Source organism: Nerophis lumbriciformis, linkage group LG09 (assembly GCF_033978685.3).
Source record: "Nerophis lumbriciformis linkage group LG09, RoL_Nlum_v2.1, whole genome shotgun sequence".
NCBI lineage: Eukaryota > Metazoa > Chordata > Actinopteri > Syngnathiformes > Syngnathidae > Nerophis > Nerophis lumbriciformis.
Window position 1 is genome coordinate 50,073,638 of NC_084556.2, and position 72,089 is coordinate 50,145,726.

At 38.3% G+C, this 72,089-nt stretch overlaps 3 protein-coding genes and 1 non-coding gene across 4 annotated transcripts in view; 1 reads left to right on the forward strand and 3 right to left on the reverse strand.

Annotated features, from left to right (window-relative positions):
* The window catches only part of LOC133607902 (beta-crystallin A3-like), a 9,924-nt gene extending 2,557 nt beyond the window's left edge, over nucleotides 1-7,367 (reverse strand). The window contains exons 1-4 of the mRNA XM_061962956.1: nucleotides 7,303-7,367; nucleotides 7,140-7,185; nucleotides 5,288-5,406; nucleotides 5,070-5,211 (exon numbers count right to left, since the gene is read on the reverse strand). Coding sequence (XP_061818940.1) covers nucleotides 5,070-5,211; nucleotides 5,288-5,406; nucleotides 7,140-7,178 — 300 coding nt within the window. The 5' untranslated portion in view covers nucleotides 7,179-7,185; nucleotides 7,303-7,367. The remainder of the gene's footprint in view (nucleotides 1-5,069; nucleotides 5,212-5,287; nucleotides 5,407-7,139; nucleotides 7,186-7,302) is intronic.
* A 7,104-nt stretch (nucleotides 7,368-14,471) lies between these two features.
* Nucleotides 14,472-30,934, reverse strand: LOC133607270 (solute carrier family 13 member 2-like). Its single transcript, XM_061961754.1, has 12 exons — nucleotides 30,827-30,934; nucleotides 22,334-22,465; nucleotides 16,633-16,769; nucleotides 16,317-16,561; nucleotides 16,072-16,243; nucleotides 15,877-15,999; nucleotides 15,606-15,815; nucleotides 15,368-15,468; nucleotides 15,148-15,263; nucleotides 14,890-15,051; nucleotides 14,693-14,830; nucleotides 14,472-14,597 (listed from the first exon to the last, which is right to left on the reverse strand). Exons 1-12 carry the CDS (start codon nucleotides 30,932-30,934, stop codon nucleotides 14,472-14,474), a joined length of 1,770 nt encoding a protein of 589 aa, XP_061817738.1.
* A 10,467-nt stretch (nucleotides 30,935-41,401) lies between these two features.
* vtnb (vitronectin b) lies at nucleotides 41,402-52,368 on the forward strand. The gene is made up of 8 exons (XM_061962955.1): nucleotides 41,402-41,698; nucleotides 41,780-41,896; nucleotides 43,913-44,161; nucleotides 44,236-44,375; nucleotides 44,435-44,591; nucleotides 49,044-49,202; nucleotides 49,262-49,579; nucleotides 52,076-52,368. Exons 1-8 carry the CDS (start codon nucleotides 41,620-41,622, stop codon nucleotides 52,210-52,212), a joined length of 1,356 nt encoding a protein of 451 aa, XP_061818939.1. The 5' UTR covers nucleotides 41,402-41,619; the 3' UTR covers nucleotides 52,213-52,368.
* A 2,010-nt stretch (nucleotides 52,369-54,378) lies between these two features.
* trnat-agu (transfer RNA threonine (anticodon AGU)) lies at nucleotides 54,379-54,452 on the reverse strand. The gene has a single exon. It is a non-coding gene; the product is annotated as a tRNA-Thr (tRNA).
* Between the last annotated feature and the right edge of the window lie 17,637 nt (nucleotides 54,453-72,089).

Below are 72,089 nucleotides of genomic sequence, written 5' to 3' on the forward strand. Positions count from 1 at the left end.
GACCACGCAGTCTCCATCCATCCATTCCGCTTATCCGAGGTCGGGTCGCGGGGGAAGCAGCCTAAGCAGGGAAGCCCAGACTTTCCTCTCCCCAGCCACTTCCTCCAGCTCCTCCCGGGGGATCCCGAGGCGTTCCCAGGCCAGCCGGGAGACATAGTCTTCCCAACGTGTCCTGGGTCTTCCCCGTGGCCTCCTACAGGTCGGACGTGCCCTAAACACCTCCCGAGGGAGGCGATCGGGTAGCATCCTGACCAGATGCCCGAACCACCTCATCTGGCTCCTCTCGATGTGGAGGAGCAGCGGCTTTACTTTGAGCTCCCCCCGAATGACAGAGCTTCTCACCCTATCTCTAAGGGAGAGCCCTGCCACCCGGTGGAGGAAACTCATTTCGGCCGCTTGTACCCGTGATCTTGTCCTTTCGGTCATAACCCAAAGCTCATGACCATAGGTGAGGATGGGAACGTAGATCGACCGGTAAATTGAGAGCTTTGCCTTCCGGCTCAGCTCCTTCTCCACCACAACGGATCGATACAGCGTCCGCATTACTGAAGACGCCGCACCGATCCGCCTGTCGATCTCACGATCCACTCTTCCCTCACTCGTGAACAAGACTCCGAGGTACTTGAACTCCTCCACTTGGGGCAGGGTCTCCTCCCCAACCCAGAGATGGCACTCCACCCTTTTCCGGGCGAGAACCATGGACTCGGACTTGGAGGTGCTGATTCTCATCCCAGTCGCTTCACACTCGGCTGCGAACCGATCCAGCGAGAGCTGAAGATCCTGGCCAGATGAAGCCATCAGGACCACATCATCTGCAAATGACCACGCAGTCTGATAGTTTATATATCAATGATGAAATCTTAACATTGCAACACATGCCAATACGGCCGGGCTAGGTTACTGAAGTGCAATTTTAAATTTTGCGCGAAATATCCTGCTGAAAACGTCTCGGTATGATGACGCCTGCGCGGGACGTCACGGATTGTAGAGGACATTTTGGGACAGCATGGTGGCCAGCTATTAAGTCGTCTGTTTTCATCGCAAAATTCCACAGTATTCTGGACATCTGTGTTGGTGAATCTTTTGCAATTTGTTCAATGAACAATGGAGACAGCAAAGAAGAAAGCTGTAGGTGGGAAGCGGTGTATTGCGGCAGGTGTTGTGCCGGATAACGCACCCCCGCCGTAGAATGCACCTCCTGACTGTTGTGCCGGATAACACAGCCGTTGTTTCATTGTTTACATTCCCGAAAGATGACAGTCAAGCTTTACCACTGGCCTGTGGAGAACTGGGACAACAGAGACTCTTACCAAGAGGACTTTGAGTTGGATACGCAGACGCGGTACCGTGAGTACGCATGCAGCTGCGGCTTCCAAACATTTGATCGCTTGCCCGTACGTGCGTGCCGCTATGTGCATGTCACGTACGTAACTTTGGGGACTTTGGGGAAATATATGTGCTGTATGAACTTTGGGGAGGTGAACGATACCTTGGGCTGTGGGATTGAGTGTGTTGTGCAGGTGCTTGAGTTGTATTGGCGGGTTATATGGACGGGAGGGGGGAGGTGTTTGTTATGCGGGATTAATTTGTGGCATATAAATATAAGCCTGGTTGTGTTGTGGCTAATAGACATATGTCTTGTGTTTATTTACTGTTTTAGTCATTCCCAGCTGAATATCAGGTCCCACGCGCCTCTCACAGCATCTTCCCTATCTGAATCGCTCCCACTGCCATCTAGTCCTTCACTCTCACTTTCCTCATCCACAAATCTTTCATCCTCGCTCAAATTAATGGGGAAATCGTCGCTTTCTCGGTCCGAATCGCTCTCGCTGCTGGTGGCCATGATTGTAAACAATGTGCGGATGTGAGGAGCTCCACAACCTGTGACGTCACGCGCATATCGTCTGCTACTTCCAGTACAGGCAAGGCTTTTTTATCAGCGACCAAAAGTTGTGAACTTTATCGTCGATGTTCTCTACTAAATCCTTTCAGCAAAAATATGGCAATATCGCGAAATGATCAAGTATGACACATAGAATGGACCTGCTATCCCTGTTTAAAGGGGAACATTATCACCAGACCTATGTAAGCGTCAATATATACCTTGATGTCGCAGAAAAAAGACCATATATTTTTTTAACCGATTTCCGAACTCTAAATGGGTGAATTTTGGCGAATTGAACGCCTTTCTAATATTCGCTCTCGGAGCGATGGCGTCACAACGTGGCGTCACATCGGGAAGCAATCCGCCATTTTCTCAAACACCGAGTCAAATCAGCTCTGTTATTTTCCGTTTTTTTCGACTGTTTTCCATACCTTGGAGACATCATGCCTCGTCGGTGTGTTGTCGGAGGGTGTAACAACACGAACAGGGACGGATTCAAGTTGTACCAGTGGCCCAAAGATGCGAAAGTGGCAAGAAATTGGACGTTTGCTCCGCACACTTTACCGACGAAAGCTATGCTACGACAGAGATGGCAAGAATGTGTGGATATCCTGCGACACTCAAAGCAGATGCATTTCCAACGATAAAGTCAAAGAAATCTGCCGCCAGACCCCCATTGAATCTGCCGGAGTGTGTGAGCAATTCAGGGACAAAGGCCCTCGGTAGCACGGCAAGCAATGGCGGCAGTTTGTTCCCGCAGACGAGCGAGCTAAACCCCCTATCGACCCTAGCTTCCCTGGCCTGCTGACATCAACTCCAAAACTGGACAGATCAGCTTTCAGGAAAAGAGCGCGGATGAGGGTATGTCTACAGAATATATTAATTGATGAAAACTGGGCTGTCTGCACTCTCAAAGTGCATGTTGTTGCCAAATGTATTTCATATGCTGTAAACCTAGTTCATAGTTGTTAGTTTCCTTTAATGCCAAACAAACACATACCAATCGTTGGTTAGAAGGCGATCGCCGAATTCGTCCTCGCTTTCTCCCGTGTCGCTGGCTGTCGTGTCGTTTTCGTCGGTTTCGCTTGCATACGGTTCAAACCGATATGGCTCAATAGCTTCAGTTTCTTCTTCAATTTCGTTTTCGCTACCTGCCTCCAACACTACAACCATCCGTTTCAATACATGCGTAATCTGTTGAATCGCTTAAGCCGCTGAAATCCGAGTCTGAATCCGAGCTAATGTCGCTATAGCTTGCTGTTCTATCCGCCATGTTTGTTTGTGTTGGCATCACTATGTGACGTCACAGGAAAATGGACGGGTGTTTATAACGATGGTTAAAATCAGGCACTTTGAAGCTTTTTTTTAGGGATATTGCGTGATGGGTAAAATTTTGAAAAAAACTTCGAAAAATATAATAAGCCACTGGGAACTGATTTTTAATGGTTTTAACCATTCTGAAATTGTGATAATGTTCCCCTTTGAATAAGAAAATCGCATTTCAGTAGGCCTTTAAAGTTGTTTATACGGTTACTGTCAGTGTTACATGAGGGGCTAAGAGGGGAGGAGTATATTTACAGCTAGAATTCACCAAGTCAAGTATTTCTTATATATATGTATATATATATATATATATGAGGTCCCAAATGTGTTTGCTGGGACCTCAAAGACAATAATGTTGAATATTCAATAACATGGCAAATTCTTGCATCCAGCACACCTTACAATAGTGGTAATAAAAGATGCAACCTATGCTTGAAAGAGAAACTGTTTATTATCTACCGTCCAGACCTGTCATCCCTCAACAAGCGCAGCGAAATTGTAACAGCATGCCGCCATAGACGGAAACACCTCCTAGATAACACATGAGCCAATCACCACGCCCCTACGCCAGCCTGTACCCACCCACTCTGTGCCCTATATAAACCATGGTATGCGAATGCTCCCATTAAAATCTCCTGATGATTGAGGGTACCCCCCCTCATGAAACAGGCCTGTAGAGATGAAATAGTCTTGTGATTTTTTTTCCCACACATACATATATTGCGCTCTACTACGGTATCGAGCACTATTTTTTGGATAACCTTATTATATATATATATATATATATATATATATATATATATATATATATATATATATATATATATATATATATATATATATATATATATATATATATATATATATATATATATATATATATATATAAGAAATACTTGACTTTCAGTGAATTCTAGCTATATATATATTTATTTTATTATATATATATATATATATATATATATATATATATATATATATATATATATATATATATATATATATATATATATATATATATATATATAAATAAAATAAATACTTGAATTTCAGTGTTCATTTATTTACACATATACACACACATAACACTCATCTACTCATTGTTGAGTTAAGGGTTGAATTGTCCATCCTTGTTCTATTCTCTGTCACTATTTTTCTAACCATGCTGAACACCCTTTCGCAGGTACCCAGAAAGGTTTCGAGTACCACCAAAAAAACTGAATCTCTGAAGACAGTATAAAAATCTGTGTTAAAGGTGTACAAATACTGTTTGTATAATAAGCATGTTATTTTTTACAAATGAGGGTTAAGAGTTCAGTACTAAAAAAAAAGAAAAAAGAATGTGGCTTAAGTACAGTTTTTTTAATTGAGCTGCTGCATTTTTTGGTTGGGTTGTTTATTTATTTTGAGTAACTTCTATACATTTCTAAAAGGGGAGGAATGTAATAGTGATCTATGTTTGTCTGTTGCCATCTCCTGGTGAATGTTGGCTATAGCGTACTAAGGTTACTTTTTGGTTGGCCAACGATTTACGTGGTGTTGCGCACCTGACGTCACTCAGGTCCGCATGGAGCTGGAGGGGGCGTGGCTTCCAGCTCCGCCTGAATTTCGGGAGATTTTCGGGAGAAAATTTGTCCCGGGAGGTTTTCGGGAGAGGCGCTGAATTTCGGGAGTCTCCCGGAAAATCCGGGAGGGTTGGCAAGTATGCGCTAAAGCAAGTGCCTTTAAGGCACGCCCCCAATATTGTTGTCCGGGTGGTTGCCCCCGGGAGATTTTCTGGAGGGGCACTGAAATTCGTGAGTCTCCCGGGAAAATCGGGAGGGTTGGCAAGTATGGCGTTGAGGCCGTGAAGTGAACTCACTGCGCAGCAGACGGGTCTGAAGGAGATCATCCTCTCGATGCGGTAGGAGTTGCTCCCGCTGTAGGCCTCAAAGCGTGGGTAGTCCCCTTTCTCCAGGATGAACTGCTGGCCGCAGAAGCTGGAGTGCTCGTAGCCCACCCAGCTGCGGAGCGCACAACGACGGCCGCGTCAGTGAGAAAAAAAACCCTAAATATAGAGCCGGGAGGAACGATACGTACGCGCCGCATTCCACCTTGAGGGAGCGGATGTTGTCCACGCCGCACTCCATGATGTTCTGGCAGCTGGCGGTGAACTCCATGCGCTTGCCCTGGAAGTGCTCCTGGTCGTACACCGTGATCTGAACACACACACACACACACATACTGGTTATCATTTGGAATGGGGACCAAGTTTTTGATCATCACTTGTGGGGACCACCCTTTCAACAGGTTGTGGAGGCATAAAAAGAATTAGGTAAAATGGTCACTGCCCAGTTAGCTCATACACGTCTTTAAATCTCTGGATTGATGAAGTAATGTGCTTACTGGGGAACCTGGGGAAAAAGAGTTAATATGGTTCATGGGGACCAAATTTAAATATCCATCCATCCATCCATCCATCTTCTTTTGCTTATCCGAGGTCGGGTCGCGGGGGCAGCAGCCTAAGCAGGGAAGCCCAGACTTTCCTCTCCCCAGCCACTTCGTCCAGCTCTTCCCGGGGGATCCCGAGGCGTTCCCAGGCCAGCCGGGAGACATAGTCTTCCCAACGTGTCCTGGGTCATCCCCGTGGCCTCCTACCGGTTGGACGTGCCCTAAACACCTCCCTAGGGAGGCATTCGGGTGGCATCATGACCACATGCCCGAACCACCTCATCTGGCTCCTCTCGATGTGGAGGAGCAGCGGCTTTACTTTGAGCTCCCCCCGGATGACAGAGCTTCTCACCCTATCTCTAAGGGAGAGCCCCGCCACCCGGCGGAGGAAACTCATTTCGGCCGCTTGTATACTTGATCTTGTCCTTTCGGTCATAACCCAAAGCTCATGACCATAGGTGAGGATGGGAACGTAGATCAACCGGTAAATTGAGAGCTTTGCCTTCCGGCTCAGCTCCTTCTTCACCACAACGGATCGATACAGCGTCCGCATTGCTGAAGACGCCGCACCGATCCGCCTGTCGATCTCACGATCCACTCTTCCCCCACTCGTGAACAAGACTCCTAGGTACTTGAACTCCTCCACTTGGGGCAGGGTCTCCTCCCCAACCCGGAGATGGCTTACTCCACCCTTTTCCGGGCGAGAACCATGGACTCGGACTTGGAGGTGCTGATTCTCATCCCAGTCGCTTCACACTCGGCTGCGAACCGATCCAGCGAGAGCTGAAGATCCTGGCCAGATGAAGCCATCAGGACCACATCATCCGCAAAAAGCAGAGACCTAATCCTGCAGCCACCAAACCGGATCCCCTCAACGCCTTGACTGCGCCTAGAAATTCTGTCCATAAAAGTTATGAACAGAATCGGTGACAAAGGGCAGCCTTGGCGGAGTCCAACCCTCACTGGAAACGTGTCCGACTTACTGCCGGCAATGCGGACCAAGCTCTGACACTGATCATACAGGGAGCGGACCGCCACAATCAGACAGTCCGATATCCCATACTCTCTGAGCACTCCCCACAGGACTTCCCGAGGGACACGGTCGAATGCCTTCTCCAAGTCCACAAAACACATGTAGACTGGTTGGGCAAACTCCCATGCACCCTCAAGGACCCTGCCGAGAGTATAGAGCTGGTCCACAGTTCCACGATCAGGACGAAAACCACACTGTTCCTCCTGAATCCGAAGTTCGACTATCTGGCGTAGCCTCCTCTCCAGTACACCTGAATAAACCTTACCGGGAAGGCTGAGGAGTGTGATCCCAAATTTAAATAATTTTGCATAATTCACACAAATTTGTATGTGACTACTGAGGACCGTTTTAACAATTAGCATGCTAGCACACAGTAAGATAGCACTAATTAGTGAAAGTGCGTGTGTGTGTGTGTGTGTGTGTGTGTGTGTGTGCGTCATCGACAGGCGGCGAGTTTGGAGGCCCCACCTTCCACGGGCCCATTGGGGAGGGGTTAGTCATGGCCATCTCGTACCTGCGGAGGACGGCGACAAACGTTAATGGCATGTTCATCGTAGAAATAAAAGTACCGCTCGGTCCGGCGTGAACTTTGACCTCCTGCCGCCACAAAAACAAGCACGTGTCGACCTACCAAAAGCGCTGCTCGGCGTGTCGCTGGGTTCCACTGGTGGGGCTGCAGAGGCGGCGGGCTCCGGGCTTTATAAGCACCCCTGCGTTGGGGGGCGGGGGGCCCGGGGGGTGTAGGGAGGGGGGGCAGACTGACCTGCACCCTTGTCAGCACTTTGCTTTGGACCTGGATGTTTTGTTGTGCGCCACACAAGTTGTTAACGCACGCACGCAATATTGCTTCGGTAGCACACACACACACACACACACACAACTCCGTCACCACAAGGAACCTTCATTATCAATCATGGATGCTTTTTTTTGGTGTCACAGTTATTTGGGATTCGCCCCAAATTACACTTGCTCATGCACAATATGTTCAAGGTTCAAGGTTCAAGGTTCAACTTTATTGTCCCCGCGGGGAAATTTGTCTTGGGCACAGTGCATCATTGCTTTCTTAACATACCCAAAAACAACAGAACAAAAACACAAGCACAGACGCAACCACAACCATACAACTAACATTTAAACATCAGAACATGGAGCTTGATAGACATAGGTGGCACTTTGATGTAGGCATAAAATCTACAGTATGGAGATAAAGATAAAGTACCAATGTGCATTGCACTAGAGCTCATGGATAAAGTGCTGTGTGCTAAAGTGCTTAATTCTAAAGTGCTATGTGCTAAAGTGCTATGTGCTAAAAAAGTGCTAACCTATGTATTAACATTCTATTGCACATTGTTGGTCAGCTTAATGGAGGCTGGGACAAATGATAATTTAAGGCGGTTAGATTTGCATAGTGGGACCCGGAGTCTTCTCCCTGATGGCAGGGTTCCATATTCAGGAAAGAGTGGGTGTTGTGAGTTGGAAATAATTTTCTTAGCTTTTTTCCTAACTGCCTGCTCATAGATGCTCTGTATAGGCTCATATTCTTTCCTCCCTACGATTTTCATTGCCGTTTTATGCATGCCGGCCAGTTTGCTTTTTAGCTTAACGGCTAGGTTGCCAAACCATGAGGTGATCCCGTATCTAATGATGCTCTCTACAATGGCACGGTAGAAAATCATCATAATATGTGTATGTGTGTGTGTGTGTGTGTGTGTGTGTGTGTGTGTGTGTGTGTGTGTGTGTGTGTGTGTGTGTGTGTGTGTGTGTGTGTGTACTTGTCTCACCATCCTTGTGTGGACATACACTTGACAAACCACCCTTTCTGTGAGGACCTTTTGACTTGTGAGGATATTTGCCTGGTCCTCACAACTACAGAAGTAAAATATTTTTTTTCAGTTTGTGTGTTTTGCATTCTGAAGTGAGGTTGCAACTCTCTACTCCCATCTCGTGCTAGATATATTTTATTCCATAATTCTAGCTATAGTGGAATGGGGGGCCCTCACAACCTACTAACCAAAGGTGGGTCCACACAAAGTAGGCAAGACATGTATGTGTGTGTGTGTGTGTGTGTGTGTGTGTGTGTGTGTGTGTGTGTGTGTGTGTGTGTGTGTGTGTTCTGGCAATGTTTACTTAATGGGGACATCGCTCTGTTTACACCAGGGGTGCTCACACTTTTTCTGCAGGCGAGCTACTTTTCAATTGATCAAGTCGCGGGGATCTACCTCATTCATATATATAATTTATATTTACTTATTTATGAAATATATGTTTTTGTTAACAAGTTAAAGGTGTTTAATGATAATGCAAGCATGTTTAACACATATAGTTAATATTGTTAATACATTAAAGGTGTTTAATGATAATACAAGTATGTTTAATACATATAGTTAATATTGTTAACAAGTTAAAGGTGTTTAAAGATAATGCAAGCATGTTTAACACATATAGTTAATATTGTTAACAAGTTAAAGGTGGTTAAAAATAATACAAGCATGTTTAACACAAATAGTTAATATTGTTAACAACTTAAAGGTGGTTAAAGATAAAACAAGCATGTTTAACACATATAGTTAATATTGTTAACAACTTAAAGGTGGTTAAAGATAATACAAGCATGTTTAACACATATAGTTAATATTGTTAACAAGTTAAAGGTGGTTAAAGATAATACAAGCATGTTTAACACATATAGTTAATATTGTTAACAAGTCAAAGGTGTTCAATGATAATACAAGCATGTTTAACACATATAGTTAATATTGTTAATAAGTTAAAGGTGTTTAAAGATAATACAAACATGTTTAACACATATAATTAATATTGTTAATGAGTTAAAGGTGTTTAAAGATAATACAAGCATGTTTAACACATATAGATTCCTTTATTTCATGAAGACAAGAATAAAAGTTGGTGTATTACCTGATTGTGATGACTTGCATTGATTGGAATCAGACAGTGGTGATGATAACGTCCGCATTTTCGAATGGAGGAGAAAAAAAGTCCTCCTTTCTATCCAATACTACATGAAAGTGGTTGGTTTTTGGCATCTTATTTGTCCAGCTTCCGTACTCCTTTGTATACACTTTACAAGAAATACATTGTCGGCAAACTCCGTAGCTTGCTAGCTTGTGCACGCCAGCTTTCTGAGACTCTTATTTTGTTAGCGCAGGCAGGATGAAGCAGAGCTTTTATTGTGCAACTGTGCAGTCGGTCTTTGGAGTTTTGACGACAGGTACGGCGCCAGAGTCTGTTGAAATAAAGTGTTTCTCGCCTTCCAGTCTGTAATTTTAATGAGCTGGCAGCAGCCAGCGTCATCTCAGAAGACCCTCGGGTGCCGTGAATGTCAATCAAGTGACGAAAGTGACGTCATAGTGAAGATTTATGATCGCTCATTTTTAGGACTATTTTTTTAATGCCTGGCTGGTGATCGACTGACACACCCTCCGAGATCGACCGGTAGCTCGCGATCGACGTAATGAGCACCCCTGGTTTACACAGTCACCTTTAGGGGACCTCTGACGGTCCCCTAAAAAACAGGTCCCCTAAAGGGAAACCTTTTTAAATGATAGTCAGATCCATTCTGAAGATGCCTAAGTGATTTTTAAGCTTTGGCCCATAAAACAGGTTTACTGGTTAGTTTGAGTGTGAGACATTTGCACAGCAGCCCAAATTGCATCCGTACAAATTTGTGTGAATTATGCTAAATTATTTAAATTTGGTCCCCATGAACCATATGAACTCTTTTTCCCCAGGGTCCCCAGTAAGAATGATGAGCACATTACTTCATCAATCCAGAGATTTAAAGACGTGTATGAGCTAACTGGGCAGTGGCCATCTACGCAAAAAAATGTCATGCCTCCACAACCTGTAGAAAGGGTGGTCCCCACAAGTGATGATCAAAAACTTGGTCCCCATTCCGAATGATAACCAGTGTGTGTGTGTGTGTGTGTGTGTGTGTGTGTGTGTGTGTGTGTGTGTGTGTGTGTGTGTGTGTGATTGATTGATTGATTGAAACTTTTATTAGTAGATTGCGTACGATTGACCCAAGTCAGGGTCCACGTAAATCAATTCATGGTAGTGTGTGTGTGTGTGTGTGTGTGTGTGTGTGTGTGTGTGTGTGTGTGTGTGTGTGTGTGTGTGTGCGCACGGGTGACACACACAAACGTGTGTGTGTTTCTGCTGATGTTAGCGCCTGTCAGACGTGACAAAGAGACACGCAAACTCAGCAGGCGGACGTGCAGCCTCTTACACAAACACACACACACACACACACACACACACACACACACACACACACACACACACACTCACACACACACACACACACACACACACACACACACACACACACACACACACACACACACACATACAGTCAGACACATGCTTGTCTTCAAAACAAAGCTTACCTGCAAACTCCCCATTGTGCTCAGTGTTACACACACACACACACACACACACACACACACACACACACACACACACACACACACACACACACACACACTCATTCTAATATTTGTTACCTTCTTGAGACCTATGAAAAATGCCTACCTCTTTAGGACCACCCTTTCTAGACATATAAAGATGTGTATTTACAATATTAATAATATATACATACTATGCAAATATAAAAAAGCTTGTTGTGAAAAAGGAGTTGGAATTTCACAAGAGAAAGGTCACAATTTCACAAGAAAAACTTGCGTGCGTGCGTGCGTGATGCACCTCATGAGACTTTGTTTCACGTGTGGTATAAAAGGAGGTGTAAAAGTTATAAAAAGTTGTTTCTGTGGCCACTTGTTGCTAGGCAGAATTCGCAGAGATTAACCACAACTGCCCTGTAGCCACGCCCTTCAGGGTCACCATATAGAGGGGAAAAATAAGGACAATTCCAAGGACCACTGATTAAGAGGGGTCCCCAAAAACTGAATTGTGGTGACAACAGCGGACCTGGGAGCCCAATGCGATTCCTTTTTTTCATGGGGCCCAGAATTCCAGGCCACACCCACTTGGCTAGGCTATGCGACGATGTAGGCATCATTGGTAGGGGTGCGCAGAAAAATCAATTCACATCCGAATCGCAATTCTTATTCATCCCCATTTCATAATTTTTGAATATTTTGAAAAAATAATCCCAAAAAATATTTACAAGCAATCAAAGGATCTTTTCTAACCTGTAGCCAGTTTTTAAGAAGTTTTTTTTATAATTAATATATCAAATAATACATTGCGAGAATAGGTATGAATGGAGAATCGTGTTGAATCAATAATCGGTTTGCATCAAAAATCGTGTTGAATCGAGAATGGTGTTGAATCGAGAATTGTGTTGAATTAAAAATCGGTTTGAATCGAGATTCGGTTTGAATCTAGAATTGCGTTGAATCGAGAATCGGTTTGAATCGAGAATCGCGTTCAATCGAGAATTGTGTTGAATCATGAACCGGTTTGAATCAAGAATCGTGTTGAATCGTGTTTAATCAATAATCAGTTTGAATAAAAAATCGTCTTGAATCGAGAATCGTGTTCAAACGAGAATTGTGTTGAGTCAAGAATCACGTTGACCCAAGTATCGTGTTCAATCGAGAATCGTGTTCAATCGAGAATCATGTTGAATCAAAAATCGGTTTAAATCGAGATTGGGTTTGAATCGAGAATCGTGTTGAATCAATAATCGGTTTGAATCAAAAATCGTGTTGAATCGAGAATGGTGTTGAATTAAAAATCGGTTTGAATCGAGATTCGGTTTGAATCTAGAATTGCGTTGAATCGAGAATCGGTTTGAATCGAGAATCGCGTTCAATCGAGAATTGTGTTGAATCATGAACCGGTTTGAATCAAGAATCGTGTTGAATCGTGTTTAATCAATAATCAGTTTGAATAAAAAATCGTCTTGAATCGAGAATCGTGTTCAAACGAGAATTGTGTTGAGTCAAGAATCACGTTGACCCAAGTATCGTGTTCAATCGAGAATCGTGTTCAATCGAGAATCATGTTGAATCAAAAATCGGTTTAAATCGAGATTGGGTTTGAATCGAGAATCGTGTTGAATCAATAATCGGTTTGAATCAAAAATCGTGTTGAATCGAGAATGGTGTTGAATTAAAAATCGGTTTGAATCGAGATTCGGTTTGAATCTAGAATTGCGTTGAATCAAGAATCGGTTGGAATCGAGAATCGCGTTCAATTGAGAATTGTGTTGAATCAAGAACCGGTTTGAATCAAGAATCGTGTTGAATCGTGTTTAATCAATAATCAGTTTGAATAAAAAATCGTCTTGAATCGAAAATCGTGTTGAATTGTGTTTAATCAATAATCAGTTTGAATAAAAAATCGTCTTGAATCGAGAATCGTGTTCAGTCGAGAATAGTGTTGAGTCAAGAATCACGTTGACCCAAGTATCGTGTTCAATCGAGAATCGTGTTCAATCGAGAATCACGTTGAATCAAAAATCGGTTTGAATCGAGATTGGGTTTGAATCGAGAATCGTGTTGAATCAATAATCGGTTTGAATCAAAAATAGTCTTGAATCAAGAATCCAGTTGAATCGAGAATCATGCTGAATCAATAATCGGTTTGAATCAAAAATCGTGTTGATTCAAGAATCGTGTTGACCCAAGAATTGTGTTGAATCGAGAATTGTGTTGAATGGAGAATCATGTAGAATCAAAAAACGGTTGGAATCGAGATTCAGTTTGAATCGAGAATTGCATTAAATCATGAATCGTGTCGGATAGAGAATTGTGTTGAATCAAGGATCAGTTTGAATAAAAAATCGTGTTCAATCGAGAATTGTGTTCAATCGAGAATAATGTTAAAACAAAAATCGGTTTGTATCGAGATTCGGTTTGAATCGCGTCCAATCAAGAATCGGTTTGAATCGAGAATCGCGAATAATATTGAATCGAGAATCGTGTTGATTCAAGAATCGTGTTGACCCAAGAATCGTGTTGAAACGATAATCGTGTTGAATCGAGAATCAAAAAATAATTGAAACCGAGATTCGGTTTGAACCGAGAATCGCATTAAATCGAGAATCGTGTCGAATCGAGAATTGTGTTGAATCAAGGATCAGTTTGAATTGAGAATTGCGTTGTATCGAGAATCATGTTAAATAAAATAAAAAACGGTTTGAATCGTGAATCGTGTTTAATCAAGAATCGGTTTGAATCGAGAATCGTGTTGAATCGAGAATAGTATTGAATCGAGAATCGTGTTGATCCGAAAATCGTGTTGAATCGAGAATCGTGTTGAATCGAGAATCGTGTTGAATCGAGAATCATGTAGAATCAAAAAACGGTTGGAATTGAAATTCGGTTTGAATGGAGAACCGCCTTAAATTGAGGATCGCGTCGAATCGAGAATTGTGTTGAATCAAGGATCGGTTTGAATCTAGAATCGCGTTGAATTGAGAATCGTGTTGAATCGAGAATCATGTTAAATCGAAAATCGGTTTGAACCGAGATTCGGTTTGAATCGTGAATCATGTTGAATCAAGAATCGGTTTGAATCGAGAATCGTGTTGAATCGAGAATAGTATTGAATCAAGAATCGTGTTGATTCGACAATCGTGTTGATCCGAAAATTGCGTTTAATCAATTTCTCAATTCTGAATCTGAGAAATCGGATCGAATCGATAGGTGCCGAAAGACTGATAATTTTCCAATTTATTTCTACACATACATCACACCATTTAATCACGGCTCTGTATGAAATATAAAAACCTACAATAGAGACAATAGAATATAAAAAAACAGACAGCGTCACTGTCTTACTGTCCATTGTTCATTTTCATGCGTGTCCTCGCTAATCCAGGGTGACGTTGGCCCACGAGGGGAAGGTGCCCATGTCAAACATGGCGTACGCCCACGTGTTGATGCCAACGTTTATAGTCAGGATTCCGATGATGTTCAACATTAAGCCAGCCTTGACCTGCAGGGACAGGAAGTAGCTGCGTCACAACTTCCTGTTAGCATGCAAAGCAACATGCCGCTCGCCCCTTAAGTTGTTGTCGAGGCGAGTCTCACCATGTCCATGACTTTGAGGTTCCCAAAGGAGAAGGCGATGGCGTTGGGGGGCGTGGCCACAGGCAGCATGAAGGCCAGCGAGGCGGCGATGGTGCAGGGCAGCATCACGTACAGCGGGTGGATCTTGATGGTGATGGACTGTCGAGAAACACACGTCGGTCACTCGCCCAAACCTCCGCTCGGCGCGGTCGTCTCACCATGGAGGCCAGGATGGGCAGGAAGAGCGTGGTGGCGGCCACGTTGCTGGAACATTCCGTGAACGTCGCCACCAGCAGGGTGAGCAGCAGAGAAATGGCGAAGGGCGGGATGTTCTCCAGCGGCGCCAGACTCTCACCGAGCCACGTGGAGAGACCCGACACCTGTCGGGGCAAACACACCTTATCAGCGAGAAGATGCCGATGTTGCGGAACTGAGAACGTCCTGATTGAACGCGGAAACCAACGTCGAGGCGTCACCTCACTTCCTGTGGCCAGCGCGTAGCCTCCCCCCAGCAGCAGCACGATGTTCCAGGGCATCCGCTCGTGAACCACCTGCCAGTTGAGCAGCGTGGCGGGGGCGTTCACCGCCTTGCCTGCGAGAACACTTTTATTTGTACGGTAGATTTTTACAGTCAACTCTCCAGATTTCTTTTGGCAATGCAGCGTCGTGATTGGCCGGCAGGAGCCGGCGTGTCACCTGTGTCGTCGCAGCCGTAGCCTCCGCAGCGCGGTAACCGGGAGGGGATGACGAAGAAGAACAAGGAAATGAAGATGGCGACGGTCCCGTCTGACACGAAGCTGAAAACGAGCGAGGAGTTGATTGGGGACGTCACATGGTTTGGTTATGTTACAGTCTACTTGCATTGATCCAAATCCACCTGCCAGTCTTGGACTCTGGAGAGACCCAACGAGGCGGTTCTGCCGGTTTTACTCACGGGCCCTGCTTGTTGAAGAGCACGGTGGCCCAGCCGTCGATGAAGCCCGGCTCCCTGCTGAACCACAGCAGAACCAGCAGCACGAAGACGGTAAGCACCGCCCCTTCGGCGAACTTCATCCCGCCCAACTTCCTGTACTCCTCCTTCATGACGGCGTACGCCTCCCGGTCCCGCCCGCCTGCCGCGCCGCAGCCGAACGTGCGCCGCAAACTGAGCCAGTAAGACACGCGTGACTTCGGGAACGTGTGCGGTACTTTCAGTGTTCTCTTACTTGAAGCCCAGGAACATGAACTGCAGCCAGAACCAGGACATAACCAGCATCAGGATCATGTTGGGGAAGGCGAAGCCGAACCAGCTGGCGAAGTTGATGACGTCGTCGTTGTCGGGAAAAAGCCTGCAGACCAGCAAGGGAGGGAATTTGGAGCTCAGCGGGACCGAGTTCTGTTTGCGGTTCCGCGTGTCCTACTTGTCGATTTGACCCTTGAGGATGAGGTTGGGCGGGGTTCCGGTCAGCGTGGCCGTGCCTCCGATGCTGGCCGAGTAACAAACACAGAGACTGATTCCTTTGGACAACTGCTCGAACTGCTCCTCTGCCAACGTCCTGCTGGACTCCTGCTCCGGTTCTGGACTGCGGTCCACTTTGTCAGACAAGCAGAACCTTTTCCTCAAAACAAAAACTCCCCCCCATGAGAGAACGTGTCATGTACTCACGCACGCCGTTCTCCGGCGAGGTGTCCGTCCCCCTATCATCCGCGACTTCCTGTTGTGGCGCCGGGGTCTCCAGCTCCATGGCGTGGTTGTCTTCCGCCCGCAGGTCTCGGTGCTCGGACCCGAGCTTGGTGGCCTTCAGCTGCAGCAGCACGGCGTGGGCGACGGGCAGCATCATGGCGGTGGTGGCCGTGTTGCTGATCCACATGGAGAGGAAGGCCGACACCATCATGAAGCCCATCATCAGCCTGAGGGAGAGGAACACGTAAGTCTTTGAAATGCAAGGTGGGCGGGGCTTCTTCCGGAGGGAGGTTCTTACAGGGCCGGCCGCACGCCCGCCATCAGCAGGACGCGCAGAGCAATGCGCTTGTGGAGGTTGCACTGCTCCACCGCGATGGCCACCAGCAGTCCACCGATGAAGAGCATGTTGGTGTCCTTCAGGTACTCGATGCTCACCTGCAACAACACACCTCTGACCTCTGACCTTTGATAGATGCTTAGACTGCAAAGTTCTTATCGTGTGACAAGAAGCTGGTTGACCCCCGCTGGTTTCTTTCTTTGGACAGTTGCAATGTTGAGGAGCATTCATTCATTCACTCACATATTACTTGTTGGAATAATTGTTTGTAAGTTATCACAAAAGAAATGTTGTATTATGAATGCTGTATTTCGAGGCCTAACAAGAGGAAGAATGCTCGTGAAACGCCACTGTGATTTCAACACGGACAGATGGCAGGATCTGCTCAACTCCCAGAGGAACTCTCTTTGAAGTGTTAAACGAACTCTCTTTGAAGTATTTCACAAACTCTCTTCCAACTATTTGGTAACTGAAGTCAACGCTATTTACGACCCGCTGCCCTCTTGAAGTCACTGTGGTCAGGAGACGGGAGGGGTTATCCATTGTCCTCCAACACCTGCCCCGGCTGGATCCAGGAAGAGCCCAAGCCCGAGAAATCCGCTTCTTGGACTTCAAAGCGACCGAAAACAATGACTCTTTTACACACTTACCATTCCTGCTGTGACATATGTTGGTGCGTGAACATGGAACATCTGAATTAAAAGAGGAGACGAAAACCTTCTTCGTCAGAGCGTGCTAAGACACTGTAAGAGGTTACAGGTTGACGCATGTCTCTCCTCAATTGAGTCCAAATTGAATTCTGTCTCTGTTTGATTCTTTGCCTTTTGTCTTGTTTAATAGATGTCCTGTGTTTGAACGTGACATTACTCATCCATTTATGTTTACTCATTCATTCATTCATTCATTCATTCATTCATGATATCCATCCATCCATTTTCTACCGCTTGTCCCGTTCGGGATCGCGGGGGGTGCTGGAGCCTATCCCAGCTGCATTCGGGCAGAAGGCGGTGTACACCCTGGACAAGTCACCACCTCATCACAGGGCCAACACAGATAGCCAGACAACATTCACACTCACATTCACACACTAGGGCCAATTTAGTGTTGCCAATCAACCTATCCCCAGGTGCATGTATTTCCAAACACCTGGGGGTGTCATGTGAAGTCACACGACACAATTTGGTCGGTACTTGTAAAAGTACCAAATTTAGCCATATCCCTAATATCAACATTCCAGATTTTTTTGTTACATTATACATATTTACACTATTTAGGGACCGAGTCCCTTTGGGACAGAGGACCCTATTGAATTTCTAGCGTTTTATTATTATACCGCCACCTCTTTGAGCTGTAATTTGACCCCCTTAACATGCTTCAAAACTCACCAAATTGGACAGGACTGGCAAAAATTGCAATCAAATCAAAAAACCAAACCCCAAAACTCAAAATTGCGCTCTAGCGCCCTCTAGGAAGAAAACAGACAAAACTGCCTCTAACTCCCAGTAGGAATGTCGTAGAGACCATCCATCCATCCATCCATTTTCTTCCGCTTATCCGAGGTCGGGTCGCGGGGGCAGCAGCCTAAGCAGGGAAGCCCAGACTTCCCTCTCCCCAGCCACTTCGTCCAGCTCTTCCTGTGGGACCCCGAGGCGTTCCCAGGCCAGCCGGGAGACATAGTCTTCCCAACGTGTCCTGGGTCATCCCCGTGGCCTCCTACCGGTCGGACGTGCCCTAAACACCTCCCTAGGGAGGCGTTCGGGTGGCATCCTGACCAGATGCCCGAACCACCTCATCTGGCTCCTCTCGATGTGGAGGAGCAGCGGCTTTACTTTGAGCTCCTCCCGGATGGCAGAGCTTCTCACCCTATCTCTAAGGGAGAGCCCCGCCACCTGGCGGAGGAAACTCATTTCAGCCGCTTGTACCCGTGATCTTGTCCTTTCGGTCATAACCCAAAGCTCATGACCATAGGTGAGGATGGGAACGTAGATCGACCGGTAAATTGAGAGCTTTGCCTTCCGGCTCAGCTCCTTCTTCACCACAACGGATCGATACAGCGTCCGCATTACTGAAGACGCCGCGCCGATCCGCCTGTCGATCTCACGATCCACTCTTCCCTCACTCGTGAACAAGACTCAGAGGTACTTGAACTCCTCCACTTGGGGCAAGATCTCCTCCCCAACCCGGAGAGAGACATGAAACAAAAACCTCTATGTAGGTCTCACTTAGACCTAGATTTCATACACTGACAACCCCCAGCAAAAATCAACAGGAAGTTTGCAATTCCCCCTTCAAAACAAAAGTTGAGTAAAAACAGTCACCTTTTTTCAAACATTATCTCCTCTGAGCGCGTTTGTCGTGTCGGCTTCAAATTAGCACAGGAGAGAGATTGAACCCTTCTGATTAAAAGTTGATGAAAGAGTTTTAATTACTGCTCCGGTTTGGATTTATGAGCCCTCAAAGTCGGTCCCGTCCATCGCTGCTTGCAGCTTTAATTTAACATGTATTTCCGTGCTTTTTGTTTTAGTTATTTTATTTTGATTAAACATGTCATGATTCAGGTCAATCCACCTGCTGCAACAGCTCTCCAAGGTGCGAACACTCCTTACTCTAGCCTTTAAATAGACCCCCCTTTTAGACCAGTGGATCTGCCGTTTCTTTTCTGCTCTGCCCCCTTCTCCTTCGTGGAGGGTGGGGGCACAGTTTCGGTGACCACAGATGAAGCGCTAGCTGTCCAAAGTCGGGACCCAGGGTGGACCACTCATCTGTGCATCAGTTGGGGATGTCTCTGCGCTGCTGACCTGTCTCCGCTCAAGATGATCTCCTGCTGGCCCCACTATGGACTGGACTCTCGCTATTATGCTAGATCCACTATGGACTGGACTCTCACTATTATGCTAGATCCACTATGGACTGGACTCTCACAATATTATGTTAGATCCACTATGGACTGGACTCTCACTATTATGCTAGATCCACTATGGACTGGACTCTCACAATATTATGCTAGATACACTCGACGTCCATTGCACCGGTCGCCCAGGGGGGGGGTCCCCCGCCAAGGTTTCTCATTGTCATCCCTTCGGGTTGAGTTTTTTCTTGCCCTGATGTGGGATCTGAGCCGAGGATGTCGTAGTGGCTTGCGCAGCCCTTTGAGACTCTCGTGATATAGGGCTATATAAGTAAGTGTCCTGGGCATGACGTTAAAGTGCATCCGGCAATGGAGGCTCCTCTACAGGGTCTTGGGGCACTAGGAGGTTAACCCCTTTACTACTGTTACCCTAGGTGGCCCTTGGCAAAGGCCTAGTACCTAACTGCCCCCTAGCCAGGGATATGGTGAAGACCTCAACGGCGGAGCAGGCGGAAGACGATAGATTTAAGAACTACCACAACGGCTGCGATGGCGGAAGAAGGCTGCAGCAGAAAAGGGTCCCCAGTCGTCTTGGACTCCGTGCCACTGGACCCTGACCCGATTCTGTCAAGGATCGTGTGGTGACTGTCTGTGCACCAGTCTCCCCACGTAAAACAAAGTCACGCACAGGCATCCTCCATAAAGGGATACACCCCTACCAGGAGGATCGTCATACTTGTTCGAGTGACCGCCGATAATGATAATATAATAAGTAAACATTGATTGATTGATTGATTTTTAGGGTTGTGCGGTATACCGGTACTAATAAAGTACCGTGGTACTGTTGAATTAAAAACGGTACTATACAGCTTTTTATTTTTCTTCTCACAAACATGATGTGGGCCACGGTGACAATTACTGGCATACAAGCCACGGCGCATGTTAGGCAACACACGCACTCGCAAGTAGAAACAGTGTGAAGACAGAGTGAGAAAGAACATATTTTAGCTTCAAACCTACCTATAAACACTAAAGCACTGCTCCGGATGCGGTGCTTTAAAAAACACAGCTAGCCAATAGCTACCTAGCGGCTAACGTCTCTCGTGTTTTATCTATTTACTTCTAAATCACCAATCCTCGCCTCCATGGCGACGAATAAAGTACGTTTCTTACAAATATCATCCATGCTGGACGAGGAATAGCCAAACATGCTTCACTACACACAGTACGACGCAATAGCTAAGCGCTAACAGCAAGCTAGCACTCCTCAATGCAAACAAATGGGTGGGTCTACTCATACATCGACTACAATGTTTACATCGAGATTTTATATCATCTCAAAGTCTTTTTTCCTTTTTTTTTTAAATGTTTATTATGTTTATAAACTTAAGAAATACGTCCCTGGACACATGAGGACTTTTAATATGACCAATGTATGGTCTTGTAACTACTTGGTATCGGATCCATACCCAAATTTGTGGTATCATCAAACTTATGTTAAGTATCAAACAACAGAAGAATAAGTGATCATTATATTTGAACAGAAGTGTAGATAGAACATGTTGAAACAAATAACCAGATATTAACACTGAATCATCAATAATAATTATCCATTTTCTACCGCTTGTCTTTCATTGTTTTGACAAAATAAGAATGGAAAATGACACAATATGTTACTGCATATGTCAGCAGCCAATTAGGAGCCTTTGTTTGAGATCCGGGAAGGCAGTCGAGATCCAGGGGGGGGGAAGTTCAAGGGAGCGAGACGCACAGCTCGAAACCAAGGCAACGGAAGGAAAACAGGTACAGAAGACTATATTCCGGCCCGGGATGGCAGGTTGTGCCGGCTTATCAAGGCAGCCTGCTCATCACGGGAAGGTGCGCTAATTGCAGATTGTCTGCAGGCGCGAGGAGGCATGCCCGCAGCGGAAAGAGAGCGCCTGTGGGCGTGGCCCGCGGTGCGCTCGTCAGGGCGCAAAGATGAGGGCGCATTGGAATGCGCCCTGGCGGTGACACAACATCTTATTTAATGACAAAATTATTTTTTGATTGCAATAACAAACGTATATTTCATGTCCATCCATCCATCCATTTTCTACCGCTTATTCCCTTCGGGAGCCTATCTCAGCTACAATCGGGCGGAAGGCGGGGTACACCCCGGACAAGTCGCCACCTCATCGCAGGGCTATATTTCATGTATCATACGATTTTTTATTTTTTTTGTTAAAATAAAGCCAATAATGCCATTCTATGGCGTCCCTTTTATTTTGAACACCCGTATCAAAATCATCATCGGCGATCACTCGAACGAGTATGACGATCCTCCTGGTAGGGGTGTATCCCTTTATGGAGGATGCCTATGCGTGACTTTTGTTTTACGTGGGCAGACTGGTGCACAGACAGTCACCACACGCTCCTTGACAGATTCGGGTGAGGGTCCAGTGGCATGGAGTCCAAGACGACTGGGGACCCTTTTCTGCTGCAGCCTTCTTCCGCATCGCAGCCGTTGAGATCTTCACCGTATCCCTGCCCGTATCAAAATATTGGTATCGGGACAACCCTACTCTTTTTTTTTTTTTTTTTTTTACTGCAGACTAATGAGCACATCGGATGGAAATGAAAATTTTTTGGGTGACTCCATGATTTATTCCCCCGGAATTGATCGATTCCATCATTATTTCCTTTGCTCTTACTGACTACCACCATTTTTTTTCTTGGTTCATTTTAGTGTTTCTCAAATGTAAAAAAAAAAATGCCATTTGAAATGACTACAGCTTAGGGCTTAACTTTTTTTCCCACCTGTACGGCACTTACCTGCCCGGCCTGCATGATGCCCATCATGGGGAAGAGGACCACGGGCAGCAAGGCCGTCACTGCCAGGGGCAAACACTCGGTGCACCAGTAGAGCGCCATCAGGAGGATGGTGTAGCCGCAACGCGCCTCCTGTACACACACCCAGAAAGCAGTCACTTTTATCCATTAAAAAAACCAGGACATTTTATTGCTATTCTTTCAACACTGCACAAACGATACCTGCCCATGTATCGCCCTTTACTAATGCTGGCATGGTGCGGGCGGCGTGCGGATGGGTGCAGCCTGTGTGCCTGTGCGGTGCCAATAAAGTTGTGAATAGTAACACATTTCAATGTCGTTAATGAATCAGTAGCTAACAGTTGGCAGTGAAAGCTGACGCCATAACAATATCATGTTGCGATAAAAGAGCTTAAAGTTACCTCCTCCAAGGCCAGGGGGTGGCAACCCAAAATGTTGACAGAGCCATATTAGACCAAAAAATAAATAAAAATAAAAATCTGTCTGAGCTTTTAAAGCCTTATAAAAGTGTTATAATGAAGGCAACACATGAAGTGTTTATATTAGCTATATTAGCCTACTATCAAAATGACTTTAAAAGTCTTATATAAGTGTTATAATGAAGACAACACGTGATGTAAGTGTCTATATTAGCGATATTAGCCTACTATCAAAATGACTTTAAAGGTCTTATATAAGTGTTATAATGGAGACAACACGTGATGTGAGTGTCTATATTAGCGATATTAGCCTACTATCAAAATTACTTTAAAAGTCTTATATAAGTTTTATAATGAAGACAACACGTGATGTAAGTGTCTATATTAGCGATATTAGCCTACTATCAAAATTACTTTCAAAGTCTTATATAAGTGTTATAATGAAAACAACACGTGATGTAAGTGTCTATATTAGCGATATTAGCCTACAATCAAAATGACTTTAAAAGTCTTATATAAGTGTTATAATGAAGACAACACGTGATGTGAGTGTCTATATTAGCGATATTAGCCTACAATCAAAATGACTTTAAAAGTCTTATATAAGATTTATAATGAAGACAACCCGTGATGTAAGTGTCTATATTAGCGATATTAGCCTACAATCAAAATGACTTTAAAAGTCTTATATAAGTGTTATAATGAAGACAACACGTGATGTAAGTATCTATATTAGCGATATTAGCCTACTATCAAAATTACTTTCAAAGTCTTATATAAGTGTTATAATGGAGACAACACGTGATGTAAGTGTCTATATTAGCGATATTAGCCTACTATCAATATGACTTTAAAAGTCTTATATAAGTGTTATAATGAAGACAACACGTGATGTAAGTGTCTATATTAGCGATATTAGCCTACTATCAAAATTACTTTCAAAGTCTTATATAAGTGTTATAATGAAGACAACACGTGATGTAAGTGTCTATATTAGCGATATTAGCCTACTATCAAAATTACTTTCAAAGTCTTATATAAGTGTTATAATGGAGACAACCCGTGATGTAAGTGTCTATATTAGCGATATTAGCCTACTATCAAAATGACTTTAAAAGTCTTATATAAGTGTTATAATGGAGACAACCCGTGATGTAAGTGTCTATATTAGCGATATTAGCCTACTATCAAAATGACTTTAAAAGTCTTATATAAGATTTATAATGAAGACAACCCGTGATGTAAGTGTCTATATTAGCTATATTTGCCTACAATCAAAATGACTTTAAACGTCTTATATAAGATTTACAATGAAAACAACCCGTGATGTAAGTGTCTATATTAGCGATATTAGCCTACTATCAAAATGACTTTAAAAGTCTTATATAAGATTTATAATGAAGACAACCCGTGATGTAAGTGTCTATATTAGCGATTTTAGCCTACTATCAAAATGACTTTAAAAGTCTTATATAAGTGTTATAATGAAGGCAACACGTGATGTAAGTGTCTATATTAGCGATATTAGCCTACTATCAAAATGACTTTAAAAGTCTTATATAAGTGTTATAATGGAGACAACACGTGATGTGAGTGTCTATATTAGCGATATTAGCCTACAATCAAAATGACTTTAAAAGTCTTATATAAGATTTACAATGAAGACAACCCGTGATGTAAGTGTCTATATTAGCGATATTAGCCTACTATCAAAATGACTTTAAAAGTCTTATATAAGTGTTATAATGAAGACAACACGTGATGTAAGTGTCTATATTAGCAATATTAGCCTACTATCAAAATGACTTTAAAAGTCTTATATAGGTGTTATAATGGAGACAACACGTGATGTAAGTGTCTATATTAGCGATATTAGCCTACTATCAAAATTACTTTAAACGTCTTATATAAGATTTACAATGAAGACAACCCGTGATGTAAGTGTCTATATTAGCTATATTTGCCTACTATCGAAATTACTTTCAAAGTCTTATATAAGTGTTATAATGAAGACAACACGTGATGTAAGTGTCTATATTAGCTATATTTGCCTACTATCAAATGACCTTAAAAGTATTATAAAAGTGTTATAATGTAGTCAACACATGATGTAAGTGTCTGTATTATCTATATTAGCCTACCGGTACTATCAAAATGACTTGAAAAATCTTATATAAGTGTTATAATGAAGACAACACGTGATGTAAGTGTCTATATTAGCTATATTTGCCTACTGTCAAAATGCCTTTCAAAAGTCTTATATAAGTGTTAAAATGAAGACAACACAGGATTAAGTGTCTATATTAGCCTACTATCAAAATGACTTTAAAAGTCTTATACAAGTGTTATAATGAAGACAACTCGTGATGTAAGTGTCTATATTAGCTATATTAGCCTACTATCAAAATGACTTTAAAAGTCTTATGTAAGTGTTAAAATTAAGACAACACATGATGTGTCTATATTAGCCTACTATCAAATTACTTTAAAGGTCTTATAAAAGTGTTATAATTTAGTCAACACATGATGAAAGTGTCTATATTAGTTGTATTAGCCTACTAACAAAATGACTTTAAAAGTCCTTTATAAGTGTTATAATGTAGTCAACACATGATGTGTCTATATTAGCCTACTATCAAAATGACTATTTGTCACAGACTGACACAAATCTTCGTTGACAGAAATGTTGAAATGTAATATTTAGTCAACACAATTTTACAACATCAGAAAACATTAGTAAAACTTCTCAAAGGGTGAGATAACTCCTGGAAATGACTGTCTTAGAATGGCCAAAGGTATAGATGTGTGTGTCCAAGTTAAAAGAAATGGCAGGCTGTCTTCTTCTAATGAATTTATTACAATCTTTACATGCTGGGTAACGTTTGCTGTGGTCTGGAACAACTTGGCAAACCATTTTTTTATTATCCAATATTAAAAATAGATCATGTGTCATGAGACATGCAAATATAAATTGAATACACAGAGGACATATGGAAAGGAAATTAAATGAGCTAAAACATACCAACAAACAAGCTAGCCTAAATAGCATGTTAGCATGGATTAGCTTGCAGTCATGCAGTGACCAAATATGCCCGATTAGCACTCCAACAAGTCAATAACATCAACAAAGCTCACCTTTGTGCATTCACGCACAGCATACAATGTTTGGTGGACAAAATGAGACAAAGAAGGAGTGGCATAAAACACGTTTTTTTTCTGTGGCAGCGTCGGAGAAAGTTACACATGTAAACAAACTACTGTGAGTTCAAGGACCGCCAAAATTAGTAGGACAAAATGGCGCTCGCCAAATACTCTCATCAGTGAAGCATTTTTGATACAAACAGTGGGATTTCGAACAATTACGAAAGTTTGTGTCACGTTTGTTCTCCTACAGAAACCAAGAAATATATTTGTCCCACCATCTTTTTCCATTTTCATACATTTTTGAAAAAGCTCCAGGGAGCCACTAGGGCGGCGCCACACATGCATGGTGTTGCGTTTTGGACCAGTTGTTCCTCCCAGGGAATTCAAGTCACAATTCGCTCCCAAGTTCTTTCCGACACTTAAAGCTGAGTTGAAAAACCACCAGAGACAGAATAGGTATTTTGTTGTATATTCTCAAAGCTTTGCCAATATACATTGATTGAGACCAGTCTAACCCTAGAACATTCTATTGCCCCTCCCCAAAATGGTCTGTCTTCCCGATCCCACCACCCTCTCTCTCGTCCCATCTCTGTAGACAAAACAAATGCTAGTCAAAACACATTCCAAAGAACTCAAGGTTAACACACACAGTTTACTTGCAGACAGAGCATCAAGAGAAGAAATGGAAAACACGAGCTGTTTTCAAATATGACTATGAAATAAAAGAAGTACAACTTAAATTCGGATATATGTAAATATCTGCCTCCGACAATTCCCCCTTCAGATCTTCTAAAAAGATCTTTATCACTAGTACAACACTTCTAAAATACGCCCCTCTTTGAGCAAGCTAGTAAAAAATTATAAGCATAGTTACATGGGAGATAAACGGATGGAATCTATGTCAATGTCGTCACTCTCAGGGAAGGAAACTAGCATTTCTCGAAAGTCACCACTTTGCCTGACCCCCTTCAGGGACACAGCAAACTGTTGCGTTTTGGACCAGTTGTTCCTCCCAGGGAATTCAAGTCACAATTCGCTCCCAAGCTCTTTACGACACTTAAAGCTGAGTTGAAAAACCACCAGAGACAGAATAGGTATTTTGTTGTATATTCTCAAAGCTTTGCCAATATACATTGATTGAGACCAGTCTAACCCTAGAACATTCTATTGCGCCTCCCCAAAATGGTCTATCTTCCCGATCCCACCACCCTCTCTCTCGTCCCATCTCTGTAGACAAAACAAATGCTAGTCAAAACACATTCCAAAGAACTCAAGGTTAACACACAGTTTACTTGCAGACAGAGCAGCAAGAGAAGAAATGGAAAACACGAGCTGTTTTCAAATATGACTATGAAATAAAAGAAGTACAACTTAAATTCGGATATATGTAAATATCTGCCTCCGACAATGGTCACTGGAGATGCGCGGATAGGCAATTATTTCATCCGCAACCGCATGACAAAAGTCGTCAACCATCCGCATCCACCCGAATTAACATTTAATCAACACCGCACCCGCCCGTTGTTATATATCTAATATAGACGATGCAAGGCATTAGTGAGGTTATAAAGCTTTTGCCTGTTAAAGAAAGGCGACTGATCCAATGCAGCAATCATCTGGGAGCCGCGCTGAGCGCACCTCCAAGCGCGTGGAGGTGCGATGTCCCTCGCACCCGGGCTCGCGCCCGAGGCTTCAGCGTGCACCGCGGCGCCCATCCTACTCGTCGCGGCCTAGCCCTAGCGGCTCTCGCTGCCGGCGACGGCCGGGTATGGGCCCGACGCTCCAGCGCCATCCATTTTCAGGGCTAGTTGATTCGGCAGGTGGGTTGTTACACACTCCTTAGCGGGTTCCGACTTCCATGGCCACCGTCCTGCTGTCTATATCAACCAACACCTTTTCTGGGGTCTGATGAGCGTCGGCATCGGGCGCCTTAACCCGGCGTTCGGTTCATCCCGCAGCGCCAGTTCTGCTTGCCCCACACCTTTCGTGAGCGCACTGCGCGCGGAGTGACCCCTGTTACGCGCCCCCGGCAACGGGGGTGGCGGGCAGGTAAGCTGCGCGGGCGGAGCGCGCGGAGTGACCCCTGTTACGAGCCCCCGGCCACGGGGGTGGCGGGCAGGTAAGCTGCTTACCTGCTGCGCGTGACTCCGGCCGCGGCGAAGGCGGACGAGGTGGGGTGTCGGTGCGGTGGGCGCGGTGGTGACCCTGGACGTGCGTCGGGCCCTTCTCGCGGATCACCTCAGCTACGGCTCCCGGTGGGGCCCTCTCGGGGGAAGGGGCCTCGGTCCCGGACCCCGGCGAGGCGTCCCTTCTCCGCTCCGTAAAAGTGTCCATCTCTTTTTTTTTTTCTTCTTCTGTTGTGGCATATGCTGCAGGTGCCTGCTCGTTTTTCGTATGTGGGTAACAACATTTAACTATGTATATATATTTCCGAATTGGTTTAACTGCCACCCGCCTGAATCTATTTAAAATCTAATTTTTTTTTTATTTCAACCGCCCGACCCGACCCGCGGATAAAATCTAATTTTTTTTTATTTCAACCGCCCGAACCGCGGATAATCCGCGGATAATCCGCGGACTCCGCGGTTGTGTCCGCAAACCGCGCATCTCTAATGGTCACACAAGCAGGAAATCACGTGAAAATAAATGGGGATGACGAAAATATTGATTATACTCGGGTTGTAAAAAAAATTACAAATAATCGCTTTTCGAATGACTCACGATTCTTATTTGTAACGATTCTTAATTGATAAAATAAAATAAAAATATAACATATATATATTTTCAAATCCATCCTGTCCAGCCACTCAGGCAAATCATATTGTTGATGTAGATAACCACGTCTGCTGTACAGATTTGTTTCAGATATTCTCGTTGCCTTTTTTTGTATTTGTTAGAATAATCATGTATATATATACAGAGGTGGGTAGAGTAGCCAGAATTTGTACTCAAGTAAGAGTACTGTTACTTTAGAGATGTATTACTCAAGTAAAAGTAAGGAGTAGTCACCCAAATATTTACTTGAGTAAAAGTAAAAAGTATGTTGTGAAAAAACTACTCAAGTACTGAGTAACTAATGAGTAACATACACACACATATATATATATATATATATATATATATATATATATATATATATATATATATATATATATATATATATATATATATATATATACATACATTGATATATACAGTATATAATTTATATTTATTTAATTTGCCGTTTTTGTTTACATGTTAAAGGTGTTTTAATGAATATACATGCATGTTTAACACATATAGATTCCTTTCTTTCATGAAGACAAGAATATAAGTTGGTGTATTACCTGATTCTGATGACTTGCATTGATTGGAATCAGACAGTAGTGCTGATAGCGTCCACGTTTTCGAATGGAAGAGAAAAAAAAGTCTTCCTTTCTGTCTAATACCACATGAAAGTGGTTGCTTTTTGGCATCTTATTTGTCCAGCTTCCATATTCGTTTTTATACACTTTACAAGAAATACATTGGCGGCAAACTCTGTAGCTTGCTAGCTTGTTTGCGCTGGCTTTCGGAGACTCTTATTTTGAAAGCGCAGGCGCGATGGAGCGGCACTTTTATTGTGAAGACAGGAACTGTGCAGTCAGTCTTTAGGCTTTTGACGGGATGTACGGTTGAAATTAAAAAAAGGGTCTTTTTTCCTTCACATTTTTGATTGATTGATTGGAACTTGTATTAGTAGATTGCACAATACAGTACATATTCCGTACAATTGACCAATAAGTTTTTCAACTTGTTTAAGTCAGGTCATGTGACCGCCTGGCTCTGTTTGATTGGTCCAACGTCACCAGTGACTGCATCTGATTGGTGGAACGGAGTGAACGTCACCAGTGACTGCATTTGTTGAAACGCAGGCACTATGAAGGTCTGTCTGACAGACCAAAACAAACAAAGCGTGCATTAACAGATCGATAAAAATTAGTAGCGAGTAGCGAGCTGAATGTAGATAAAAGTAGCGGAGTAAAAGTAGCGTTTCTTCTCTATAAATATACTCAAGTAAAAGTAAAAGTATGTTGCATTAAAACTACTCTTAGAAGTACAATTTATCCCAAAAGTTACTCAAGTAGATGTAACGGAGTAAATGTAGCGCGTTACTACCCACCTCTGTATATATATTATCACACAACTTTATGCTTAAAGACTGTTGCTATAGTTATTATCTGTATTTTTGTATCTATGCAAAGCTGGCAATCCAAAAGACTGCCAGCCGTCTCAATCAGTGTTGTGTCCAGACTCGGCCTGCTGACTGCCAAGGCCGAACATCGGGTACCGATACATAGACAAAGCAGAGGCGGGGCGATAGCACCAGCGTCAATACATTTGCATTTTTGTTTAATCAAAAATTGTGTCTAACTGGAGTTGTCGAGATTACCCCCTTCCCTCAGCGGCAGCTTCCGTGATGTAACAGAGACCTTCCAAATAAATAGACTGGACTTTTAGAACGTAGTTTGGATCTGTAACTAGAATACTGGCCAAAACACATGTCTCCTCATTGAGCCAAATTTTCTGTTTAATAGATGTCATCAGTGTTTGAACCTGACAGTATTTAACTTTATTAAATGTTTGGGCAGAATTTAATGGAAAAAAAAACAGTTTACATCAAAGTAATATAAAAATCTATCAAATATTGTTGTCTATTTTATGGAGGACTGTAGTTAATCATAGAAGTGACACCCAATGTTATTAAACAAAAGTATATTGTTTGTTTTGGATCGAGTATCGGTTCTGAATCGATTCGTTACCCCCAAGAATCGAATCGAATCGACTCAAAGCCCGAGTTCGTACGATTGATTATGCGAGTCTCTCCGCTGATTGGTTGCCTGGTGGAAGGTAAGCGCACCAACACGCCACGCGCCGTCAAAGAAAGCGGGCTCACCGATGTGGCGCTGACCAGCGGCAGGGGCAGGAGGGCGAGCGGCACCCCCGCCGTGATGATGTAGTTGCGGTGGTGCCAAAGCCACCTGATGCGAGCGCCCATGATGCTGAAGAGGAATGAAGACGAGAGAAAAGGCGGAGACTTTTTATACGACGGCCGGCATCAAACATTAACCCGTGGCATGGGATAGACGGGGGCGTGGAGCGAGGGCCGGGACAAGATGTCTTTGCATCTTGTAAAAAAAATAAAATAAATAAATAGGACACTAGATTTTATGGTTAAAAAAAATTTCTCGTAAATTTTACACTGGTTTTTACACCAAATTTGAATCTGTTATTTTTATGGAAAAATTCGGACAACTCAGAAACTAATGAAAATCTACGAAGGTTGTTTTTACAGGGAATTACTGTAAATTGAACAACTTATTTTTACTACGCAAGTCAGGCAGCTGAGCTACCAGTTTTTTTAAGTGGGGTTTTAGACACATATAATTGACAGGAAGAGCCAAAAATGCATCAAATGCTCATTTCCTGCTCAGGTAAAAAAAACAAATATAAAAAAATAATTAAATAAATAAAATAAAAAACAAACTGCATTTCTGAATGGCCCTACAGCGGGGGTCAGCAACCCGGTGCCGCCCTAGTGGCTCCCTGGAGCATTTTTTTAAAAATAATTGAAAATGGAAAAAGATGGGGGGGAAATAATGTTTTTGTTTTAGTACGTTTTTTGTTTGAGGACAAACATGACACAAACCTTCCCAAGTTAAAGTAAAGTTAAAGTACCAATGATTGTCACACACACACTCGGTATGGTAAAATGTGTCCTCTGCATTTGACCCATCCCCTTGTTCACCCCCTGGGAGGTGAGGGGAGCAGTGAGCAGCAGCGGTGGCCACGCCCGGGAATTTTGGTGATTTAACCCCCAATTCCAACCCTTGTTGCCATTTTTATAGTCTTTGGTATGACTTTGAACTCCCAACCTGCCGATCCCAGGGCGGACACTCTAATTACTCACTGAGTAATTGTTAGAAAGCCCACTGTGTTACGGTATAGGGGAAGAAGACGGCACAGACAGCGGAAACGTAGTTTTTAGCTCTATATATACATACATATATAATATTATGGAGTGTGTAGCTAATCCAAAATATGTGTGTTGTGTAGGGATGATGTTTGATAAAAAATTATCGAGTTCGAGCCCATTATCGAATCCTCTTATCGACAATTGGTACAAAATGCGGCTGCTAGACTTTTGACAAGAACAAGAAAGTTTGATCATATTACGCCTATACTGTATATACCTTTTATATACACATATATATACCTATACTGGCTCACCTGCACTGGCTTCCTGTGCACTTAAGATGTGACTTTAAGGTTTTACTACTTACGTATAAAATACTACACGGTCTAGCTCCGTCCTATCTTGCCGATTGCATTGTACCATATGTCCCGGCAAGAAATCTGCGCTCAAAGAACTCCGGCTTATTAGTGAGTCCCAGAGCCCAAAAAAAGTCTGCGGGCTATAAAGCGTTTTCTATTCCGGCTCCAGTACTATGGAATGCCCTCCCGGTAACAGTTAGAGATGCTACCTCAGTAGAAGCATTTAAGTCCCATCTTAAAACTCATTTGTATACTCTAGCCTTTAAATAGACCCCCTTTTTAGACCAGTTGATCTGCCGTTTCTTTTCTTTTCTCCTCTGCTCCCCTCTTCCTTGTGGAGGGGGGGGGGGGGGGGGGGGGGCACAGGTCCGGTGGCCATGGATGAAGTGCTGGCTGTCCAGAGTCGGGACCCGGGGTGGACCGCTCGCCTGTGCATCGGCTGGGAACATCTCTGCGCTGCTGACCCGTCTCCGCTCGGGATGGTGTCCTGCTGGCCCCACTATGGACTGGACTCTTACTATTATGTTGGATCCACTATGGACTGGACTCTCACTATTATGTTAGATCCACTATGGACTGGACTCTTACTATTATGTTGGATCCACTATGGACTGGACTCTTACTATTATGTTGGATCCACTATGGACTAGACTCTCACAATATTATGTCAGACCCACTCGACATTCATTGCATTCGGTCTCCCCTAGAGGGGGGGGGGGGGGGGGGGGGGGGGGGGGTTACCCACATATGCGGCCCTCTCCAAGGTTTCTCATAGTCATTCACATCGACGTCCCACTGGGGTGAGTTTTTCCTTGCCCTTATGTGGGCTTTGTACCGAGGATGTCGTTGTGGCTTGTGCAGCCCTTTGAGACACTTGTGATTTAGGGCTATATAAATAAACATTGATTGATTGATTGATTGATCGAACCGATTCCTTATCGATTCTCTTATCGAATCCAGATAGGTTGTTGTATATGGAAAAAAACACTATTTGGTTTAGCAAAAGCTCACTTTTATTTTATAAGCAAAAAAATAAAATAAAAATAAATATTGACTGTTGTTACCCATGGTATGGTATTTTTTTATTTATTTTTGTCATAAAAAAAATACAATCATGTGTGCTTACGGACTGTATCCCTGCAGACTGTATTGATCTACATTGATATATAATGTAGGAACCAGAATATTAATAATAATAATAATACCTGGGATTTATATAGCGCTTTTCTAAGTACCCAAAGTCGCGTTACATGTAGAACCCATCATTCATTCACACCTTAATAACAGAAAGAAACAACCCTTTTGTGTGAATGAGTGTAAATGGGGGAGGGAGGTTTTTTTGGGTTGATGCACTAATTGTAAGTGTGTCTTATGTTGATTTTATTAACAAAAAAATATATATATATATATATTAAATTTTTTAAAATTTTTTATTTCTTGTGCGGCCCGGTACCAATCGATCCACGGACCGGTACCGGGCCGCGGCCCGGGGGTTGGGGACCACTGGTGTAGGCTACAAGATAACGTTAACGTTATCAGACACATACAAAAAGGCTAACGTTAACGTTACCGTTAGCCACTGACTATGCTTAGGTAACGTTAGTATAGCTAACATTACTGCAATCCTGGATTGACATACGAGGTAACGTTATTTTAGCCTAAAGGCTACGAATGAGCAGATATGGAAATTAACCAGCAACAGTTAACATCAGTTACTCACCAGCACTATCACTGGAATTGGCGCTGCAGGTTGAAGAGGGGCGTGCTTCGTCGCTGCTTCTCCACGACACCTTTCTCTAACCTTCAGGTTATGTACGGCCTGAACATGTTTCAACATGCTTGTTTTACTTCCCCCCTTACATGAGAGCGAAGCCTGGCAATAATTGCAGATAGCCGTTTCCTCGTCGATTTTTTTGTAAAATGAAGCCATGCTTTGAGGCGTTTTTTCCGGTCCATTGCTGTTGCTGCTTTCTGTATCTGCCGCCTAATGACTGAGCTACGTCATTTCCTGGGACGTGCCACAGGGCATTTCCTAGTAAAAAAAAAAGGGATTCGTTCCCAGGGATTCGAATAAAAAAACAACTATTTTTCTTTACTATAGTGGCCTCGATAACGAGACCCTGTTCTCAAAAAGGGATCCGAGTCCATGGAATCGGTTCTTTTCTGATCGAACAGCCGGGAGAACCGGTTTCGAACATCATCCCTATGTGTAGAGATTAACTGATGAGTGTTACCCGGAAGTGTTGAGCGAGGTGCGAAAGTCCAAGAGGGGCAAGGCAGGCGTCAATGGTCTGTGTCCAGGCAGGAGGTCGAGATCCAAAAGGGGCAGCCAGGGAACCAGAGGGGAACACGGGGAGACGAGACACACAGCTCGCAATCAGGGGACGGAGGAATGCTGCTGGTACGACACGACACAGGACCCAATGAGCACGACGGGGAAAGAACACAAAGAGAGAGAGAGAGAGAGAGAGAGAGCATAGAGCTAGACGTTACGGTTTACTGTACTGAACAGGAGACTACGTTCTGGCCCGGAACGCAGGTTTGCACTGGCTTAAGGCCCAAGCTGTTTGTTTACATGCTTTTTTAATTTCTCTTTGCTATTTTGGCTTATTGGACCCTAATTAGAAGAAAAACTAAGAATCATCTTTTGATATGATGTACTTAGTCCATAAGTACACAAACGTGTACTTCATGTTTAGTGACATGCTAATTCTTATTTTTACACTTTTTTTCCCCCAAATTTCATTGTATGTTATACTCTTCTGACACCACCAGATGGCAGTATAAGTGTCCACATAAGCGGCCATAAGACCCCAATTCAGTAGTGTACACAATTTTGGAAATAAGAGCTAAAAGGTGCTGTCCACGCATGTGGCCACTAAGGCCTTTAGAGGTTTTTATGAAGGCAGGTCTCTCATCAGCTTCAGGTGTGCAGATTGCTGCAGCCGGAGTGGCATCTGTGCGCCTGTCGCAGCGCACAGATGAATGCGCACTGAGTTGCGCCCGGGCCGTGACACGCTGTTTAATATGAGTATTTGGTGAACATGGTTTTGTCCTACTAATTTCGCCGGTTCTTGAACTCACCACAGTGTGGACTGTGTCGCAACAGTTTGTTTACATGTAAAATGTTCCACTCCTTCTTTGTCTCGTTTTGTCCACCAAAAGTCGGACAAATAATGCACAAAGGTGAGCTTTGTTGATGTTATTGACTCGTTGGAGTGCTAATCAGGCATATTTGGTCACTGCATGACTGCAAGCTAATCAATGCTAACATGCTATTTAGGCTAACTGTATGTACATATTGCATCATTATGCCTCATTTGTAGGTTTATTTGAGCTCATTTAATATCCGTCACTTTTATCCTCTTTGTATATATTTTAGTTTTGCATGTCTCATTTCAGATAGTTGCTTGTGTGCCATGTTGTTCCAGACCACAGCAAACATTACCTAGCTTGCCAAAGATTGTAATGAACCTATGAAAAGAAGACAGCCTGCCGTTTCCTTCAACTATACCTTTCATTTCCAGGAGTTATCTCACTTTCTGAGTCGCCTCTGATTTACTAATGGTTTCTAATGTTGTAAAAATGTGTAGAATAAATATAAAATGTCAACGTTTCTGTCAACAAAGATTTGCTTCAGCCTGCGACACGTAGTCATTTTGATAGTAGGCTAATATAGCTAATATAGACACTTACATCATGTGTTGCCTTCATTATAACACTTATGTACGGCTTTTCATTTTTTGCGGCTCCAGACAGATTTGTTTTTTGTATTTTCGGTCCAATATGGCTCTTTCAACGTTTTGAGGTACAACGACCAACAAGCCCGCAAAAGGCTCATCAATCACCCACATTTCAATTGTGTTTCAATCAGGGTTATTCTGAAGATTGGTCTCTCCAACCAGGGGCGCCGAAAAGGGGGGGTAAAGGAGACGGATTCTAGGGGCCCATGATGGAGGGGGACCCAGAGAGGCCCCTAATGATGATGAAATTATAATACAGAAAAAATAATGACACTGTGTTGGGGGTCCTGTAAAGATTATTTTCATGGGGCCCAAAATCCCTAGTGGCGCCCCTGTCTCCAACATATCTCAGAAAGGCACCCCACGGTTCTTGAAACTTTGCAAGACAACCTTTCAGTGTCGGCCTTCTGCAGTTTGAGAAAGTAAACAACATCTTTAATCCAACGGGTGTGGCAAGGAGGCGCTGTTGCCTTCCAATTTAACACAATGTGGTTTTTTTTTAGCCAACTAAGTAGTAAATGCTACAAGATTATTTTTGGATTTGTTAAGGAGGTACTACCCCGAATAGTCTACTTAAAAAATTGGTGTTCAAACCACGGCACGCGGACCAAGTGCGCAGTTTATTTGAAAGGATCTAATTGCGCTTTCAAATTCATCTTAAATACCAGGCGGTGTCTGAATGCTTCAGATTTGCTGCCACCTTGTGGAGAATGTGCGTAAATCAGATCAATGACTTTGGAATCAATAGCCCAGCATTTACTGAAATGACACAATCCAAACAACCTTCCCTAGTCATGGTGCACACACAAAAAAAAATGCAACTAACAGAGGTCAACACACATGGTCACACTTTGTGGGAAAAACTCCAAACATCATGAAAAAAATTATAAATTAAATCTCCGACCAACTATCTGCAGACACACTCATACGCAAATCCCCCTCCCAAAATGACTTGAAGTCAAAGACTGAGGGCGCAAAAGAACATTTTGGTTATAAATTTGTGTAATTGAACCCTTTTAAAGTCGGAAGTCGTGTCCAAAACAGATCTAAAACTGTATTAGTCAGTAAGTCCAGGATCCTAGGGGAAGTGTAGCGAACAAAACTGCGACACACACAGATAGTTACTGTAAATATCTACATTTCTGCATCCTTCACTTTACTTAAGCATTGTTTACTTTTTTATTCCAGCTGCGGTTTAGTTGATTTATTTTGTGGTTAAGTACTGCGTGTCTTACTGGTGTCATAATTGCCCTTTTATATCACTTCTTGTGATGCTGGCATTCATTGTGGAAGCAGAGGAAGAATTTAATTATACAGCTTTATTGTCCATTTGACAGTAAAGCATATCATATCTTATCTTATCTTATCTTACAGGGGGTGCAGCAGAGTGGAGTGTCAAAGTAATGAAGGTCACTGTGTTTTTATGTTTGTTCTTTAAAGATCAATAGTGTTCATGTTGTGCAACTTTTTAACCAACATCACTTTCAACAACAACCTTGTAACACATTTTACTCAATGCTTTTTTAACCTTAGTTTTAACACATTTTGCTGAATACTTTTTCAACCTTTTAACACATTTTACTAAATACTTTTTCAACCTTTTAACACATTTTACTATCAACTTTTTAACCCTTTTTTTTTTTTTTAAAAACACCTTTTAGTAACAACTTTTCCCACATATTTAACACAGTTTACAGTAACATTTTTAAACATTTTGGACACATTATGAATAACATTTTCAACATTTTGGACACAGATAATAACTAACGTTTTTTTTTTAACATTTTGGACACATATTACAAAAACAATCTTTACGAAAAGAATTTCGACATTTTGACAAATGTTCAATATTTTTAACAACAATTTTTCTGATTTTTTTTTTTACATATTTTACAAAGAAATTATACAATGTTTTAACAGATTTTACAAATGACTTAAACATTTTTAACACATTTTACTAACAAATTATCCAATATTTTCAACATTTTTTTCTGAATATTTTCAACATTTTTTTTAAATATTTTACTAACAACGTATTAAACATTTTATTACCATTATTTCAACAATTCTAATACATTTTATGAAAACATTTTCCTCAACATTTTTAACACATTTTATTAACACATTTGTAACACATTTTACTAAATACTTTTTCAACCTTTTAACACATTTTACTAGCAAATTTTTAACCCTTTTTTTAAAAACACCTTTTAATAACTTTTTCAACATTGTTAACACAGTTTACTATAACATTTTTCAACATTTTGGACACAAATTATGAATCAGTTTTTCAACATTTTGGACACAAATTATAAATAACTTTTTTTAACATTTTGGACACATATTACAAGTAAATCTTTACAAAAATAATTTTGACATTTTGACACATTTTTAACAACAATTTTTCAAAAATTTTAACATATTTTACGAACAAATTATACAATATTTTAACAGATTTTACGAAAGACTTAAACATTTTTAACAGATTTTGCCAACAAATTATTCAACATTTTTAACACATTTTACTAACAAATAATCCAATATTTTATACTGTTTTATCCAAATATTTTAAACATTTTTAACACATTTTACTAACAACTTATTAAACAATTCTAACACATTTATTACCATTATTTGAACATTATTTCCTCAACATTTGTAACACATTTTACCAACAGATTACCCAATAGATTATCCAATATTTTTTTTAACAGATTTTACGAATAACATTTTTCAACATTTTTAACACATTTCACAAACAACTTTTTAAACATGTTGACAAATTCTACCAACACATTTTTTATCATTAACACATTTTACGAATAACTTTTTCAACATTTTACAAATAAATGTTTTTGTATTTTTAACACATTGAACTAAAAACGTTTTCCAACATTTGAACAATTTTTCAACTTTTATCCCATTTGACTAGCAACTTTTAAAAACATTTGTAATAAACTTTACAAACAAATGTTTTTCTATTTTTAACACATTGTACCGAAACCTTTTTCCAACATTTTAACAATTTCTCAACATTTTTAACACATTTTTAAAACAGTTCATCACATTTTACTAACCCATTTTTAACAAATTTTACTAGCACATTTTAAGAACATTGTTAACACATTTTACTAACACATTTCACTAGATCATTTTTAAAACATTTTTAACACATTTTACTAGCACATTTTTAACACATTTTTAAAACAGTTCAACACATTTTACTAACCCATTTTTAACTAATTTTACTAGCACATTTTAAGAACATTTTAACACATTTCACCAGCAAATTTTTAACAAATTTTACTAGCACATTTTAAGAACATTGTTAACACATTTCACTAACACATTTTTAACAAATTTTACTGGCACATTTTAAAAACATTTTTAACACATTTTACTAACACATGTTTAACACGTTTTACTTGATCATTTTTGAAACTTTTTTAACATATTTTAAAAACATTTTTAACACATTTTACTAGCACGTTTTTAACACATTTTACTAACCAAGTTTAACACATTTTACGAGCACATTTTAAAAACATTTTAACATACCGTATTTTCCGCACCATAAGCCGCCCTGGGTTATAAGCCGCGCCTTCAATGAACGGCATATTTCAAAACTTTGTCCACCTATAAGCCGCCCCGTGTTATAAGCCGCATCTAACTGCGCTAAAGGAATGTCAAAAAAACAGTCAGATAGGTCAGTCAAACTTTAATAATATATTAAAAACCAGCGTGATGTGGGCGCGCATGGAGTCGTATATCAACATGGACGGAGCTGCGTGAAAAAAGCCACCCGGCCTCTTCGCGTAAACTTCCCTTAACCACTCGCTCATCTTTTCTTCATCCATCCATCCCTTCGAGTTAGCTTTTATGATGACGCCGGCTGGAAAGGTCTCTTTTGGCAAGGTCTTCCTTTTGAATATCACCATGGGTGGAAGTTTCTGGCCATTAGCATGGCAAGCTAGAACCACAGTGAAGGATGACTTCTCATTCCCTGTGGTGCGAATATTCACCGTACGTGCTCCCGTTGTATCCACAGTGCGGTTCACAGGAATATCAAAAGTCAGTGGAACCTCGTCCATGTTGATAATGTTCTCTGGCCGGATCTTTTTTTCAACTATCTTGTTTTTACAATATGCACGGAAAGTAGCCAGCTTTTCTTGAAAGTCTTTAGGCAGTTGCTGTGAAATAGTAGTCCGTGTGCGGATGGAGAGATTGCGTCTTTTCATGAACCGGAAACCTGTCGCTTAGTAGGAGCCATTTTGTGGTCTTTACAGATGTAAACACACAAAGGAAATGAAACGTAATATCCGCGCGCTTCTTCTTCTTCTACGGGGGCGGGTGGTTGCTTACAGTAGAAGAAGAAGCGCTTCCTCTTCTATGGGGGCGGGTGCTTACCTTGGCGGTTGCTTGCCGTAGAAGAAGAAGCGCTTCCGCTTCTACGGGGAAAAAAGATGGCGGCTGTTTACCGTAGTTGCGAGACCTAAACTTTATGAAAATGAATCTTAATATTAATCCATATATAAAGCGCACGGGGTTATAAGCCGCACTGTCAGCTTTTGAGTAAATTTGTGGTTTTTAGGTGCGGCTAATAGTGCGGAAAATACGGTATTTACTAACACATTTTTAAAACATTTTAACACATTTCACCAGCCAATTTTTAACAAATTTTACTAGCACATTTTAAGAACCTTGTTAACACATTTTTAACAAATTTTACTAGCACATTTTAAGAACATTGTTAACACATTTTTAACTAATTTTACTAGATAATTTTTTTAAACATTTTTAACACATTTTACTAGCACATTTTTAACACATTTTACTAGCACATTTTTAACACATTATAACACAGTTTACTAACCCATTTTGACATATTTTACTAGTACATTTTAAAAACATTTTAACATATTTTACTAACACATTTTACTTGCACATTTTAAGAACATTGTTAACACATTTCACCAACACATTTTTAACAAATTTTACTGGCACATTTTAAAAACATTTTTAACACATTTTACTAACAAATTTTACTTGATCATTTTTGAAACATTTTTTACACATTTTAAAAACATTTTACTAGCACATTTTTAACACATTACAACACATTTTACTAACTAATTTTAACACATTTTAAAAACATTTTAACATATTTTACTAACACATTTTTAACACATTTTACTTGCGCATTTTAAAAACATATTTAACAAATTTTACAAAATCATTTCAAAAACATTTTTTACACATTTTTAAAACATTTTACTAATCCATTTAAACACATTTTACTGGCACATTTTAAAAAAAAAAGTAACACATTTTACTAACACGTTTTTAAAACAATTTTAACTGATTTTACTAACAATTTTTGAAAACATATCTCACACATTTGCCAAACAACTTGAACTTCTTTGATGTATTTTTGAAAAGCAGCATCATCTTGCTGGTCCTCATCAAGTCCGTGAGTTCCGAGAACATTGTCCTGTCACAAACAAACATCCTACTCGTGACCTTTGACCTGGCAGCCATCGGCGCTCATCACTGCCAACCAATCAGAGCGCGAGGTCCGACACGGTCAATAACGGCTTTGCGCGGACCGCCTGCTGGCAGCTTTGACCGCTCGTCTGCTCTCGCTGACTTTCAGCTGTTGTTGGCCATGAAGAAGACGAGGACGCTGCTCCTGCTGGGCCTGCTGGGCCTGGCGCTGATGATGGACGCCATCTCGGCCGCAGAGGGTGAGTCCGCTCTGCTCTCTTCTTCTTCTTCTTCTTCTTCTTGTTGTTGTTGTTGTTGAAGTGGTGACGTTGCGTGTGCAGAAACGTGTGATGGGCGCTGTGGGTCCTTTGAGCCAAACAGGAAGTGTCAGTGTGATTCCATGTGTGTTTACTACGGAAGTTGTTGTCCCAACTTTGACAGCAGCTGTCCCAAGAAAGGTCAGCCCAAAAACAGCTTGACTTCATTTGTGTCTTTAAATTGTGGGTCCTTCATTTGCGTCTTTCAATTGTGTCCATCTGTCGTGTGTCTTTCACTTGTGTTTCGTTCATGAGGGATTCCTTCATTTGTGTCCTTCTATTGTTTCCTTCGTTTGTGTCCTTCTATTGTTTCCTTCATTTGTGTCCTTCAAGTGTGTCATTCAATTGTTTCCTTCATTTGTATCCTTCAATTGTTTCCTTCATTTGTGTCCTTCAATTGTTTACTTCATTTGTGTCCTTCAATTGTTTCCTTTTTTGTGTCCTTCAATTGTTTACTTCATTTGCGTCCTTCAATTGTGTCCTTCAATGGTTTCCTTCATTTGTGTCCTTCAATGGTTTCCTTCATTTGTGTCCTTCAATTGTTTCCTTTTTTTGTATCCTTCAATTGTTTACTTCATTTGTGTCCTTCATTTGTGTCCTTCAATGTTTTCCTTCATACGTGTCCTTCAATTGTTTATTTCATTTGTGTCCTTCAATTGTTTCCTTCATTTGTGTCCTTTGTTTCCTTCACTTGTGTCTTTCATTTGTGATTCCTTAATTTGTGTCCTTCAATTGTTTCCTTCATTTGTGATTCCTTCATTTGTGTCCTTCAATTGTTTCCTTCAAGTGTCCTTCATTTGTGTCCTTCAGTTGTTTCCTTCATTTGTGTACTTCAATTGTTTCCTTCACTTGTGTCTTTCATTTGTGATTCCTTAATTTGTGTCCTTCAATTGTTTCTTTCATTTGTGATTCCTTCATTTTTGTCCTTCGATGGTTTCCTTCATTTGTGTCCTCCAATTATTTCCTTCATTTGTGTCCTTCAATTGTTTCCTTCATTTGTGTCCTTCAATTGTTTCCTTAATTTGTGTATTTCAATTGTTTCCTTCATTTGTGTCCTTCAATTGTTTCCTTCATTTGTGTCCTTCAATTTTTTCCTTCTTATGTCTACTTCATTTGTGTCCTTCAATTGTTTCCTTAATTTGTGTCCTTCGTATTTGTCCCTCAAATGTGTCCTTCAATTGTTTCCTTCATTTGTGTCCTTCAATTGTTTCCTTAATTTGTGTATTTCAATTGTTTCCTTCATTTGTGTCCTTCAATTGTTTCCTTCATTTGTGTCCTTCAATTGTTTCCTTAATTTGTGTCCTTCAATTTTTTCCTTCTTATGTCTACTTCATTTGTGTCCTTCAATTGTTTCCTTAATTTGTGTCCTTCAATTGTTTCCTTAATATTTGTGTCCTTCAATTGTTTCTTTCATTTGTGTCCTTCAATTATTTCCTTCATTTGTGTCCTTCAATTGTGTCCCTCTTTTGTCTACTTCATTGTTTCCTTAATTTGTGTCCTTCAATTGTTTCCTTAATATTTGTGTCCTTCAATTGTTTCCTTCATTTGTGTCTTTCAATTGTTTCCTTCATTTGTGTCCTTCAAATGTGTCCCTCTTTTGTCTACTTCATTTGTGTCGTTCATTTGTGTCCTTCAATTGTTTCCTTCATTTGCATCCTTCAAATGTGTCCCTCTTTTGTCTACTTCATTTGTGTCGTTCATTTGTGTCCTTCAATTGTTACCTTCATTTGCGTCTTTCAATTGTTTCCTTCATTTGTGTCCTTCAATTGTGTCCCTCTTTTGTCTACTATTTGTGTCGTTCATTTGTGTCCTTCGTGTTTGTCCCTCAAATGTGTCCTTCATTTGTCTCCTTTAATTGTGTCCTTCATTTGTATCCTTAATTTATGTCCTTCATTTGTGTATTTCAATTGTTTTTCCTTTATTTGTGATTCCCTCAAATGTGTCCTTCAATTTTCTCCTTCATTTGTGTCTTTTGTTTGTGTCCTTCGTCTTTGTCCCTCAAATGTGTGCTTCATTCGTCTCCTTCAATTGTGTCCTTCATTTGTCTCCTTCAATTGTGTCCTTCATTTGTTTCCTTTAAATGTGTCCTCCATTTATTTCCTTCAATCGTCTCCTTCCTTTGTGCGTCCTTCACGCTGGTGTTCTGGGTGGTCCCAGTGCGTGGTGACGTGTTCGCCGAGGTCGAAGACGAGCTGCCCACAGAGGAGACGCTGTTGGACGTGCTCGTCCCAACCGAGATGGCGAGTGTCGACACGACTGAGGTCCCCAGCGTGTCGCCAACACAGGCGGGGACGGCGTCAAACACCACCACAGCGCCACCTACAGACAGAGACGCGGCGGCCTGCAGCGTGCGGCCCTTTGATGCCTTCCTGCAGCTGAAGAACGGATCAGTGTACGCGTTCAGAGGTGCCCCCCCGCCCTACTTGCATCTTACATGCTAACAACAAATGAGCACATTTGTCTTCCTGTCCTTCTTTCAGGCGAATATTTCTTCGAACTGGACGACAAAGCCGTGCTTCCTGGTTACCCGAAACTAATCCAGGACGTGTGGGGGATGGCGGGGCCCGTCGATGCCGCCTTCACGCGCATCAACTGCCAGGGAAAGACGTACATTTTCAAGGTAGGCGCGCCTGCTGCTCGGAGAAGACAGTCCCACCTGACGGCTGGCGATGTCCTCAGGGACGACAGTACTGGAGGTTCGAGGGCGACGTCCTGGACGAGGGCTTTCCCTTGGACATTTCCGAGGGTTTTGACGGCATCCCCGACGACATCGACGCCGCCTTTGCCGTGCCGGCGCCGAGTCACAGCGGCAGGGAGAAGGCCTACTTTTTTAAAGGTACAGTACAGGAGCAAGGCGGCAGACGAGCACGACGTACTGTGGGGTGCACAGAGATATCCCCTCGGATTCTTATTCGTCCCAATTCTTAGTCGAGTCATCATTTTCAAAAATCGATTTAAAAAAGAAAAACAATTGTTTTTCTTGTACAATATATATATATATATATATATATATATATATATATATATATATATATATATATATATATATACAGTGGGGCAAAAAAGTATTTAGTCAGCCACCGATTGTGCAAGTTCTCCCACTTAAAATGATGACAGAGGTCTGTCATTTTCATCATAGGTACACTTCAACTGTGAGAGACAGAATGTGAAAAAAAAATCCAGGATTTCCCATTGTAGGAATTTTAAAGAATTTATTTGTAAATTATGGTGGAAAATAAGTATTTGGTCACTTCAAACAAGGAAGATCTCTGGCTCTCACAGACCTGTAACTTCTTCTTTAAGAAGCTCTTCTGTCCTCCACTCGTTACCTGTATTAATGGCACCTGTTTGAACTCGTTATCTGTAAAAAAGACACCTGTCCACAGCCTCAAACAGTCAGACTCCAAACTCCACTATGGCCAAGACCAAAGAGCTGTCGAAGGACACCAGAAAAATAATTGTAGACCTGCACCAGACTGTGAAGAGTGAATCTACAATAGGCAAGCAGCTTGGTGTGAAAAAATCAACTGTGGGAGCAATTATCAGAAAATAGAAGACATACAAGACCACTGATAATCTCCCTCGATCTGGGGCTCCACTCAAGATCTCATCCCGTGGGGTCAAAATGATCATGAGAACGGTGAGCAAAAATCCCAGAACCACACGGGGGGACCTAGTGAATGACCTGCAGAGAGCTGGGACCAAAGTAACAAAGGTTACCATCAGTAACACACTACGCCGACAAGGAATCAAATCCTGCAGTGCCAGACGTGTCCCCCTGCTTAAACCAGTGCATGTCCAGGCCCGTCTGAAGTTTGCCAGAGAGCACATGGATGATACAGCAGAGGATTGGGAGAATGTCATGTGTTCAGATGAAACCAAAATAGAACTTTTTGTTATAAACTCAACTCGTCGTGTTTGGAGGAAGAAGAATACTGAGTTGCATCCCAAGAACACCATACCTACTGTGAAGCATGGGGGTGGAAACATCATGCTTTGGGCTGTTTTTCTGCTAAGGGGACAGGCCGACTGATCCGTGTTAAGGAAAGAATGAATGGGGCCATGTATCGTGAGAATTTGAGCCAAAACCTCCTTCCATCAGTGAGAGCTTTGAAGATGAAAGCTTCCAGCATGACAATGATCCCAAACACACCGCCCGGGCAACGAAGGAGTGGCTCCGTAAGAAGCATTTGAAAGTCCTGGAGTGGCCTAGCCACTCTCCAGACCTCAACCCCATAGAAAATCTGTGGAGGGAGTTGAAAGTCCGTGTTGCTCGGCGACAGCCCCAAAACATCACTGCTCTCGAGAAGATCTGCATGGAGGAATGGGCCAAAATACCAGCTACTGTGTGTGCAAACCTGGTAGAGACCTATAGTAATCGTTTGACCTCTGTTATTGCCAACAAAGGTTATATTACAAAGTATTGAGTTGAATTTTTGTTATTGACCAAATACTTATTTTCCACCATAATTTACAAATAAATTCTTTAAAATTCCTACAATGTGAATTCCTGGATTTTTCACATTCTGTCACTCACAGTTGAAGTGTACCTATGATGAAAATTACAGACCTCTGTCATCATTTTAAGTGGGAGAACTTGCACAATTGGTGGCTGACTAAATACTTTTTTGCCCCACTGTATATATATATATATATATATATATATATATATATATATATATATATATATATATACACAGAGGCTATTTCATCCCGACAAGCATGTTTCGCGGGTTCCCGTGCTCTTCAGGGGATTTTATTTATTCATTATTCAATAAAATCCCCTGAAGAGCAGGAAAACCTTCAAAACAGGCTTGTAGGGATGAAATAGCCTGTGTTCTTTCCTGACCTAACGTATATTCCGCTCTACCCCGGTATTGAGCACTGTATTACGGATAAACCACAGTAACCTCAACTCTATGCACATACACATATATATATACAAACCCCGTTTCCATATGAGTTGGGAAATTGTGTTAGATGTAAATATAAACGGAATACAATGATTTGCAAATCATTTTCAAGCCATATTCAGTTGAATATGCTACAAAGACAACATATTTGATGTTCGAACTGATAAACTTTTTTTTTTTTTTGCAAATAATCATTCACTTTAGAATTTGATGCCAGCAACACGTGACAAAGAAGTTGGGAAAGGTGGCAATAAATACTGATAAAGTTGAGGAATGCTCATCAAACACTTATTTGGAACATCCCACAGGTGTGCAGGCTAATTGGGAACAGGTGGGTGCCATGATTGGGTATAAAAACAGCTTCCCAAATAATGCTCAGTCATTCACAAGAAAGGATGGGGCGAGGTACACCCCTTTGTCCACAACTGCGTGAGCAAATAGTCAAACAGTTTAAGAACAACGTTTCTCAAAGTGCAATTGCAAGAAATTTAGGGATTTCAACATCTACGGTCCATAATATCATCAAAAGGTTCATAGAATCTGGAGAAATCCCTCCACGTAAGCGGCATGGCCGGAAACCAACATTGAATGACCGTGACCTTCGATCCCTCAGACGGCACTGTATCAAAAACAAACATCAATCTCTAAAGGATATCACCACATGGGCTCAGGAACAATTCAGAAAACCACTGTCACTAAATACAGTTGGTCGCTACATCTGTAAGTGCAAGTTAAAGCTCTACTATGCAAAGCGAAAGCCATTTATCAACAACACCCAGAAACGCCGCCGGCTTCTCTGGGCCCGAGATCATCTAAGATGGACTCATGCAAAGTGGAAAAGTGTTCTGTGGTCTGACGAGTCCACATTTCAAATTGTTTTTGGAAATATTCGACATCGTGTCATCCGGACCAAAGGGGAAGCGAACCATCCAGACTGTTATCGACGCAAAGTTGAAAAGCCAGCATCTGTGATGGTATGGGGGTGTATTAGTGCCCAAGGCATGGGTAACTTACACATCTGTGAAGGCACCATTAAGGTTGAAAGGTACATACAGGTTTTGGAACAACATATGCTGCCATCTAAGCGCCGTCTTTTTCATGGACGCCCCTGCTTATTTCAGCAAGACAATGCCAAGCCACATTCAGCACGTGTTACAACAGCGTGGCTTCATAAAAAAAGAGTGCAAGTACTTTCCTGGCCCGGCTGCAGTCCAGACCTGTCTCCCATCGAAAATGTGTGACGCATTATGAAGTGTAAAATACGACAGCGGAGACCCCGGACTGTTGAACGACTGAAGCTCTACATAAAACAAGAATGGGAAAGAATTCCACTTTCAAAGCTTCAACAATTAGTTTCCTCAGTTCCCAATCGTTTATTGAGTGTTGTTAAAAGAAAAGGTGATGTAACACAGTGGTGAACATGCCCTTTCCCAACTACTTTGGCACGTCTAGCAGCCATGAAATTCTAAGTTAATTACTATTTGCAAAAAAAAAAAAAAAAAGTTTATGAGTTTGAACATCAAATATGTTGTCTTTGTAGTGCATTCAACTGAATATGGGTTGAAAAGGATTTGCAAATCATTGTATTCCGTTTATATTTACATCTAACACAATTTCCCAACTCATATGGAAACGGGGTTTGTATACATACATACATACCTGTACATACATACATACATACATACATATATATATATATTTTTTTTTATTTATTTATTTATTTATTTATTTTTTTTAAATTTATTTATTTATTTATTTTATTTTTTTTTATTATTGAGAATCTATTTTTAAAAATAGGTTTTGGGGCCATCTCCATGCCAAAAGGAGCTTTTCTAACCTATAAACATGTTTAGAAAAAGTTTCATTATAATTATTATCCCAAATAATACATTGCGAGAATCGGTTTGGATCGAGAATCAATTTTGAATCGAATCGTCACCCCAGGAATCGGAATCTGGTCGAATTGTTAAGTGTTCAAAGATTCACACCCCTGATATGTTTTTGAGTGCAACATGGGGGTACTGACTGTAGGGGAGCACAAAAAAATCGATTCAAATCCGAATCGCGATTCTTATAAATCCCGATTCTAAATCGATTATTACATTTTATATATATATATATATATATATATATATATATATATATATATATATATATATATATATATATATATATATATACCAACCAGAAGGAGCTTTTCTAACCTGTGACCTGCTTCATGAAACCAAGTTTCATTTTCATTCTTATACCAAATAATACATTTTGGAGGATGGTGTTGCATGGAGAATGGAACCATCACCAAGGAGTCACAATCATTACCACCGGAGATTCCCACCCTACAAAGTACACTTGAAGGTGCGTGTGGTCTTCCTCAGGCGAGCACTACCACATGTACGAGTTTGTCAACCAGCCGTCCCACGAGCAGTGCGTGCAAATGAGCAGGTCCTCGCCCTCGCTCTTGTTCACGCGCTACACCGACCTCTTCTGTGACCTCACCTGCGAGGATCTCTTCTCCAAGCTCTTCGGCGTCACAGGTGAGTGAGGCTCGTGCATGAGCGTGAGCGACGCCATCTTCATCCCGCTCCTCTCGCAGGGGGAAGCCAACACTTGGGGCCGCATCTCATCAGAAAGAACTGGATGGGCATCACCCCCCCTGTGGACGCCGCCATGGTGGGGCGTGTCTTCCTGAGCCCCAGACCCTCGCCAGCTCCTCCCCCTCCCGGTAGAGGATTCAAAAGGTACAGGGGGAGGCGGCCCAGCAGGAGGTACCGGGGGAGGAAAAGTCGCCATGCTATTTTTGACGATTTTTTCCTCGACTTGTTCGACTTTGACGACATGTCTGAGGAGGTTGCTCCGCCCCCACTACCTCCTAAAAGAACGCCCGTCCAATACGTTTACCTGTTCAAGAAAGGTAAGAAGACACGTGGACATTTTTAACGCGTGTTACTAACACATTTTTCAACATTTTACAAACAAATTTTTTAACATTCTAACACATTTTATTAACACATTTTAACACATTTTTCAACATTTTAGCACCTTTTACTAACACATTTTTCAATATTCTAACACTTTTTATTAACACATTTTAACACATTTTTCAAAATTTTAGCACATTTTAGTAACACATTTTTCAATATTCTAACACATTTTATTAACACATTTTTCTACATTTTAACACGTTAACAACACATTTTTCAACATTCTAACACTTTTTACTAACACATTTATCAACATTTTAAAACATTTTACTATCATATTTTTAACACAATTTTTCAAAATGTTAGCACATTTTTCAACATTCAAACACATTTTATTAACACATTTTTCTACATTTTAACACGTTAACAACACATTTTTCAACATTCTAACACATTTTACTAACACATTTATCAACATTTTAACACGTTAACAACACATTTTTCAACATTCTAACACATTTTACTAACACATTTATCAACATTTTACCACCCCATTTTTCAACATTTTAAAACCTTTTACTATCATATTCTTTAACATATTAGTACATTTTACAAGCAAATTTTTTAAATTTTTAACACATTTTACTAACACATTTTACTAACACATTTTACTAACACATTTTTCAACATTTTTAACACATTTTTCAACATTTCAACATATTTTAACACATTTTAACAATTTTAACACATTTTACTCGCAAATTGTTCAACTGTAACGCATTTAACAAAAACTTTTTCAACTATTTGACAATATTTCACATTTTAACACACTTTACTAACAAATTTTTCAACATTTCTAACACATTTAACAAAAACGTTTTACATTTTGATAATTTTTCAAATTTTGACACATTTTACTAGCAAATTTTTCAGCATTTCTAAATCATTTTACAAAACAACTTATTCAACATTTTGACAATTTGTCAACATTTTAAACTATTTTCCAACATTTTAACACATTTTCTAACAAGGTATCCAATATTTTTAACATATTTTACAAATAACTTAACACTTTTTATACAATTTTTCAACATTTTTAACACATTTTATAACAAAGTATCCAATATTTTAACACTTTTTACAAACAAAGGTTTTTGTTTTTCCAACACATTGTACTAATGACTTTATCCAATTGATCAACATTTTAAATTATTTTTCAACATTAACACATTTTACTAACAAATTATCCAATATTTTTAACACATTTTACAAACATTTTTTTTTGTTTTTCCAACAATGTACATCTATCAACATTTTTAACAAATTCAACATTTTTTTTAAATATATTTTAACACATTTTATTGACACATTTGTCAACATTTTGACAGTTTTTTTAAAAACATTTTTAACAAAAAAATACATTTTAGTAACAAATTATTCATTATTTTTTAACATATTTTCCAAAGTACTTTTTCAAATTTGTTAACACATTTTACAATTTTTCCAACATTTCCAACTATTTTACTAACAATTTTTTCAATATCTTTTTATACATTTTAAAAACATCTATTTCAACATTTAGAAACATTTTCAATATTTCTAACACATTTTACAAACAACTTAATCAACATTTCTAACACATTTGACATACAACTTTTTCAACATATTGACAATTTTTCACATTTTAACACATTTTACTAACAAATTATCCAATATTTTTAACACATTTTACTAACAAATTATCCAATATTTTTAACACATTTCACAAATAACTTGTTCAACATTTTTAACACTTTTTTTTTTTTTACAAACAAATGCTTTAGTTTTTGTAAAACATTGTACTAACAACTTTTTCCAACTTTTTAACAATTCATCAACATTTCTGACAAATTTAACAAATAACTTTACAAACTAATTTTCCAACATTCCTAACACAACTTTTTCAACATTTTGACAAATTTTCAACATTCTTACTACATTTTACAATTCTTTTTTTACATTTCACCAACAACTTTTTCTAAATTTCTAACACATTTTACCAACAACTTATTCAACATTTTGATAATTTCAACATTTTGAACACATTTTACTACAAACTACCCAATATTTTTAACACCTTTACGAATAACTTTTTCAACATTTTAAAAACATTTTACAAACAAATGTTTTTTTCTCTCAATATGTTAGACACTTTACCAAAAACTTTTACATTTTAATAATTTCTCAAAATTTTTTTTTACATATTTTCCGAATAACTTTTTCAACATTTTTAACATATTTTCCGAATAACTTTTTCAACATTTTTAACAATTTCTCAACATTTCCAATCCATTTCACGAATAACTTTTTCAACATTTTTAACATATTTTCCGAATAACTTTTTCAACATTTTTAACCCATTTTACAGACAAAAAGTTCAACATTTTTAGCACAAATGTTGCAACTAGACATTGTAAATAAATGTGTGCGTGGTGTGGCGTGCACAGATCGCTACTACAGAGTGGACCTGCGGACAAGACACGTGGTCGTCGCCCAGCCGCCCTACCCACGATCCATCGCCAAGTTCTGGATGGGCTGCCAGCAGGAAGACGCGGCTGACACGTCACGCGCTGAAAAAAGATGAGAGGCGTCGTTCCTCATGGAGACATGTTTTAGCCAAATAGATGTCTAAAAAAAAAGTCATTAAACAAGGACAATAAAGTATTTTTATGTTGATGATCCATAAAAAATACTAACATGTTCTCTTCTATGCATGAATAAAGTCAATACATAAGCACAATATTTAGCCTCTTTTTTACATGTATGATACATGTCTATTATATATTGATGCATGTTAAACCTAGAGCATATTTGGATGTCAAATCATTAAATTTGTGACATTTATGATTTTTTTTTTAATGTACATACAAACATGTATTTTCAATGTACACAAAAACCAAAGCACTTTTAACAAATCTCAACAAATTCAACATCAATCAGGTTGAGCAAATACTGTCATTCCCAAAACATGTAAAGGAAAGAAAGCTAAAGCAAATACAAATAGAATATAAAAATAATAATAATAAAAATAGGGTAAAATACTAGACTGACCATACGTCCTCTTTTCCGCCGACATGTCCTCTTTTGCGGGGCTGCCCGGGCGGGGTTTCTTAAATGCCTCAAATGTCCGGCATTTTGAGTCAGGGTTGCGTGTATTTTCAATGTACGTCCAGGGTTAAGAAGGGGTTAAAAACAAAACAATTTGTGAAGGTGTGCGCACGCAGCAGCATTCCTGAGGGAGGGGCAGAGAGCGAGAGAGTGGATTGATTGACATACCTGTACTTGCCAACCCTCCCGATTTTCTCGGGAGACTCCCGAATTTCAGTGCCCCTCCCGAAAATCTCCCGGGGAAACCATTCTCCCGATTTCCACCCGGACAACAATATTGGGGGCGTGCCTTAAAGGCACTGCCTTTGCGTGCCGGCCCAGTCACATAATATTTACGTCATTTCACACACACACAAGTGAATGCAAGGCATACTTGATCAACAGACATACAGGTCACACTGAGGGTGGCCGTATAAACAACTTTAACACTGTTACAAATATGCGCCACACTGTGAACCCACACCAAACAAGAATGACAAACACATTTCGAGAGAACACCCGCACCGTAACACAACATAAACACAACAGAACAAATACCCAGAAGCCCTAGCAGCACTAACTCTTCCGGGACGCTACAATACACACTTTTATACTGAAATAAATACACATACATCTTATTAAATAAAAACATAGGAAAAACTACCAGCAGCGGTAAAGTTTAGATCCATGAAGGAAAGAAGAAAGTGAATGAATGTTTATAACTGAATAAATTTACATATGCATACAATTTTTTTTATTATTTCTTTTAATGAATTAAGTAACGTTTATGACAACCTTTTTCCAAAACACAATATAGAATGTGAGATATAACAGGACAACGCATACGCGTATCATTTGTTTTCAAAACGCTTACAAAAAAGTGGGACCCCCAAAAATTTACCGTGGGACCCCATTTTTATGACTTGATGGGGTCCCCGGGACCCCATTTTGAACATTCCTAGCGCCAACACTGCCGTCAACAGAGGAGAAAAAAATGCTTTATTTAAATAAATATATTATTTATAAAGCAAGTTCAAGTATCATTGGCAAATGTTCACCTGGTCCCGGCCTTGGCACGCATATATGTGTCCTCTTTTTGGGATTTCAGAATATGGTCAGCCGAAAAATACAAAATTCAAACAGGCAAAAAAAAAGGCTCATCTAAACCACTTTAAATGTCTGCTATAATGAAATAAATTTAAGAGCTTTTGTATCTTTAATTGATCATTTTTAATTACTAAGCGACATTTATGAAGTATTGTTTGCTAATGTCACAAATATGTCAAGTCATGTTTTCCACAGCAATTTTACATTGAAAAGCCCGATTTTCCAAAGCTTCTTTTATTATAATTAATTAAAGCAGAAAAGTGAAATAAAATTTTTTTGCAACCCATTAAAGCACTGGAGTTTTTCAATGGCTTTAAGAGGAGCTTTAATGGCCAAAGATAACGTCATTTCTTGGTCACATGACCGTCACGTGATAACCGCTTTCAAAATGTTTCCTGTTCCGTTAACATTTGAAGTGTTGGTTGTCATGTGGGTTGAATCTATTCTTGATCTTTACTTCTTTTTACAAATCAATTCATTAATATATATATATATATATATATATATATATATATATATATACTGGCTTTGAGGAACAGGATTCGTCTCAACAAAAAGGCACCGCTGGGATTCGAACCCAGGATCTCCTGTTTACTAGACAGGCGCTTTAACCAACTAAGCCACGGCGCCGGTTAGCCATCTTGCACGATATGGCATTTATCAAGCATTAAACCACCTGATAATATAAACTATCATTATTATAATAAAACGTCTGTAACATAAATAATCTTCTTAAATAATAGTGACGTAATTTTTAGGCAGTTTCAATATCTTCGGAACTCTGTAATAACGTTGACCAAAATCCACATTGGAACTATTTCGAAAGGCAAAACTGCGCATTTGTGTGGCTTTTTTTTTTTTTTGCTCTGCTTTCACTTGACGTCTTGTTCGCTTGTTAGTAGAGAGCCGCACTCTGTACGGTCCTGGACCCCGGTAACCGGAAGTGACGTCAAATACATAGCGTCATTTAAGCGTCAACGTCGGTGAAGTAGAACGACCACTAGATGGCAGCATTGATCACTTCATGTGCTTAAACATTTTTGAAACGTGCGAACGTCAACGATCGTGTTATTAACAGTGTTGGGACTAACGCGTTACTAAGTAACGCGTTACTGTAACGCCGTTAGTTTCGGCGGTAACTAGTAATCTAACGCGTTATTTTTTTATATCCAGTAACTCAGTTACTGTTACTACATGATGCGTTACTGCGTTATTTTACGTTATTTTTTAATGTAGTATCGGCTAGAAACAGAAGAAGTGTCGTCCTTCTGTCTCACAAGGAAAAGAAAAGGCGTGCTTTCCTCGACCGGGGAGACGTTCCTCCAGGGCCTATGTACTTCGGGGCTAACACCCTTCACTTTACCCGGCAGTGGGTCTTTACAGCTCCGGACTCGAGGGTGAATGACGAGGCCGGCGGTTTGTTGCAATTTTGTGACTTTATTGGTGTCTTGCACGCAGCCATCCACCAAGCTAGAGCACCTGCACGCATCCACTGTTGCGCTCCCTCACCTTTCTCGCCCACTCACTCACTGACGTCACTCACCTCACATGCTGTCATTTCTTAAAGGGCCACACGCACACACACACACGCTACTCTCATAACAACTAACAAGACATCATGGCGAAGCCAGAAGTCGAGGTTCTTAACATGGATACATTGTCACTACTTTTCTTTTGTCGAGCACAAAGAAAATAACATTTTAGTTAAATGTAAGTTGTGTCTTGGATCAAAGATCCCATCTACTTAAAGTTAAAGTGCCAATGATTGTCACACACACACTAGGTGTGGTGAAATTATTCTCTGCATTTGACCCATCACCCTTGATCACCCCCTGGGAGGTGAGGGGAGCAGTGAGTAGCAACAGTGACCGCACCCGGGAATACTGCCCAAAACAGCAATTCAAATCTGCTGAAACAGCTACATAAATGTAAATGGGTTATACTTGTATAGCTTTTCTACCTTTTTCAGGAACTCAAAGCGCTTTGACACTATTTCCACATTCACCCATTCACACACACATTCACACACTGATGGCGGGAGCTGCCATGCAAGGCACTAACCAGGACCCATCAGGAGCAAGGTTGAAGTGTCTTGCTCAAGGACACAACGGACGTGACTAGGATGGTAGAAGGTGGGGATTGAACCAGTAACCCTCAGATTGCTGGCACGGCCACTCTCCCAACTTCGCCACGCCACATAAGCAACATGCTTTGACGAAGCTAGTAAAGAGAGACACAGACTCCGATGCCACTTCACCTCCACCTAAGGATTTTAACGGAGGGACTGCTAGCCAGGACAACATTGATAGAGCCATTGCAGCGCATGTGCTAGAAGACATGCAGGCTATTTCTACAGTGGAGTCACCCGTTTTCTGGCAGCTAAATAGCATGATACCGGCGTCAAACAACAAATGGCACAGAAAACATGTTCCAAGTACCTGGACAGTGAGTACATAAACATGGAAAGCGAGCTAAAGAAAACACTCCAAACTCTGCCTCTGCTCATCATTGAAGGTACACACTGTCAATTCTCTTATATACTATTTCATTCTAGACTTCTAGAGTGTTTGATTATCACATCACTCTAAATGTATAGACTATAAAGTTCACAAACATAAAGAGGGATGCTAGTGGGCCAGGCCAATCTTTCATTTTCTCTAAACTAAAACTGGGGAAATGTGTAGAGTCTTCTGGGCTTCACTACAGTGTTGATCTCCTGAATACATGATTTTATTTCACAATTCCTTGAGAGAAAAAAAATGCCTGATTAGGCTTTGTGTATGTCATGTGTGCCTTCCTTGGGTGAAGCCAGCTTTACAGCTATGTTGTTATTATGCGGTTTGTTACTTATGTATGTTATGTTGCAGCTATTTAAAATAGTTTTGTCAATTTGTTGTGGCCTGAAATAAATTGGCCCTTTGAAACATATCTTTGTCTTTGTGTGTTGTATGTAGACCACATTGCTTAGCAGAGTTCAGTGATGCAAATGCATGTCAAGTTGATCAACACATTGTATTATTCTCCAGTGCAATAACAGTACTGAAACGAAGGCTAAAAGGGCATTAATGGGAGCCTTAAAAAAAAGGAGAAAAAAATAAGTAACTAAATAGTTACTTTTCACAGTAACGCATTACTTTTTGGTGTAAGTAACTGAGTTAGTAACTGAGTTACTTTTGAAATAAAGTAACTAGTAACTGTAACTAGTTACTGGTTTTCAGTAACTAACCCAACACTGGTTATTAATGGCAAAACAACCAATATTTTTATGAAACAAAATGTTTTTGTTTTTCCAACACATTGTACTAACACGACTTTATCCAATGTATCAACATTTTAAACTATTTTTCAAAAATTTTAACACATTTTACTAACAAATTATCCAACATTTTTAACACATTTTACAAACAAATGTTTTTGTTAACAAAGTCAACAAATATTTTTTTCAAATATTTTAACTCATTTTTCAACATTTTGACAGTTTTTTAAAAACATTTTTAACAAAAGATTTTCTACATTTCTAACACATTTTAGTAACAAATTATTCATTATTTTTTAACGCATTTTCCAAAGTACTTTTTCAACATTTTTAACACATTTTACAATTTTTTCAACATTTCCAACACATTTTACTAACAATTTTTTCAACATTCTAACACATTTGACCAACAACTTATTCAACATTTTGACAAATTTTCACATTTTAACACATTTTACTAACAAATTATCCAACATTTTTAACACATTTTACAAACAAATGTTTTTTTAACAAAGACAACAAAAAATGTTTTCAAATATTTTAACACATTTTATTATCACATTTTTCAACATTTTGACCGTTTGTAAAAAACATTTTTAACAAAAGATTTTCTACATTTGTAACACATTTTAGTGACAAATTATTCTTTTTTTTTTAACGCATTTTCCAAAGTACTTTTTCAACATTTTTAACATATTTTACAATTTTTTTCAACGTTTCCAACACATTTTACTAACAATTTTTTCAATATTTTTAATACATTTTAAAAACGTCTATTTCAACATTTTGAAATGTTTTCTACATTTCCAACACATTTTACTAACACATTTTTCAACATTCTAACACATTTGACCAACAACTTATTCAACATTTCTAACACATTTGACATACAACTTTTTCAACATTTTGACAAATTTTCACATTTTAACACATTTTACTAACAAATTATCCAACATCTTAAACACATTTTACTAACAAATTATCCAACATTTTTAACACATTTTACAAACAAATGTTTTTTTAACAAAGTCAACAAATATTTTTTTCAAATAGTTTAACACATTTTATTAACACATTTTTCAACATTTTGACCGTTTTTAAAAAACATTTTTAACAAAAGATTTTCTACATTTGTAACACATTTTAGTAACAAATTATTCATTATTTTTTAACGCATTTTCCAAAGTACTTTTTCAACATTTTTAACATATTTTACAATTTTTTCAACGTTTCCAACACATTTTACTAACAATTTTTTCAATATTTTTAATACATTTTAAAAACATCTATTTCAACATTTTGAATTTTTTCTACATTTCCAACACATTTTACTAACACATTTTTCAACATTCTAACACATTTGACCAACAACTTATTCAACATTTCTAACACATTTGACATACAACTTTTTCAACATTTTGACAAATTTTCACATTTTAACACATTTTACTAACAAATTATCCAACATTTTTAACACATTTTACAAACAAATGTTTTTTTAACAAAGTCAACAAATATTTTTTTCAAATATTTTAACACATTTTATTATCACATTTTTCAACATTTTGACCGTTTTTAAAAAACATTTTTAACAAAAGATTTTCTACATTTGTAACACATTTTAGTGACAAATTATTCTTTTTTTAACGCATTTTCCAAAGTACTTTTTCAACATTTTTAACATATTTTACAATTTTTTCAACGTTTCCAACACATTTTACTAACAATTTTTTCAATATTTTTAATACATTTTAAAAACATCTATTTCAACATTTTGAAATGTTTTCTACATTTCCAACACATTTTACTAACACATTTTTCAACATTCTAACACATTTGACCAACAAATTATTCAACATTTCTAACACATTTGACATACAACTTTTTCAACATTTTGACAAATTTTCACATTTTAACACATTTTACTAACAAATTATCCAACATCTTAAACACATTTTACTAACAAATTATCCAACATTTTTAACACATTTTACAAACAAATGTTTTTTTAACAAAGTCAACAAATATTTTTTTCAAATATTTTAACACATTTTATTATCACATTTTTCAACAATTTGACCGTTTTTAAAAAACATTTTTAACAAAAGATTTTCTACATTTGTAACACATTTTAGTGACAAATTATTCTTTTTTTTAACGCATTTTCCAAAGTACTTTTTCAACATTTTTAACATATTTTAAAACAAATTTAACGTTTCCAACACATTTTACTAACAATTTTTTCAATATTTTTAATACATTTTAAAAACATCTATTTCAACATTTTGAAATGTTTTCTACATTTCCAACACATTTTACTAACACATTTTTCAACATTCTAACACATTTGACCAACAACTTATTCAACATTTCTAACACATTTGACATACAACTTTTTCAACATTTTGACAAATTTTCACATTTTAACACATTTTACTAACAAATTATCCAATATCTTAAACACATTTTACTAACAAATTATCCAACATTTTTAACACATTTTACAAACAAATGTTTTTTTAACAAAGTCAACAAATATTTTTTTCAAATAGTTTAACACATTTTATTAACACATTTTTCAACATTTTGACCGTTTTTAAAAAACATTTTTAACAAAAGATTTTCTACATTTGTAACACATTTTAGTGACAAATTATTTTTTAACGCATTTTCCAAAGTACTTTTTCAACATTTTTAACATATTTTACAATTTTTTCAACGTTTCCAACACATTTTACTAACAATTTTTTCAATATTTTTTCTACATTTTAAAAACATCTATTTCAACATTTTGAAATGTTTTCTAAATTTCCAACACATTTTACTAACACATTTTTCAACAGTCTAACACATTTGACCAACAACTTATTCAACATTTCTAACACATTTGACATACAACTTTTTCAACATTTTGACAAATTTTCACATTTTAACACATTTTACTAACAAATTATCCAACATCTTAAACATATTTTACTAACAAATTATCCAACATTTTTAACACATTTTACAAACAAATGTTTTTTTAACAAAGTCAACAAATATTTTTTTCAAATAGTTTAACACATTTTATTAACACATTTTTCAACATTTTGACCGTTTTTAAAAAACATTTTTAACAAAAGATTTTCTACATTTGTAACACATTTTAGTGACAAATTATTTTTTTAACGCATTTTCCAAAGTACTTTTTCAACATTTTTAACATTTTACAATTTTTTCAACGTTTCCAACACATTTTACTAACAATTTTTTCAATATTTTTTATACATTTTAAAAACATCTATTTCAACATTTTGAAATGTTTTCTACATTTCCAACACATTTTACTAACACATTTTTCAACAGTCTAACACATTTGACCAACAACTTATTCAACATTTCTAACACATTTGACATACAACTTTTTCAACATTTTGACAAATTTTCACATTTTAACACATTTTACTAACAAATTATCCAACATCTTAAACACATTTTACTAACAAATTATCCAACATTTTTAACACATTTTACAAACAAATGTTTTTTTAACAAAGTCAACAAATATTTTTTTCAAATATTTTAACACATTTTATTATCACATTTTTCAACATTTTGACCGTTTTTAAAAAACATTTTTAACAAAAGATTTTCTACATTTGTAACACATTTTAGTGACAAATTATTCTTTTTTTTAACGCATTTTCCAAAGTACTTTTTCAACATTTTTAACATATTTTAAAAAAAATTTAACGTTTCCAACACATTTTACTAACAATTTTTTCAATATTTTTAATACATTTTAAAAACATCTATTTCATCATTTTGAAATGTTTTCTACTTTTCCAACACATTTTACTAACACATTTTTCAACATTCTAACACATTTGACCAACAACTTATTCAACATTTCTAACACATTTGACATACAACTTTTTCAACATTTTGACAAATTTTCACATTTTAACACATTTTACTAACAAATTATCCAACATTTTTAACACATTTTACAAACAAATGTTTTTTAACAAAGTCAACAAATATTTTTTTCAAATATTTTAACACATTTTATTATCACATTTTTCAACATTTTGACCGTTTTTAAAAAACATTTTTAACAAAAGATTTTCTACATTTGTAACACATTTTAGTGACAAATTATTCTTTTTTTTAACGCATTTTCCAAAGTACTTTTTCAACATTTTTAACATATTTTACAATTTTTTCAACGTTTCCAACACATTTTACTAACAATTTTTTCAATATTTTTAATACATTTTAAAAACATCTATTTCAACATTTTGAAATGTTTTCTACATTTCCAACACATTTTACTAACACATTTTTCAACATTCTAACACATTTGACCAACAACTTATTCAACATTTCTAACACATTTGACATACAACTTTTTCAACATTTTGACAAATTTTCACATTTTAACACATTTTACTAACAAATTATCCAATATTTTTAACACATTTTACTAACAAATTATCCAACATTTTTAACACATTTTACAAACAAATGTTTTTTTTAACAAAGTCAACAAATATTTTTTTCAAATAGTTTAACACATTTTATTAACACATTTTTCAACATTTTGACCGTTTTTAAAAAACATTTTTAACAAAAGATTTTCTACATTTGTAACACATTTTAGTGACAAATTATTTTTTTAACGCATTTTCCAAAGTACTTTTTCAACATTTTTAACACATTTTACAATTTTTTCAACATTTCCAACACATTTTACTAACAATTTTTTCAATATTTTTTATACTTTTTAAAAACATCTATTTCAACAGTTTGAAATGTTTTCTAAATTTCCAACACATTTTACTAACACATTTTTCAACATTCTAACACATTTGACCAACAACTTATTCAACATTTCTAACACATTTGACATACAACTTTTTCAACATTTTGACAAATTTTCACATTTTAACACATTTTACTAACAAATTATCCAACATCTTAAACACATTTTACTAACAAATTATCCAACATTTTTAACACATTTTACAAACAAATGTTTTTTTAACAAAGTCAACAAATATTTTTTTCAAATAGTTTAACACATTTTATTAACACATTTTTCAACATTTTGACCGTTTTTAAAAAACGTTTTTAACAAAAGATTTTCTACATTTGTAACACATTTTAGTGACAAATAATTTTTTTTTACGCATTTTCCAAAGTACTTTTTCAACATTTTTAACATATTTTACAATTTTTTCAACGTTTCCAACACATTTTACTAACAATTTTTTCAATATTTTTTATACATTTTAAAAACATCTATTTCAACATTTTGAAATGTTTTCTACATTTCCAACACATTTTACTAACAATTTTTTCAATATTTTTAATACATTTTAAAAACATCTATTTCAACATTTTGAAATGTTTTCTACATTTCCAACACATTTTACCAACACATTTTTCAACATTCTAACACATTTGACCAACAACTTATTCAACATTTCTAACACATTTGACATACAACTTTTTCAACATTTTGACAATTTTTCACATTTTAACACATTTACCAACAAATTATCCAACATCTTCAACACATTTTACTAACAAATTATCCAACATTTTTAACACATTTTACAAACAAATGTTTTTGTTAAAGTCAAAAAACATTTTTTCAAATATTTTAACACACTTTATTAACACATTTTTCACCATTTTGACAGTTTTTTTTTAAAAACATTTTTAACAAAAGATTTTCTACATTTGTAACACATTTTAGTAACAAATTATTCATTATTTTTTAACGCATTTTCCAAAGTACTTTTTCAACATTTTTAACATATTTTACAATTTTTTCAACGTTTCCAACACATTTTACTAACAATTTTTTCAATATTTTTAATACATTTTAAAAACATCTATTTCAACATTTTGAAATGTTTTCTACATTTCCAACACATTTTACTAACACATTTTTCAACATTCTAACACATTTGACCAACAACTTATTCAACATTTCTAACACATTTGACATACAACTTTTTCAACATTTTGACAAATTTTCACCTTTTAACACATTTTACTAACAAATTATCCAATATTTTTAACACATTTTACTAACAAATTATCCAACATTTTTAACACATTTTACAAACAAATGTTTTTTTAACAAAGTCAACAAATATTTTTTTCAAATAGTTTAACACATTTTATTAACACATTTTTCAACATTTTGACCGTTTTTAAAAAACATTTTTAACAAAAGATTTTCTACATTTGTAACACATTTTAGTGACAAATTATTTTTTTAACGCATTTTCCAAAGTACTTTTTCAACATTTTTAACACATTTTACAATTTTTTCAACATTTCCAACACATTTTACTAACAATTTTTTCAATATTTTTTATACTTTTTAAAAACATCTATTTCAACAGTTTGAAATGTTTTCTAAATTTCCAACACATTTTACTAACACATTTTTCAACATTCTAACACATTTGACCAACAACTTATTCAACATTTCTAACACATTTGACATACAACTTTTTCAACATTTTGACAAATTTTCACATTTTAACACATTTTACTAACAAATTATCCAACATCTTAAACACATTTTACTAACAAATTATCCAACATTTTTAACACATTTTACAAACAAATGTTTTTTTAACAAAGTCAACAAATATTTTTTTCAAATAGTTTAACACATTTTATTAACACATTTTTCAACATTTTGACCGTTTTTAAAAAACGTTTTTAACAAAAGATTTTCTACATTTGTAACACATTTTAGTGACAAATAATTTTTTTTAACGCATTTTCCAAAGTACTTTTTCAACATTTTTAACATATTTTACAATTTTTTCAACGTTTCCAACACATTTTACTAACAATTTTTTCAATATTTTTTATACATTTTAAAAACATCTATTTCAACATTTTGAAATGTTTTCTACATTTCCAACACATTTTACTAACACATTTTTCAACATTCTAACACAATTGACCAACAAATTATTCAACATTTCTAACACATTTGACATACAACTTTTTCAACATTTTGACAAATTTTCACATTTTAACACATTTTACTAACAAATTATCCAACATCTTAAACACATTTTACTAACAAATTATCCAACATTTTTAACACATTTTACAAACAAATGTTTTTTTAACAAAGTCAACAAATATTTTTTTCAAATATTTTAACACATTTTATTATCACATTTTTCAACATTTTGACCGTTTTTAAAAAACATTTTTAACAAAAGATTTTCTACAATCGTAACACATTTTAGTGACAAATTGTTTTTTTTAACGCATTTTCCAAAGTACTTTTTCAACATTTTTAACATATTTTACAATTTTTTCAACGTTTCCAACACATTTTACTAACAATTTTTTCAATATTTTTTATACATTTTAAAAACATCTATTTCAACATTTTGAATTTTTTCTACATTTCCAACACATTTTACAAACACATTTTTCAACATTCTAACACATTTGACCAACAACTTTTTCAACATTTCTAACACATTTGACATACAACTTTTCCAACATTTTGACAAATTTTCACATTTTAACACATTTTACTAACAAATTATCCAATATTTTTAACACATTTTACAAACAAATGTCAACAAATATTTTTTTCAAATATTTTAACACATTTTAACACATTTTTCAACATTTTGACCGTTTTTAAAAAACATTTTTAACAAAAGATTTTCTACATTTGTAACATATTTTAGTGACAAATTATTCTTTTTCAAACGCATTTTCCAAAGTACTTTTTCAACATTTTTAACATATTTTACAATTTTCTCAACGTTTCCAACACATTTTACTAACAATTTTTTCAATATTTTTTATACATTTTAAAAACATCTATTTCAACATTTTGAATTTTTTCTACATTTCCAACACATTTTTCAACATTCTAACACATTTGACCAACAACTTATTCAACATTTCTAACACATTTGACATACATCTTTTTCAACATTTTGACAAATTTTCACATTTTAACACATTTTACTAACAAATTATCCAACATTTTTAACACATTTTACAAACAAATGTTTTTGTTAACAAAGTCAAAAAACATTTTTTCAAATATTTTAACACACTTTATTAACACATTTTTCACCATTTTGACAGTTTTTAAAAAAAACATTTTTAACAAAAGATTTTCTACATTTGTAACAAATTTTAGTAACAAATTATTCATTATCTTTTAAAGCAATTTCCAAAGTACTTTTTCAAAAATTTGAACACATTTTACAATTTTTTCAACATTTCCAACATATTTTACTAACACATTTTTCAACATTCTAACACATTTGAACCAACAACTTATTCAACATTTCTAACACATTTGACATACAACTTTTTCAACATTTTGACAATTTTTCACATTTTAACACATTTTACTAACAAATTATCCAATATCTTAAACACATTTTACTAACAAAGTATCCAATATTTTTTTTAACACATTTTACAAGTAAAACTGCACATTTGTTTGGCTTTTTCTTTATTTATTTTTTTGCTCCGCTTTCACTTGACGTCTTTTTCGCTTGTTAGTGGAGAGCCGCATTCTACTGTCCTGGACTACGGTAACCGGAAGTGACGTCAAATACATTCGTCATTTAAGCTTCAACGTCGATGAAGTAGAACGACCACTAGATGGCAGCATTGATCACTTCTTGTGCTTAAACATTTTTGAACGCGCGAACGTCAACATACAATAGTATTATTGGGAAAAACAACAAATATTTATAAAACAAAATGTATTCCGCAGTGATATGTTTATAAACATATGCATACATATACCCATATTAACATTCTGAGGTCATATGTTTATTGACTGCACTCTGAGACAGGATTCCAGTTTTTGATAGCCAAGTATCGTGGGCCAACAGTGCCATCTTGTGTAGGGACTATGAACTGCACATACGTCACCAGAGTAATCAGTGATTTTTTTTCACCAAGTACCATCTCAGAAAACACTTGGCTCTCTAACTACCCCCAAAATGGCCAACATTACAATACAATAGCGCAGTAAGCCCAAGTATTCACTAAAAACCAGGCGGAGATGTTATATAACAGGTATATTTCATACTTTTTGGCCATTGTAACATTACAGTTTGAACAGTAAGACTGTGTTTGAATATAGGAAAATTAAACACTGTACTTAAATAATGAATCAAATCTTTAGTGTACTACTAAATGGACTGAACCTTGATCTTATATTCAAATATTTATATATCATTTATGTATCCTACATCACTTGCACGCTGTTAGTATTTATAATGAACATAACGGTATGCAAAATATTTATTTTCAAACCTAAAAATCTAAGGATACTAGAACACATTTTTTCAATTTTTTTCTTTTTTTCTAAAAAGGCCCAAAACATTCTTTAAAAATAATGTATTTAAAAGCAAAGCTTTATTTGATTATTGTATTGCTACTAATGGTTATTAGTAGGGGTGCACAAAAATAATTGATTCACATACGAATCGCTGTTGTTATTCATACTGATTCTAAATTGATTTCATCATTTTCAAAAATCGATTTTTTTTGTTGTTTTTGTTTTGTTTTGTTTTGTTTATGAGAATACAGTTTTTAAAAAGACGTTTCTAGGCCATCTCCATGCAACCAGAAGGACATTTTCTAACAAGTTGTTTTGAGAAAGTTTCATCATGATCATTAAGTTAAGTTAAAGTGCCAATGATTGTCACACACACACTAGGTGTGGCGAAATTATTCTCTGCATTTGACCCATCACCCTTGATCACCCCCTGGGAGGTGAGGGGAGAAGTGAGCAGCAGCGGTGGCCGCGCCCGGGAATCATTTTTTGTGATTTAACCCCCAATTCCGACCCTTGATGCTGAGTGCCAAGCAGGGAGGTAATGGCTCCCATTTTTATAGTCTTTGGTATGACTCTGCCGGGGTTTGAACTCACAACCTACCCATCTCGGGGCGGACACTCTAACCACAAGGCCACTTGTTAGAAAAGGTCATTCAGGTTGCCCTAGAAACGTCTCTTTAAAAAAAAAAAAGGATTCTCATAAACAAAACAAGAAAATGTTCAACATTTCACATTTAACAAAAACATTTTACATTTTGACAATTTTTCAAATTTTAACACTTTTTACTAACACATTTTTCAGCGTTTCTAAATCATTTTACAAAACATCTTATTCAACATTTTGACAATTTCTCAACATTTTAAACTGTTTTTCAACATTTTAACACATTTTGTAACAAAGTATCTAATATTTTTTTAACACATTTTACAAGCAAATGTTTTTATTTTTTCAATACATTTTACTAAGGACTTTATCCAATTTTAACATTTTAAACTATTTTTCAACATTTTTAACACATTTTACTAACAAATTATCCAATATTTTTAAAACAAACAAATGTTTTTGTTTCTAACAAAGTTAACAAATATTTTTTTCAAATATTTTAAACACATTTTTTTAAACACATTTTTCAACATTTTGACAGTTTAAAAAAAAAACATTTTTAACAAAAACATTTTTAACAAAAGCATTTCTACATTTGTAACACATTTTAGTACTAAATTATTCATTATTTTTAACGCATTTTCCCATAGTACTTTTTCAACATTTTTTTCATTTTACAATTTTTTCAACATTTCCAACACATTTTACTAAAAAAAAATTAAATATTTTTTTTATACATTTTAAAACCATCTATTTCAGCATTTTGAAAATGTTTAAACATTTCCAACACATTTTATTAACACATTTTTCAACATTCTAACACATTTCACCAACAAGTTTTTCAACATTTCTGACACATTTTACAAACAACTTATTCAACATTTCCAACACATTTGACATAGAACTTTTTCAACATTTTGACAATTTTTCACATTTTAACACATTTTACTAACAAATTATCCAATATTTTTAACACTTTTCACAAATAACATTCAACATTTTTAACACTTTTTTATTTTTATTTTTTACAAACAATGCTTTTGTAAAACATTGTACTAACAACTTTTTAACAATTCATCAACATTTTTGACAAATTTAACAAATAACTTTACAAACTAATTGTTCAAAATTCCTAACACAACTTTTTCAACATTTTGACACATTTTCTAAATTTTTACTACATTTTACAAACAATATTTTTTTTACATTTCACCAACAACTTTTCCCACATTTCTAACACATTTTACCAACAACTTATTCAACATTTGTCATGACTTGGTCCGAGGTGTGTGCTTTTCCAGGATGCAACGGAAAGTTGGCTCGTGCGAGACGGGAATGAAGGTACATGATTTATTATTATCAAAAAAAGGAATAAATGAAAGCGCGCACAGTGGCGGAGAATAAACTATGAAACCAAAAGACTATAGCAAAAAAAGTACAAACAAAAAACACGCACAATGGCGGAGAACAAACTATGAAACCAAAAAGACTATAAATATGGAACAAAAACTTACTTGGCTTGGACAAAAATAGTTGCTTGAGGAATTGACATGAAAAGAAGTATCAGGCATGAACAGAGCATAAATGTGTTGAGGTCGTCAGGACGAACAACAGAAAATGAATGAACTTAAATACTATGGACATGATTAGTGAAAGCAGGTGCGTGACTCAAAACGTGAAACAGGTGCGTGACGTGACAGGTGAAAACTAATGGTTGCTATGGTGACCAGACAAGGGAGTGAAAAGACAGAAACTAAACAAAACATGACTTAAAACAAAACATGATAATACAGACATGACAACATTTTGATAATTTCAACATTTTAAACACATTTTACTACGAACCATCCGATATTTTTAACACCTTTACGAATAACCTTTTCAACATTTTTAAAACATTATACAAACAAATGTTTTTCTCTCTCAATATGTTAGACATTTTACCAAAAACTTTTACATTTTAACAATTTTCTCAACATTTTTAACATATATTCCGAATACCTTTTTAACATTTTTAACAATTTCTCAACATTTCCAATCCATTTCACGAACAACTTTTTCAACATTTTTAACCCATTTTACAAACAAAATGTTCAACATTTTTAGCACAAATGTTGCAACTAGACAGTGTAAATAAATGTGTGCGTGCTAGAGATGCGCGATTTGCGGACACAACCGCGGAGTCCGCGGATTATCCGCGGATCGGGCGGATGAAATAAAAAAAAATAAGATTTTATCCGCTCGCGGGTCGGGTCGGGTGGATTAATTAGATATATTTTTTTTTTTTTTTTTTTTTTGCGGGTGGCAGTTAAACCAATTGGGAAATATATATACATAGTTAAATGTTGTTACCCACATACGAAAAACGAGCAGGCACCTGCTGCATATGCCACAACAGAAGAAAAAAAAAGAAAAGAGATGGACACTTTTATGGAGCGGAGAAGGGACGCCTCGCCGGGGTCCGGGACCGAGGCCCCTTCTCCCGAGAGGGCCCCACCGGGAGCCGTAGCTGAGGCGATCCGCGAGAAGGGCCCGACGCACGTCCAGGGTCACTACCGCGCCCACCGCACCGACACCCCGCCTCGTCCGCCTTCGCCGTGGCCGGCGTCACGCGCAGCAGGTAAGCAGCTTACCTGCCCGCCACCCCCGTGGCCGGGGGCTCGTAACAGGGGTCACTCCGCGCGCTCCGCCCGCGCAGCTTACCTGCCCGCCACCCCTGTTGCCGGGGGCGCGTAACAGGGGTCACTCCGCGCGCAGTGCGCTCACGAAAGGGGTGGGGCTCACCCTGGTTGATATAGAGAGCAGGACGGTGGCCATGGAAGTCGGAACCTGCTAAGGAGTGTGTAACAACCCACCTGCCGAATCAACTAGCCCTGAAAATGGATGGCCCTGGAGCGTCGGGCCCATATACCCGGCCGTCGCCGGCAGCGAGACGCGCTTGGAGGTGCGCTCAGCGCGGCTCCCATATGATTGCGCACTGGTGTGCGTCTGGGTCGTGACAGCGTGGCACGCGAAAGTCTGTGCTGCATTGGATCAGTCTCCTTTCTTTAACAGGCAAAAGCTTTATAACCTCAGTGAGGTTATAAAGCTTGCGCACCAAACACGAAGCAAGGCCATGGTGCAGGAGAACCAAGGACTTCTTTCATTTAAGGTTTGTGATAAACCATCAAACTCATTCGTTAAAAGGACTCTATAGTAATATAAAGCGAATTTTTCTGGACATTATCATGCAAGAAAAGTTTATTTTTGGGACCGCGATCACCGCGTAATGATTTTTAAAGGTTGCATGACAAACATTTAACTGTCCCATGTGATCAGCCAGTGCGATTGGAAATCCATGCTCAATTATTGCCTCCGTAAATAAAACTTCGGCATTCATCACATCCAAAGAATCTGTTTGGGCGACGAAAAACGTTGAAAGTTTTCCACTTGTATCGCTAGCAACGGCATTAGACTTGTGTTTTTTTGTCCCAACGTGGTCTTTTACATCGCTAATTCCTCCGTGTCCGATCGAAAAATCTTGTCTGCACAAGGTGCAATTCGCGTAGTTTTCACCCTTTTTTTTTTTTTTAATTAATGAAAAACCCGGAATAGGTTGATGAAAACCGTACGAATTACGGGAAAACCGGAGTAGTTGGCAGGCTCACTAATGCCTTGCATCATCTATATTAGATCGGGCGGATGGCGGGCGGGTGCAGTTCTGATCAAACGTTACATCGGGTGGATGGCGGATGGTTGACGACTTTCTGACGCGGTTGCGGATGAAATAAATTGCCTATCCGCGCATCTCTAGTGCGTGCACAAAATGTTGAAAACTTAACTTAATGAATATGATGATGAAACTTTTTCAAAACAGGTTACTTGTTAGAAAAGGTCCTTCAGGTTGCATGGAGATGGCCTAGAAACGACTTTAAAAAAAAAAGTATTCTCATAAACAAAACAAAACAAAAAATTGATTTTTGAAAACAAAATCATTTAACCCAAATAATACATTCCGAGAATCGTTTGGAATCAATTCTGAATCGAATCATCACCTCAGGAATCGGATCGAATCGTTAGAAGATTCACACTAACATTTTAGTTCCATTGTTTACTTTCACTTCTTCTATGCGACAGCACTGAGACAAGACAGTACATTGAGACATAAAGTATATAGGACAGTAAAATGCAGTAGAGTTGCAATGAAATGTTGCACATTAAAAGGACAAAATGATTCATATAAATGTGATCCAGACATGTGAACAATCCGCTGATTGTAGAAGCAGGTGTGCACACAGACGGAACCCGGTCGGCACTCGGGTGTGAATGACGCTGCTGACGCCTTCTCCTGACAACCTGCTCCGCGATACACAACTAGCATTAGTGTGTGTGTGTGTGTGTGTGTGTGTGTGTGTGTGTGTGTGTGTGTGTGTGTGTGTGTGTGTGTGTGTTTTCTGTTGTGAAATCACTCTCTCAAGTTGTCGTGACAACAACAGGCCCGCGGTTGAAGGTCAGCATGCATTGCTGAAGTTCAAAGGAAAGATAACATTCATTAGGTACACAACTAGAGACGTCCGATAATGGCTTTTTTGCCGATATCCCGATATTGTCCAACTCTTAATTACCGATATCAACTGATACCGATATATACAGTCGTGGAATTAACACATTATTATGCCTAATTTTGTTGTGATGCCCCGCTGGATGCATTAAACAATGTAACAAGGTTTTCCAAAATAAATCAACTCAAGTTATGGAAAAAAAATGACAACATGGCACTGCCATATTTATTATTGAAGTCACAAAGTGCATTATTTTTTTTTTAACATGCCTCAAAACAGCAGCTTGGAATTTGGGACATGCTCTCCCTGAGAGAGCATGAAGAGGTTGAGGTGGGGGGTAGGGGTTAGCGGGGGGGGTGTATATTGTAGCGTCCCGGAAGAGTTAGTGCTGCAAGGGGTTCTGGGTATTTGTTCTGTTGTGTTTATGTTGTGTTACGGTGCGGATGTTCTCCCGAAATGTGTTTGTCATTCTTGTTTGGTGTGGGTTAGGGTTAGGGTTAGGGTAAAAATT

What these genes read in the sequence shown, in the direction of transcription:
- vtnb (XM_061962955.1), top strand. Translation starts at nt 41,620, where the DNA reads ATGAAGAAGACGAGGACGCTGCTCCTGCTGGGCCTGCTGGGCCTGGCG. An exon ending in CGCCATCTCGGCCGCAGAGG is followed by an intron (nt 41,699 to 41,779) that starts GTGAGTCCGCTC and finishes TTGCGTGTGCAG; the next exon opens with AAACGTGTGATGGGCGCTGT. An exon ending in GAAAGACGTACATTTTCAAG is followed by an intron (nt 44,376 to 44,434) that starts GTAGGCGCGCCT and finishes CGATGTCCTCAG; the next exon opens with GGACGACAGTACTGGAGGTT.
- LOC133607270 (XM_061961754.1), bottom strand. Translation starts at nt 30,934, where the DNA reads ATGGGCGCTCGCATCAGGTGGCTTTGGCACCACCGCAACTACATCATC. An exon ending in CTCAAGGGTCAAATCGACAA is followed by an intron (nt 16,000 to 16,071) that starts GTAGGACACGCG and finishes GCTGGTCTGCAG; the next exon opens with GCTTTTTCCCGACAACGACG. An exon ending in ACCTCAAAGTCATGGACATG is followed by an intron (nt 14,598 to 14,692) that starts GTGAGACTCGCC and finishes CTGTCCCTGCAG; the next exon opens with GTCAAGGCTGGCTTAATGTT.